The sequence below is a fragment of the Notolepis coatsorum genome (genome assembly GCF_963971535.1).
Source record: "Notolepis coatsorum genome assembly, chromosome: 17".
NCBI classification, from domain to species: Eukaryota; Metazoa; Chordata; class Actinopteri; order Aulopiformes; family Paralepididae; genus Notolepis; species Notolepis coatsorum.
This window is the reverse complement of record NC_140181.1, coordinates 107,289,125-107,361,213: the sequence shown is the minus strand read 5'-3', so window position 1 is coordinate 107,361,213 and position 72,089 is coordinate 107,289,125. Positions and strand designations below refer to the sequence as shown.

At 45.2% G+C, this 72,089-nt stretch overlaps 1 protein-coding gene across 1 annotated transcript; it reads left to right on the top strand.

Annotated features, from left to right (window-relative positions):
• Nucleotides 1–13,778: 13,778 nt before the first annotated feature.
• Nucleotides 13,779–42,397, top strand: LOC311244213 (sodium- and chloride-dependent GABA transporter 1-like; the record flags this gene model as incomplete). The annotated part of the gene is given in 15 exon segments (XM_084333619.1): nt 13,779–13,989; nt 14,664–14,795; nt 15,891–15,991; nt 16,160–16,269; nt 16,885–17,017; nt 18,084–18,218; nt 18,310–18,413; nt 20,907–21,031; nt 21,410–21,459; nt 21,462–21,524; nt 29,942–30,073; nt 31,752–31,854; nt 38,988–39,088; nt 39,260–39,427; nt 41,915–42,397. Coding segments are annotated over 15 exon segments (2,151 nt in total).
• Nucleotides 42,398–72,089: the final 29,692 nt, after the last annotated feature.

Here is a 72,089-nt window from a genome sequence, read left to right as displayed (position 1 = left end):
AGATCCCATGTGATTTCTGCTGATCACACTGTTGTGAAGAAGACAAAAAACTAAAGTCACATATGAGCAAGAAACTCAATCAGATGTTGGTGAATCACTTCTGGCTGCAGTCTGAAAGCAGCCTTAGTAACAAAGATTCTACACGATTTATCATCATTTCATTATGCCCATGTTCTGGAGTTTAGCCTTTTCATATCAGTGGATTCAGAGACCTCTCGTTGGACAAGAAGGCGTGTTTTGCTTTGAACGCACGTGTGTTTGATAGCTGGGACGGCAGCTAGCCGGTTTGACTGTAAAGTTAATTTTAAAAAGGATGGGAACAATGAGTGACCGTTCAGTAACTGATTACACACTAAATATAAACTAGACATGGAGAGGATGGTAGTAAATAAATAACCTATAACCCTCCTTGTGGTGTCTTAAAACACAAGAATGTCAGCACTGTTAGCTCTGGACCAGTCGAGCCGCCGCAGACCTGGGTGATGACGACACGTGCGCCGGGCGCCGGAGGGGCGGAACAGGGACCTGGTACAGAACGCCATTCCCAATAAATATATATATATTTTTTTTAATCCTCTTTTTCTCTGCCTGATTTTCTATTTGTCTCCCCATCCCAATTTTAGTCATTATGCCAATTCCCCCCCCTCCCCTACCTGGTCGTTGTGCGCATGTTCCTCCTGCTGGTCGGTCTAGGGAGCCCTGAGGTCTACCACATGCTTCCTCCGACACATGTGGAGACAGCCAGCGGCTCTCTTCTCACCTGGCAGCGAGGACTCTCATTGGTGAAGCGTAACGCGTGGGAGGTCACGCTGCCTTCACCACTTCCTGCCTTTCGCTGAGCAGGCGCCCAGACCTGACCTGTCCACAACGCCAGATTACCACCCACGACTTCCCTCCCGCTAACTCAGCCAAACGATTTAGTATGACGATCGGCCCAAGCCGCAGGGCAATGCTGACTCCGAGAGTCGAGACCGCAGCCTCTTGCATTGGTGACGAGCGCAATCTCCGCTACACCATCCGACCGCCCTCAATAAATATATTTTAACTGTAGGTGAAGAGGATAGAGTTTTGGGAGGTCTTTGTTTCATTATTGTAAATGAGGGCTATTTTATTGCACTGCACTACTGCCTCATTTTACTCTGTCTATTCTATTTGACTAACTATTTTATTGCACTGCACTATTGCACTATTTTCTCTATTCTATTGTACTCTTTTTATTACTGTCTATTTTAAAACTGCCATAGAATCAAACCGTAAACAACAGGATGTTTATTGGGATGTAAATGTAAAAAAAAAAACTATGTCCATTTTGCTTGTTTTATATGTCTGCACTTTATGCATTGTGAAGCACTTTGAGCAGCAAATTCTCACATGAAAGGCGCGATACAAATAAAGTGTATTATTATATTATTATTATTTTCAGCACTTTTAGCTCCAAGCGTTCCATTTGAAGTGTGGACACATTGAATAGAAAACTCAGCAGCTCCAGCCTTCAACCCTCAAAGGGCAGATTGGTGTTTCAGAATAACACCAAGAGAATTCTACTCTATTATACTTTTGGGAAAGTGAAATTCTAAATGGAATCCATTACTGATGACCCTCTAAAGGTTTTAAATCACACACAGCATTCAGATCAGGGGGTCTGGGGGTCCTCCCCCACAGAAGATATAAGTAAGGGCGCAATTTCCTGCAATTTGACTTTCAAGGAATTATTTGAATTATTTGAATTCATCTTCCACTTTACTTTAGGGAAAACCCTAAGTGTATTTAGAGATGTTCATGTCTACCTAATGTGTGCTGTGTAGACTGAATGCTGTAGGCCTAGTTTAGAATAGGTATAATTTTATACAGTGAGGTCAACTTTAAATAAATAAATAAATTCTGTCACAACATTAAAAGAGCTGTTATTACCATCACACATGAATACAATTGTTGACCTCCATTATATTTTGGTTCTGCCCTACGAGCTGTCAATCACAAACAGAGCCAAGGGAACCATTGAAAGAATTGTTCCTTACAAGTGCTGCCCACACACTCTGTCCTCTATTCCATCGCTTTGGTCTCCTGGGGCTTGCTGGTTTTAATGTCCACCCAAATGCTTCAATGATGTATCTAGTTGTGTATAACATGAATCACAGACTGTCTGAGCTTGTCCCAGTCTGCCGTCCCCTTTAGAGATTTACATAAACTATGTTGACAATGGATGGTGACGTGACGTGTGACACTGGTCCTTTAGATAAACTTCAAGCATTGGAAACAGAGGAGCTGAGGAGAGAGGAGCGGGGAGGAAAGAGATGGTAGACGATAAGTGATAAGAGATAACCATTATCTGAATAAAAAAATAATAATAAATAAATTAAATAATCTAACCCTAACTAACCTTACTGTCATGCACTTGTCCTAATAAACTAACCTACACACTCAGTGGTGCAGTGGCAAATTGACAGTAGGTCAAACGCTCCACGCGCGTGCGCGTGCGCGCGCATGCACAGTTTTTTTTGGCTGCACTCGTCCTGCAGCTGGATACTATTGCCTCACAGCGCGGCCGTCAGCGCGCGGCCCAGAGAGCGCCGCTGGCTCTGCGGCTCTGCAGCTGCATGCTTCTCCGGGAGTCCGGTTGGATAATGCCATGTAAAAAGCGATTGCGCGTACTTCAGCCTCAGTGAGCGAGGTATAACGCCGTTATACCGAGTTATACCAGCACTGCAACACTGTACACACTGTAGCACTCAACACTTTGATGAACATTGTTACTCAGCTGATAGAGTTGTACCCTTCCTGATGACTTGTCGTACAGAACTTGTAAGTTGCTTTGGATAAAAGCGTTCAGTTAAATGACTAAATGTAAATGTAAATGTAAGAGGTGTGTTTATGTCAAATAAACCAATTTTACTTTCACTGCCACACTACCAAATGGTTAACCCTTTCACTGCGACAATACAGAAGGTTAACCCTTTCACCGCCACACGACAAAGGGTTAACCCTTTCACTGCGACAATACAGAAGGTTAACCCTTTCACCGCCACACGACAAAGGGTTAACCCTTTCACTGCGACAATACAGAAGGTTAACCCTTTCACTGCCACCTGTGTTTCTCATTTTCACAATGTTTCAAGAAAATGTATAATATAATAATAATAACAATAATAACAATAATAATAATAATAATAATAATAATAATAATAATAATAATAATAATAATAATAATAATAATAATAATAATAATAATAATAATAATAATAATAATAATAATAATAATAATAATAATAATAATAATAATAATAATAATAATAATAATAATAATAATAATAATAATAATAATAATAATAATAATAATAATAATAATAATAATAATAATAATAATAATAATAATAATAATAACAATAACAATAACAATAACAATAATAATAATAATAATAATAATAATAATAATAATAATAATAATAATAATAATAATAATAATAATAATAATAATAATAATAATAATAATAATAATAATAATAATAATATAATAATAATAATAATAATAATAATAATAATAATACAGTAGCTGTGGTTGTATTACTGTAGATTGGTGGAACAGCTGGCCTTGGTTATGAGAAACGATCACAGTAGATAATCTTAGTTTGTCTGGGTGGTAAGTTACCATATAATGTATTATATATCAATATTATTTACATAAAATGTGTGCGTCGCCGTCATTGAAGTCATCAGTGCTCGATTAGAATCAAAGAGATGTGTGGTAATTTCAATGGCTATTTCATTTCAAAAGCCCCCTTTTCATCTCTGACACACACGTGTATAATTTGATGTATATTTCTGGGGGAGCCTATGGATCTGTTTTACCCCCTCAGAACCTTAATCTCTACCATAAATGGAGTTTTTGTAGAAGTTAATTAAACATTTTCAATGATAGCGGTGCAGCGATCCACCAGAGAGCCGTGCGAGAGGAGGGAGCCGGAGAGCGATTATGGTGTTGCCTAGCAACACATGTAAAGAATTTGCAGCGATTTTCGAGCCCCCCATACTGGTTATCAGGGAGGTCATATGTTCCCTAAACCCACATCCATGTGAGCTGGCTGTCAGACAGGGTTGTGAAGAGATGAACACAAGAGTCGCTTGCAAATGCTGTTCTGTAGTCAGTGTATACATTATGTTGTGGTGATGCTGACATTGTACAACGTTGTAGCCTGTTAGTCTGTCTATCATATAACCATGGGATCATTTGTGGGATAAACGTTTCTTTTGAATGAATGAATGAATGAATGAATGGATGAATGAATGAATGAATGAATGAATGAATGAATGAATGAATGAATGAATGAATGAATGAATGAATGAATGTGTGGAAAAATGCTTTAGTTAAAAGCTTTAAACAGGGAAAAGATAAGTATTGTGCAGCTGAGGGATTGGAACCATTTGCATTTAAGGTGGAATTAGAGTCAGCGGAACACTGGCAAGCGAGAGGCCACGCTCCAGACACTTGATTGACCCTTAACTCAATGTTCCTGATGAAATACTGTATCATTGGCCAACCATTGATTCTGGCATCCAAGGGTTCATTACACATGTAAACAATGTCTAGCAAATGCTGTGTAGTTAGCACAAAAGAAAGGCCCCTCAAGCTGTTTTCTTGTTTGTAAATAAGTGTGTGTGTTGTGTGTGTGCGCGCGTGTGTGTGTAGTGCGTGTGCGTGTAGTGCGTGTGTGTGTGTGTGAGTGTGTGTGTGTGTGTGAGTGTGTGTGTGTGTGCGTGTGTGTCGTGCGTGTGCGTGTGTGTGTGTGTGTGTGTGTGTGTGCGTGTGTGTGTGTGGTGCGTGTGCATGTGTGTGGGTGATAAAGAGACAACGAGAGAGAGAGAAGAGAATGGGAGAGAGAGGTGAGACAGAGAGGCGTTCACTTCACAGAGATTTAGGTCACGTTAGACAAATGGTTTACTGGAAGCAGCGCAGCTAAACAAGAGCATCTAGTCTTAAGGTGATCTCACAGTCTCTGCATGGACTACCAGTGCCTGGATCAGAGTATGGTTCAAACTAGATTAGATTAGATTAGATTAGATTAAAATGTATTGTCATCATACAGCACAAGTACAGTACAACGAAAATAGGTTTGGCATCCAACCAGAGTGCAAATGTAAACAGTGCAATAGTAATATACAATGTACAGGTGATTAAACTGGGTATAGAATATATAAATTAGTACTACTGGGTGTAGTGCTAATCAGATGTATGTACAGAGTTGTACTATTAATATGTAGTACAGTGATACAGGTATAAAGACAATATGGCCATAGTCATACTGGCCAGCAGTCTAACCAGTAAGAGTACGTAAGGGATATGTACAGATATAGATATAGTATCTACAGATATATAAAAGGATTATGTGCAGAGATGTACAGACAGATGTGTATAGATATATATATATATACGGTAAGATTACATTGGGACCATGTTGGAAACAAGTCGACAGACTTTCACATGTTATCCTTGTACCCCTTGTTTTTATACTTTTGTATAAATTGTATGTACTAAATCAAAATCAAATCAAAATCAAATCATACACGGTATATACAGCATTATTGTACGTGCTATCATACAGAGTTATATGGGTTATATATGGAGGTGTATTTAGAAGGATTATATGCAGGTATATTCAAATATCACAGATATGGATATATATATATTATGCTGTAAATATAAATATATATAGATGTATATATGCGGTATATACAGCACTGTTATACATGCTATCATACAGAGTATATGGGTAGTATTACTATAATATGTCAAATGTAAAAAAAAATATATATATACAGTATATATAAAAGAGACAATATGGAATGAAGGTTGCCTTTTATGCCATGGAATCAATTCAATTAATAAATCCCTGAGGCCAAGGAAAAATGTGATTACTACCTAACCCTACCTTAGATATCATTCATCCAATGATGTATTTCCTTCTTGACAGGAGCAATGTCTGACAATAACCCTTTCGACATGCGTGCTACGGTTTGAAGAGTATTGATGATGGTGCTGCATGTGTCGCTCAAGTGTTTTTCAAACCTAGACGTTTTTGTTGGGGCCTCTTTATCAGCCGCAAAGAGTGAGTGAGTGAGTGAGTGAGTGAGTGAGTGAGTGAGTGAGTGAGTGAGTGAGTGAGTGAGTGAGTGAGTGAGTGAGTGAGTGAGTGAGTGAGTGAGTGAGTGAGTGAGTGAGTGAGTGAGTGAGTGAGTGAGTGAGTGAGTGAGTGAGTGAGTGAGTGAGTGAGTGAGTGAGTGGGTGGGTGAGTGAGTGAGTGAGTGAGTGAGTGAGTGAGTGAGTGAGTGAGTGAGTGAGTGAGTGAGTGAGTGAGTGAGTGAGTGAGTGAGTGAGTGAGTGAGTGAGTGAGTGAGTGAGTGAGTGAGTGGGTGACATAGCTATCTTCATTAGGATATCTAATACAATATAACATGCAACCGCACAGTATTCCAGATACTAATCAATATTCCTGGTTAGGTGGTTAATTGGGTTAAATTGGGTTTGTGTGCATCTGTATACATGAGTAAACAGAATGTTGCTAATATTACCATAGAGATTTCACTTTTACAGAATGCGAAACCCAACAATGAGTTTATCCTGACTATTGTAAATGAGACATGGCATTTAAATTATGCCAAGTCAAAGAAGGAATACTCAAGCATTCAAAATAATATTAATATGCATGTAAACAGGCTCCTTTTGTAATGATCACCTATGATGAGTGTTGTATTATTGCGCATTAGCTTTTCCGTTTCTGCCTGACCTTTTCAGTGACAGTGTATGATTCCAATTAAGCATTTATGTTGAGACTCTAAAATGGCAACTGAGACGCAAATTTATTTTGTCATCATGAAAGTGGCAGGACCTCACGACGACGTAGAATCTATATGCTAGTAGCGATTAGCATTAACCGTATACCCTTAGGATCTGAAGCCCAAAATCCTAGGAGAAAAAGCATACCACACCATTGCAACCCCCCCCCCCCCCCCCCCCCCCCTGAGTGAGGAAAGCCTCTACTGGTCTAACCCTGTGGCTCTTCAATGAAATATTATGCGACCTCTCTATGTGCATTAGATTTTCAAACGATTATTGTTAATATAGATGACTTTCAGTTTCCAAATTGACAAGTATGTATAGAACAAGAAAAAATAAATGTATACACAATGTTAGCAGTATAGCAGAAAAACAAGTCTGCAACTATATGAATAAAATATGTGGACTGCTTATGATTTGCATACTAATGACTAATCGTCATGCTAATGAGTTCATTTGTGACCTAAAATTGCAGACTGGTGATGTGAAATGTGAGAAATATGAGGCTGTGACAATTCTACTTAGAGCTGAGACATGCTCAGATTATACATAGACTATATATCACTAAAAACAATCATTCCAAGGTAGTTCATTGATATCCCTTTCAATACCACACTACAGAAGGTTAACCTTTCCACACTACAGAAGGTTAACCGTTTGTAGTGTGGTAGTGAAAGGGTTAACTGTCTGTAGTGTGGTAGTGAAAGGGTTAACCGTCTGTAGTGTGGTAGTGAAAGGGTTAACCGTATGTAGTGTGGTAGTGAAAGGGTTAACCGTCTGTAGTGTGGTAATGAAAGGGTTAACCTTCTGTAGTGTGGTAGTGAAAGGGTTAACCGTCTATAGTGTGGTAGTGAAAGGTTAACCGTATGTAGTGTGGTAGTGCAAGGGTTAACCCTTTATTGTGTGGCAGTGAAATGGTTAACCTTCTGTATTGTCGCAGTGAAAGGGTTAACCATTTTATTATTATTATCTTTTTCCTCCTTTTTCCGTTTTCTCCCCTCCCAATGTTAGTCGTTATGCCAATTCCCAATCCCCTTCCTGGTCATTGCGCACTCTACCCCCTACCGTCGGTCTGGGAGGGCGGAGACTATCATCACATGCTTCCTCTGACACAGCCCACCACTTCTTTTCACCTGGCAGCGCGGACTCTCACTGGGGAAGTGTAACGTGTGGCAGGTCACACTACCTCTCTTAGATCCTTCCCTCGCTGTGCAGGCGCCCCGACCGAACTGTAGGAGTCGCTGTCCACAACAACCCAGACCCAGCCACCGGCTTCCCTCCCGCTGACTCTGCCAATCGAGCCAGTATGACGGCCGGCCAAGCCGGAAGCAACGCTGACAGCTGGATTCGATACCAGTGTCTCTTGCGTTGGTGACGAGCGCATTGTCCACTGCGCCACCCAGCCGCCCGGATATGTAGTGTTTCTGGGCCTAAATATAGCATGCAAACGCATTTGTTGAGTCATTGTATTTTTCATATGTTTCATACATTCATTCATTCTCTTTTCATGGAAATGTATCTAATAGTGTAATGTTCCCATGAAAACTGCCCCGTAAAGAGGGCAATCTGTGATTGTTATTTTGTATATTGTTATTTTGTATATTGTTGTTATTTTGTATATTGTATTGTAACATTGTCTTATTGTATAGTATTTTATTTTATGTTTCTGTATAGTATTTTATGTTTCTTGTATAGTATATTATGTTTCTTGTATAGTATTTTATGTTTCTTGTATAGTATATTATGTTTCTTGTATAGTATTTTATGTTTCTTGTATAGTATTTTATGTTTCTTGTATAGTATATTATGTTTCTTGTATAGTATTTTATGTTTCTCTTTTATTATCCCCCCTTGAACGGCCCTTCTAAGGTTTCTCTCCTCCACATTGCCTGTGGTGCATTTTTTCCTATTGCTAGGTTTTAGTGAGTTTTCGCGTGGGGTATGTCTGGGAGTGTTGCATTCATTTATTTTAAATGTTTTGGACTTCATGGTGTTTTTGTTTTGTTCCTGATTTAATGTGATGTTTCTTCTTGACTTGTTTAAAGAAGACGTGTCCGGCCCCATGGGGACATTATCGCGTGTTGTCGGGCCTTACAAATACATTTGATTTGATTTGATTTGATAACTTATTACCGCACCTTATATGTTTGAGTCCCAAATCTCATATGCAAATATAATGATAATAAAGTAGAATCTAATCTAATCTAAGAGGGGAAACACAACCCGAGGTTCTAACCGGGGAATATCCTCTAAAAGACGGCACCATAGGGAGGCCTGGTGGAGCTGTGGTCGGTGCGGCACGCGGCAAAGCGGTTCCTCTCCGACAACAAGAGGCGAGGCCCACGAGAACAGAACCTGGGGAGCGGAGGAGGGGAAGTGGGGTCGTGGGGTCAGGGGTCAGCAGGTGGAGCAGAGACCAGCCCAGCAGACCTGTCTGTCTCTCAGGTCACCAGCCCAGTGGACCTGTCTGTCTCTCAGGTCACCAGCCCAGTGGACCTGTCTGTCTCTCAGGTCACCAGCCCAGCAGACCTGTCTGTCTCTCAGCAGGTCACCAGCCCAGCGGACCTATCTGTCTCTCAGGTCACCAGCCCAGTGGATCTGTCTGTCTCTCAGGTCACCAGCCCAGCGGACCTGTCTGTCTCTCAGGTCACCAGCCCAGTGGACCTGTCTGTCTCTCAGGTCACCAGCCCAGCGGACCTGTCTGTCTCTCAGGTCACCAGCCCAGCGGACCTGTCTGTCTCTCAGGTCACCAGCCCAGTGGACCTGTCTGTCTCTCAGGTCACCAGCCCAGTGGACCTGTCTGTCTCTCAGGTCACCAGCCCAGTGGACCTGTCTGTCTCTCAGGTCACCAGCCCAGCAGACCTGTCTGTCTCTCAGCAGGTCACCAGCCCAGCAGACCTGTCTGTCTCTCAGGTCACCAGCCCAGCGGACCCGTCTGTCTGCGTGGCTCCATCAGCAGGTGTATGAATATGTGTCACGTCTCTCACACACTCCGCGTCCGTGGGGACGACCCAGATGGGATTTTAAACGCTATACATCTCATGCGGTATCATTTAGTGGGTTAGTTCACCCCTCATTGGTTCACCATCTGGTGCCCTTCTCAGCCGCACTCACTCGGTCTGGGAGGAACGTTCACGCTCTCAGCCTGCTCCACTGACTCAACGCCCCGGATCTCATACCGTCAAAACACTTCCAGGAATTAACACTCGTCTCACTGTACCTTGACTTAATGGTGAAATTAAATTATGAATATGGACGTCCTCCTGTCGGGATTTTCAATGTCGCCCCAAAGACGGGAGTAAATGTTACATAATGGAGTTTAACCCTTTCGCTGCCACACGACAAAGGGTTAACCCTTTCACTACCACACTACAGAAGGTTAACCCTTTCACTACCACGCTACAGAAGGTTAACCCTTTCACTACCACGCCACAGAAGGTTAACCCTTTCTTTACCACACTACAGAAGGTTAACCCGTTCACTACCACCCTACAGAAGGTTAACCCTTTCACTACCACACTACAGAAGGTTAATCCTTTCACTACCACACTAGAGAATAAGGTTAACCTTTCACTACCACACTACAGATGGTTAACCCTTTCACTACCACACTGCAGAAGGTTAACCCGTTCACTACCACACTACAGAAGGTTAACCCTTTCACTACCACGCTACAGAAGGTTAACCCTTTCTCTACCACACTACAGAAGGTTAACCCTTTCACTACCACACTGCAGAAGGTTAACCCGTTCACTACCACCCTACATAAGGTTAACCCTTTCACTACCACACTACAGAAGGTTAACCCTTTCACTACCACACTACAGAAGGTTAACCTTTCACTACCACACTACAGAAGGTTAACCTTTCACTACCACACTACAGAAGGTTAACCCTTTCACTACCACACTACAGAAGGTTAACCTTTCACTACCACACTACAGACGGTTAACCGTGAAATAGTGAAAGGTTAACCTTCTGTAGTGTGGTAGTGAAAGGGTTAAAACTAAAATGGGTGAGACACAACAGCATGAGGATTTGCTGATGATTTGTGACAGAGAGACTATTATTAGCATTTAAGTGCCATGTTGATATCAAAACAGAATCAGACAGAAACATGGGAAATGGCTTCACTTAAAGAGTCAGCCTATATATCAACAAACATGACATCATTCCAGAAAAATTTACTTTGTCATTTTAGGGCAAATGTTTCCATTCAAACAAGAAGGCCTATATGTCTCAAACAAGTTACATAAAATACATAAGAGACTTACCATTGACCTTTTGAGATGAATTAATCCTAATAGACCATGTGTTTCTCTTTTCTTCTTGCTTTACCCTGGTGGCTTCTTTGGAAAAACAAGAAGACGAAAAAAAAAACTATTCTAGATACTAGATACTTGGTCTCCCTCTGGCTTGCTGCTTTCCCTGTCAGGAGAAACCCATCTGAACATCTTTTTCCCCCTTGGGTTTTCCGTATATATATATATATATATATATATATATATATATATATATATATATATATATATATATATATATATATATATATATATATATATTTATTTATTTATTTATTTATATATTTTATAATTTGTGAGTTAAATTAGTCCAGGACTGTATCCCTCTCACTACATCATCCTATACAATTGTGGTGACGTCTGGCTTTAGACGAGACAGAGTTATTAGTGCGAGCCCTCCCTCCCTTTATTGACGGACTCCCTTATCAGAGAGCCCAGCCTCACCTTCCAAATATATGCTCCTTTGGACATGTATAAATGGTGCTTACACTACCCTCCACATGTTTTCATTTAGCATCTCAGCGTCGCATTTCATTTTGAGGGAGGTTGTGGTGTTTTGGGGTGTCATCATTTGAGGCGTTTGAGATTTACAATTGTATTGGGGGGGGGGGGGGGCACCCCACACGAAGTGATATAATGCATAAAATAATTGTTCACTTTATGGTTGTACCCTTATAGCGTATTAGCTATATGCAACTAACTTATTAATTGATTGGCGGGTCAATGTAAGACGAAGTATATCCATTCAATTTGAATATTATTTTAGTTTTTTGGGGAAACTAAATTGAAATAATGAAATATTGAGAAAACACGCTCTAAAAAATACGATATGTCAGTGCAACCTATATAGAGGATGAGGGGGGGGGGAGGCGACTTTCACATGACATTGACGCTATGTAGATGGGAGTGGTGGAGAATTGCGCTGCTCCCCTCAACGGTGCTGCTTGTTGACGGTCGACAGTCGCACAAGGCGAAGCGGCTGCTTCTCCCAGAGCGTTGACTCGGCCTCTTCAGCACCGCGCCGCCGGACAGCTCCTCGCAGCCGGATCATCACACACCTGCATGCGCGCCTCCTCCAGGACCGGATCACCTTCTGACGCGGCTTGTTTCAAGTCTTTTAATGGAAAGAAAATATATATATGTTCCAAGTAAAACTGGAAGTTTACAACTTCAGGGGGGAATCTACAGTACGGATACCTCATTTCAAGATTTGTGGCACGCAGCGCATCCTCGGTGGCAGAGAACACAGATTGTGAGTAAATATGATTCTTGCATAATTGTGTGTGTGTGTGTGTGTGTGTGTGTGTGTGTGTGTGTGTGTGTGTGTGTGTGTGTGTGTGTGTGTGTGTGTGTGTGTGTGCGCGGGCGCACGTGTGTGTGTGTGCACGCGCACGTGTGTGTGTGTGTGCGTGTGTGTGTGTGTGTGTGTGTGTGTGTGTGTGTGTGTGTGTGTGTGTGTGTGTGTGTGTGTGTGTGTGTGTGTGTGTGTGTGAAATCCATACAAATGAGGCTTCAGTGTTAACGAGATACAAATACTGGATTCACTTATTGTCAGTGATAATAATGGCGGTGATTAAACTGTGATTGAAGCTGTCAGTGTGTTACTGTGCATGGTCAATGGAATGATATACATAATGAGCACCGGACCATGTGTGTTATAGCCTATTAAATGTTGAATTGATTACCGTCCCCGGTGGATTGCATGATGCAAACGAGTAAACGCGTTTAGTGCATTTGTTTCACAATTAAGCGGAGGGAACGAGGTGGATTTGAGCATCCATATGCGTAAAAGCTTTCAGCTTTGGGCATTCCTTTGTCTACACAATGCGATTGTGTTCCAGTTTGTTTGATACCTTGGTCTGTTTTTCGGTCGTCAAGAAATCAGTGCTACAAACGGATTCTGCAGGTGGTAATTGGTAGGCTATTCCTGATTCTCATCATAGGTTATTAAGGTATTGCTATGCGCGCTGCTGCGCGTGAGGTGTATATGTTTTGGATCTTATAAAATGGTCGGAAAGTTTATTTTATTTCATTACTATTTGGCATATGTGCATTCTTTGATTGGGCTGATTTCATTCGCGGTTTTGCTTTGTTTATTGTGTGTGCAGATCGTTTGATTTCACCAGATCATTCTTCAATTCAAGACAATTCGTCGTCTGTGTGTTTTGGGGGAAAAGTCCAGCATGACTTTGTGTTCTTGATGTCTTTAGATCGCTGTGTTGAACTTGAGTCCAATCAATTCAATTAAGAAATGGTCAAGAATGCAAACGTTCACTATAGACGCTTTACATTTGCAATGCAGATCATCGTGCCTATGGTTTGTTTAAATGCACTGTAGAAAATATCACCAGTTTACAATTTCACTTGCATTTCCCCTGCATGGGGAAATGTTGCTATTGCCGATCGTCTTCATATATTCCACATACATTAACCAATTTCAGTGCGCGCTGAGAAACCGACCAATTGCTCTATATTCACGATTTCCAGGTTAACGGCAACTGACGCGCCGTGTCGCCCATCACAGCCTTCATCACCTGCTGCAGTCATCTGGTCCAAAGGTTCAGTCGAACCCCGCGGAGCTGCTGTCTACGCGGACCGGTGCTGAATTAGCCTCTCCTCCCACCAGAACCTCTGCCGAACCCAGAGACATGGCGACCAACGGCACCCAGACGACGGACGGCCAGGTGACAGAACTGAACGAAGTGGCCGCCGGCGACAAGCCCGAGAAGGAGAAAAAAGACGTGCAGGAGAGAGAGAAGTGGGGGGGTCGGTTTGATTTCCTCCTGTCGTGTGTAGGTTATGCAATTGGACTGGGCAACGTGTGGAGATTTCCTTATCTCTGTGGAAAGAACGGTGGAGGTAAACACTATTTCCACCTCTAATAATAAATATATGGCACATTCAGCTCCTTTATGCAGAACCCATGTTAACTGGCTATAAGCATCACCAGGAGAGATGCTGGAATTATGATTTAGCACCCGGTGGGTGCGTGAGGGCACGTTCCAGAGAGAGGCCTGCATGGCACAGAAGGGTTGTGGAGCTATCTGTCTTCCAGTGTGACTGTCTGTAACCATTGGTAACCATGGACTTTCAAAAGAAAATTATGTGGTAGAGACAGTATAGGTAAAACACTGGAAAAGCATATTACTGTGTTCTACTTGTTACTACAAGATCTAGTAATAAGACGCTAAATTATTACATTTTATTTCTCATATATCAACAGCAACTGTTTTACATCGCCATGTACAAAACAATGGTTATGTTACAGTCGGCCATGTTGGAAGACCGAGAACACAAACATTCTGTGCAAGACCTGTATTCAATGCTTTCCTGTTGATGGTGTGTGTGTGTGTGTGTGTGTGTGTGTGTGTGTGTGTGTGTGTGTGTGTGTGTGTGTGTGTGTGTGTGTGTGTGTGTGTGTGTGTGTGTGTGTGTGTGTGTGTGTGTGTGTGTGTTTAACTACTGTAATGCGTCAGTGCAGTTTTATAATTATTATGATTACATATTAACTTAATGTACTTCTACCCATCCAGGAGCCTTCTTGATTCCCTATTTTTTGACTCTCATATTTGCTGGGATGCCCCTGTTTCTACTGGAGTGCTCCCTTGGTCAATACACCTCCATCGGAGGGCTTGGTGTGTGGAAACTGGCTCCTATGTTCAAAGGTATACCTCCATATAACACAACAATTATTCTGAGCAATCGGTTAATTTAGGCAGGCCTATCTGAAATGGTATATTATCTTAATTTTGGAAGAATTGCATATAACCTTGGTGAAAAAGTGCTTGAAGTATATATCTTTATTTTGTGTGCATTTTGGCAATGAGAACAACTACACATTATATCGATGGCTGAAACGCAAAACCTCCTATATCGACAAAATTTCACATTTTCTGATTTCACTTTGGATGATGAGAAACCTCCTATATCTGCACCTATTCAGTCTGTGTGCGAGATATCTTCCAAAAGACAAAAGCAGTGTATTGGATTGGTTATCCTTAAAAAAAATTCATTACATTTAATTTCAACCTTTATTTAAAATTGTACGCTTCTGAGGTTTCCCTCATTTACAGAAACGACGATTGTACAAAATTTAAACAGTACATAATACAAGCAATATTCACAGAAAATTAAACACCAGAGTAAAAATAAAAAACGTTTAAAATTATTAAAAAAGATCAGCTAAAACAGTTACACAATGGTCTGAAATCATACGTTTAAACATGGGAGAACCTCCAATTTCAGAGAGAGTTGGAGGACATTCCATGAGTCAGAGGCATCAAAGGAAAAAGCTGACTTCCCCAGATCAGAACCAACTTGAGGAACCCTGAGAACCATCCAGTCATTCGATCGAGTTGAATAGGTTCCAATATTCCAATCTAACAGTGAAGAGATATACACAGGTTGTTTACCAATAAGGGCTTTAACCGTTTCACTGTGACAACACAGAAGGTTAGCCCTTTACTATCACACAACCGACGGCGATGCTCCATCATTAGCATCATTAGCTCCGCGGAGTAGTAAAGGGCTAACCTTTTGTATTGTCACAGTGAAAGGGTTAACCGGCTGTTGTGTGGTAGTGAAAGGGTTACAAATAAATAGCATTCTGCAAGAAAACAACATGCGCATCTTTTGTTTTCTAAAAAAAAGTGACATTTTCAGATAGGAGGTTTTGTGTTTCAGCCATCGATACGATGTTGTGTTCTTGAAGCTCGTATATCTAGAGCCGGTTGGTTGACAGGTGTGTCTCCGTGTGACAGGTGTGGGTCTCGCAGCTGCCGTCCTCTCCTTCTACCTCAACATTTACTACATTGTCATCATTTCTTGGGCCATTTACTACCTGTACAACTCCTTCACCACTGTAAGTATGGTGCACAGTTCACTCACACCATGACACAGACTGGGGTCAAGGGTCAAAGGTCTTCTTTCAGGCTCACTGATTATTATTACCCATAACGTGCCATAATGTGAACGTTCCAATCCCAACGTCTATCCAGGAGAACAAGGACACTGCGTTTTTGTTTTTCAGGACCTTCCGTGGAGCTCCTGTAACAACGTATGGAACACAGACAAGTGTTACGCAAACTACAGCATCGGAGACACCACCAATCTCACCAGTGCAGTGACAGAGTTTTGGGAGTAAGATATATATATATATATATGCTTCATCTTGCATTATCACTAGGGGTGTAAATATTTGACCCCACAACGATTCGATTCGATTACGATTCTTCAGGCAACGATTCAATGCATCATGAGATCTCGATTCGATTAGATTCAATGTGATTCGATACATTTTCGATCAGTTAATTCCCCCAAAAAAAATGTTGAATACACAAATGTGGCTGCAGGGGGAACTGATTCACTCAGCATGAATGGACTATAGGTCAATAAAAACAATACACCAAGCTTTAAGTTAACAGGATATTTTATTCCCAAAAAGGGCCAGATTTTAGATTTCAGACATTTTATGTATTAAGTGATGAATGCCTACTCTGTGGCAAAGTTGTAACAGACAACTAGGCCAAAATAAATAAATAAATAAAAAATAATTGCGATGCTAATAGATTCTAATCAATTCTAACATTTTCAAATCGATGCAGTTGAATCGTCACCTTAGGATCGATGCATTGCGATCTAACCCTAATTATTACAGTAGGCTGCATGCCTCGTTGTCTGGAAACATAAAATACACAGTGTTCTCTCCCTGTGTGTATAATAATAGTCTTATTGTTGCTCGCTCTGATCTTATAGGCGCAACATGCATCAAATGACCGACGGCTTGGAAAAACCGGGCCAGATCCGAGTGCCACTGGCAATAACACTGGCCATCGCTTGGGTCCTTGTCTACTTCTGTATCTGGAAAGGGGTCAGCTGGACAGGGAAGGTAAGAAGAGGAGAAATCCTTATATATATATAGGTACCCAAATCCTCCTTTCCCATGCTGAAGGGTTCAGTGTGTGTGTGACAGCTATACAATATTAATCATTCTCATATCACACCTCATCTATCATTTACAGTGCAGTGAGCATTGTGTCCAAGATTGATTTTTTTGAATACGAGGGAAGACATCAAACACTCGTGTTAATTAATCATATTCAGCCCCGTCGGTGGCTCCTCTTAATTACAACTCTCCTGACACCGTGTCTATACTGCGTGTGGATCCATGATAGTAGGAGGAGCGGGGAACAGCCACAGCAGAATCCGGTTTTGTCTTCTTCTCCCTTCACTTTGGGCCATTTCCCTCCCTAGTGGTGCTATACGGTTCAAAACTCGACGTGTCATGTGACCATGGCAAATACAATTGGTTTTGGTTGTAGAATACCCACCCCCACCCTCTTGCCCACAAATCTCATACGCAGTGTATTAAATGCATATAGTGAGAGGGAGTCGAGTAAAATCGAAGCCTCAATGAATTTCTTGACTGAAAATTTGGTCTCTATCCATTCACTCTATTCTCTATGTAGGAATCATTTGAGAAAGCTTCTTTTATATCTTTTATGGAAACATATTTTGTTGTACCGAATGGGTTCTGAATTGCGGATTTGCTCATTTAGCATTGCACCATTCTTAAATAATAATAATAATAATTAATTCCATTTATATAGCGCTTTTTTAGAGACTCAAAGCAATGTAGGGTGGAAATTACCTCCTTCACCCAACCTTGGGCTACGCAGGTTCAATGGCTGCCATACACTGGCACCCGGCACACGTCACACTACACAATGGCTGAACGGCTCAGGAGACAGGGATTGATATCAGCCAATTAAGGGGGGAGGGATGATTAGGTGACCTTGATGTCAGAGACCTGATTGGGAATTTGGCCAGGAACGTCGGGCTACTCTTTGCGATAGGCGTCCTGGGTTCTTTAACGACCGAGATTCAGTCAAATAACATCACAATGTTTAACGTAGCGCCTCCTCGTTGATTTTGTCTCACTGTTTATTTTACAGGTGGTTTACTTCTCGGCTACCTATCCCTACATCATGCTCTTCATCCTCTTCATCCGCGGGGTGACTCTGCCTGGAGCGAGAGAAGGAATATTATTCTATATCACCCCTGACTTTGAAAAACTCAAAGAATCTGAGGTAATCATGTTGTTGTGCTTTGCCAGATTGATACCTATATATACGTACTGCATGGCTGAGTAAACAGACTAAACGGTTGTCCTTTTGTCAGGTATGGCTGGATGCAGCCACCCAGATATTCTTCTCTTATGGATTAGGACTGGGGTCACTCATCGCTCTGGGCAGCTATAACCATTTCAAGAATAATATTTACAGGTGAGTGGGGGGCACTTACTAAAATAAGAGATGATGTATGAAATAAAACCAGAACATTTAGATAAAATGTAATATAGCAATTCACTGAAAAGCAATGCTTATTTATTTTGCAGCATAAAGTCACACATCCCAATACCGTAGAGCATTTTGCACACATGGATTTAGTCGGACAGTTCTCGATGAGTTTGAATATGCACTCCTGTGACACCACATCATTATGTTGTGCTCATTACAGCTCAATGAAATGGTGGAAATGAAGAAAATCAATCCCTATTGCAATCCATACTGCTATTCTTTCATCTCCATGATTTAATTGAGTAACTAACACTAAATACGGACTTGTGTGAGATTATGCACATATATTACATAATGAATCAGCATTGTTTTTGGGTGACATGCCCCTTTATCACATAGTTAATGAACATAGAACATGACAATGCTGCTGTTAGAAGTCCACTATTATCCCTGTACCCAAAAAATCCAAGCCTGCTTGCCTCAACGACTACCGCCCTGTAGCTCTCACCTCCATAGCCATGAAGTGCTTTGAGAAGCTAGTGAAGGGCTACATCTGCTCCTCCCTCCCCATCAACCTGGACCCCCTGCAATTTGCATACCGCCCCAACAGGTCCACGGAGGACGCCATAGCCCATGTGCTGCACACAGCAGCATCACACCTGGACAAGAGGAAGGGGAACTATGTGAGAATGCTATTCATCGACTACAGCTCGGCATTCAACACCATAGTCCCCTCCAAACTCATAGCCAAGCTCAGGGACCTGGGCTTGAACTATGACCTCTGCCAGTGGGTCTTGGACTTCCTGACGGGCAGACCCCAGGTGGTGAGAGCAGGCAACTGCACCTCCTCATCCATCACCCTCAACATAGGGGCCCCCCAGGGCTGTGTTCTGAGTCCCCTCCTCTACTCCCTGTACACACACGACTGTGTGGCTCAGCGGAGTAGCAACACAATCATCAAATTTGCTGACGACACAGTGGTGGTGGGCCTGATCTCTGCAAACGACGAGAGGGCCTACCTGGAAGAGGTCAAGGTCCTGGCGGGATGGTGCCAGGAAAACAGCCTCTCCCTGAACGTCAGCAAAACAAAGGAGATGATTGTGGACTTCAGGAGGTCGGGGGTCAAGGACTACAGCCCCCTCAGCATCGACAGGGCACCGGTTGAGAGAGTGAACAGCTTTAAGTACCTCGGAGCCCACATATCCGAGGACTTGACATGGACCACACACATAGACAGTGTTGTGAAGAAGGCACGACAACGCCTCTACTTCCTCAGGCGCCTAAGGAAGTTCCAAGTCAGTCAGAAGATCCTTAAGAACTTCTACTCATGCACAATAGAGAGCATCCTGACTGGCAACATCACCTCCTGGTTTGGGAATAGCACCGCACAAGACCGAAGCAGACTACAAAGAGTGACACGTTCAGCCGAACGCACAATTGGAGGGGGGCTCCCCACCCTCCAGAACATTTACAACAAGCGGTGCAGGGGCAAGGCTAAGAGAATCATTAAGGACTCCAGCCACCCGAACAACTGCCTCTTTGAACTGCTGCGGTTAGGCAAGCATTACCGGAGTCTCAAGGCGAGCACAGAAAGACTCAGAAGAAGCTTCTATCCCCAGGCCATCAGGCTGCTCAACGAACAATGAACACTACACAACAACCATCAAACGCACATAGCACACACATCCACACGCACACACTCACTTTAAACAAACACACTGTAGCACCCACTCCCCACACTTTATATTTATTGATAAAGGATTTGCACTACAACTCGTACACCTTACTGTAAATTGTACCTAAATTGTACCTCATCCCATTTCTGCTCTGCACTATATAGTACTGTACATTAGTACACTGCATAGTATATTGTATATTATATGGTAACTCAGTTACGTCTATTCTGCATCGAACATTGTACATATGTCTATACTGAACACTGTGACCTCATTTTCTACTTCTAATTTACATGCTATACTATGTTATTTGATACTATCTTGTCTAGCACAGTCTCTGGAGCGTAACAGTAAGAAGCATTTTGTATAAAAGTATTCTGTACTTCTGTATGACAACTATTAAAGAAACTTGAGAAACTTGAAACTTGTTATAGACCCGTATTTAAAGGCCCTTAGTAAATGTGCTGTGAGTTGCAGACCTGAACACAACACCATATTAAAGCGTAGTGTACTGTCTACACACAGTAGCATGTCCACAGGGGGAGACAACACTGGCTGCCAAGATATATATATATATATATATATATATATATATATATATATATATATATATATATATATATATATATATGTGTTTGTATATAAATACTATGTATAAGGCATGAGTTCTGTTTGTCTCAGAGTGGACCACTTTCAGAAATGGATGATACAGAGGAAGTATTAAAAAGAAAAAAAAGAAAGAAATTAATAATAGTGTCTTAAAGCTTTGACAACTGTCCCGTTTGATCCTTCCTCTCCCCAGAGATGCTGTCATTGTGTGCTGCATCAACTCATGTACCAGCATGTTTGCTGGCTTTGTCATCTTCTCTATTGTTGGCTTTATGGCAAATGTGACAAAGAGGTCTATTGCTGATGTAGCAGCTTCAGGTAACTATTATTATTATTATTTATTATTATTATTATTATTATTATTATTATTATTATTATTATTATTATTATTATTATTATTATTATTATTATTATTATTATTATTATTATTATTATTATTATTATTATTATTATTATTATTATTATTATTATTATTATTATTATTATTATTATCATCAGGTAACTACCGGATGCATATTCTTCTCACTCTGTAACTAAACCATCAATACACAAACAAATGCAATGCCACTGAATCTAGACTCCTGTGCTACAGCCTTTTATCATCTTCTGCAACTGAGAATATGTTACTACGGTAACAACGCCTGCGGTCTATGAGGATGGGCACGGTGTCATAATGATTTCCTATTTGTTATGCAGGTCCGGGTTTAGCTTTCCTGGCCTACCCAGAGGCTGTAACCCAGTTGCCAGTGTGTCTCCACTCTGGGCCATCCTGTTCTTCTCTATGCTGCTGATGCTGGGCATAGACAGCCAGGTAAGGGGCCACCCTGTTCATCTCCATGCTGCTGATGCTGGGCATAGACAGCCAGGTAAGGGGCCACCCTGTTCACCTCCATGCTGCTGATGCTGGGCATAGACAGCCAGGTAAGGGGCCACCCTGTTCACCTCCATGCTGCTGATGCTGGGCATAGACAGCCAGGTAAGGGGCCACCCTGTTCATCTCCATGCTGCTGATGCTGGGCATAGACAGCCAGGTAAGGGGCCACCCTGTTCACCTCCATGCTGCTGATGCTGGGCATAGACAGCCAGGTAAGGGGCCACCCTGTTCATATACATGCTGCTGATGCTGGGCATAGACAGCCAGGTAAGGGGCCACCCTGTTCATCTCCATGCTGCTGATGCTGGGCATAGACAGCCAGGTAAGGGGCCACCCTGTTCATCTCCATGCTGCTGATGCTGGGCATAGACAGCCAGGTAAGGGGCCACCCTGTTCACCTCCATGCTGCTGATGCTGGGCATAGACAGCCAGGTAAGGGGCCACCCTGTTCATCTCCATGCTGCTGATGCTGGGCATAGCCAGCCAGGTAAGGGGCCACCCTGTTCATCTCCATGCTGCTGATGCTGGGCATAGACAGCCAGGTAAGGGGCCACCCTGTTCATCTCCATGCTGCTGATGTTGGGCATAGACAGCCAGGTAAGGGGGCTGGGAGATGATCTGTTCACGGTTTGACCTAAATAAGCAGAGACACATATCATGCTGTTCGCCCCTGCCCTCTCTCTCTCTGCACGATAAGCATGCAATTTGCTCCTTGTGGACAGATATAGCTGAGCTTTGACTTCTGCTGTCAAGTCCTTTTAATGCAACTACATCACCTCCATCTGCCCTGGGGTTTCCATGTCCGCGTGTCCTGAGCTGGCGTGTGATGTTTGGGTTAGAATAAGGCCATGCAGACCAGAAACCGGATACTAAATACAGCAGCGTAGTACACCAACCACACCATAAGACATAAATCAAATCCTGTAATAGCTGTCATAGTAATGGCTCTTTTACATAAGCTATTACCAAGAGGGCCTCCGAGAACGGGCTGCTTGGCCATTCAAAAGATTATGTTGGCTATTTTGTTCCGTGGTTCTTACGCATGCTGCAGTCTTCTATAATCTGTCATTGTCAATCATCCTCGTCATTAGGAACAAGGCTACCTAGTTAGAATATACATAGCCGGGAATCTGACCGTCGAGTGGAGAAGGGTGCAAAACAGATCGAGAAATGTTTTAGAATAGATTGCGCAACCTTTTGCCAGTAGCCTCTACCTTGTATTCATTTCACAACGGTATGTAACCCTTTCACTACCACACTACAGAAGGTTAACCCTTTCACTACCACACTACAGAAGGTTATATATTCGTACTTGGCTTATCGCGTCCCGCTCTTAAAGCCTATCGAGATACCCCTTATCTCCTGTACCTATTGTACTCCATCACGAAAAAAACGTGTACACCCACACCTGACCGGGTCCCGCCTCTATGGAGGCGCAGCCTATAAGACCGTAACCATGGTCACCAACACACCCTTCCTCTATTTTCGTTCCATCATATTGGATGCAGTGCACCTTATGTAACTAGTAGTATGAAAAGATTGGAGGAATTGCGTAATGTTGAAAGCTTACCGGAGGTTGCTTGCCCCTGGCATCTTCGAAGCATGTTTCAGCTACACGTCGGGCTTGTGTTGATGTTCCTCGTCTGATGGCAGCAGACCAAGGATCAGCTGTGCAAGGCTGGCTGTCGGGCCAGCTTGTACCCAGGTAGGCCCTGTGTCTTCAGGCATGGGTATTAGTGTTAGTAATGCTGGTTTGTTTTGTTACACAACCATGTTGTGTGTCTGCGCCGGGGGCGGGATGGTTTGGTGAACGTTTCACTGCAGTGAACGGTTTCCAAACAGTCCTGGGCGTGCTGTTAAACAACTAATGCTAATGCTACATGCTAACGCTAATGCTACATGCTAACACTACTGCTACATGCTAACACTACTGCTACGCTGTTCTAATGTCTCCGCCGTGGGATGTCGTCACTCTGTGTCCCGGCGGGGGGTTGTTGAACGGTATTCCCACCTGGGAGCCGATGCTTGAGGCTCGGCGGGTAGCAGTAGAGCTATACTACTGCAGGATGGGACGTAACGGCGGCCCGTGTTGGGGCTCAGCTGACTGTTTCTGTCCATAGTAGCGTTGAACGCTATGCTAGTAGTGTAGTGGGCTACTGTCTTGTTCTATCACTCTGCTATGAGAAGGTCTATGTTACAGCTTTCTCTCCTCTTAACCATTCATGCTGACGGTCAATCGGTGTCTATTGGGGGAGTAGTGCGGGGAGGGCTTTGTTTACCTTTTGGGTAAATGGGCTAAGCTGGGGCTGGTGTGCTGTTGTGAATATTTTGAATGACTGCGGGACTAGTTCGCTCTGGTCCGCCTCCCCTTAATGTTGTGTATATGGGCTTGCTCATTCTACAGTATTTTGTGGTTTAGTTCTTTTATTCATTTAACCCCTTCATGGTGCACACCACAGTGGAGGTTGCTGTTTGCAACCACCAATGGTGCTCCGTGTTAACATCAGTCCTTTGCTTTTGACATATTGAAACAGTGCCCCGCCCGGCCGACGCCATGGGTGGGTCGGCCTGGCGAGTGGCTGGTGGGCTGCTAAAGCCTGTACCGCCACGGTATGGAATTGGCAGCGATTAGAACTGTGTTCGAATTGCTGTTTTTTCTATCAAAAAAATGGTGTCTGGTGGCAGGGCCTTGAGGGCCAGCCGACGTCGACACATCGCGCAAGGTTGTTGAATGAATGAATGAATGAATGAAAACTTTATTTAACAGATTGCAGAATGGGTACAATACAGTACGGCTCAATACATACAATTGTTAAGGGGATGCAGACCTGAGAAAGACGTTTGTCTTGTTTCCATCAGGGTCCCCCATTTTCAATTCATATAGACATTTATGACATACACAACATACATGACATTTATGGCATAGGGACATATAGGTATTTAGTACTGATACATTTGTGACATAACGGTATTCAAATATACAGTACTGTTACCCTTAGATCCTGACAGAGTATATACATATGATGGGGAGGGGACTGTACATTAGGAGGGGGTGGGTGGGTGGGAGGGAAATATACATACGGCGGGGAGGGAATATATACATGCGGTGGTGAGGAGACTGTCTATTAGGAGGTGGTGGGGGTTTTGGGCATTTACGGTGGCCAGTTTCGAATTGCAGCCTCCCGTAGGTGCTCTTTAAGAGCGGTTTTGAATGTGGGCAGGGATTCACATTCCTTTACAGCTTTGCGTTCCACATTGTTGTGGCATAATTGCGAAACGTGTTTAGTCCCTTGTTTGAGCCGAATCTGGGTTTAACATGATTTGTTGAGCTTCCTCTGGTGTAGTGGTTGTGGTATTCACTGACCTTTGGGAAGTATTTTGACATGTACATGGGCACCCCGGTCGTATAGTGTATCTTGTAGACCAGGCCCATTGCAAGTTGCTGTACTCTGTCGTCTACTCTAAGCCATCCTAGGTTGGCAAAGTGGGCAGGGGTGAGGTGGGTTCTGGGGTTCAGGTCAAGTAGTAGTCTGACCAGTTTGTTTTGTGATGTTTGTAATTTTGTTTTAAGCGCCTTTGAGGTGCTTTGGTACCATGAGGTGCACGCATAGTCATAGTACCCTTGAATGAGTGCTCCTGCCAGAGTCTTCAGGGTATTCTTGTTTACCAGAGAGGAGATCCGGTACAAGAATCTAGTTCGTTGGTTGACTTTTTTTATTACATTGGATGCCATTTTGTCACAGGAAAGATTTGCCTCTAGGATGGAACCCAGGTAGGTAATTTCGTCTTTCCTTGTGACAATATTGTCACCCACTGTAACTGAGAATCCGTCGGTCTTGCTGAGTTTGTTATTTGAACCGAAGAGAATGGACTCTGTTTTGCCCATGTGTAATGATAGTTTGTTATCAGCAAGCCATATGCAGATTTTGCTGACAGATTTGTTGACGTTATTAGCTTTGACCTAGCCGCAAGCTATAACCGCTCAGGGTTCCCCTCTCCGCAGGGGATTTTGATCTTCTGCTGGAGCGCGGGCGGTATTGTCCTAGGCCCCACACCGCCTCACACCGCGCAGCCAGAAGAAGAGAGAGCACGGCCTCGTCAGCGGCGATGACGAGGTCCTCGACAGGCGGCCATGTTTTTCCCCCGCCAGAGGTATCCTGGGCGTTAAATCGACAGGTGTCCACAAGTCCGACAGCCTTGGCGGCCGAGGGATCGGCCATGTTGGATGGGTTCGGCTTGAACAACAAGCCGTCACGTTCTGCCGCGAGCAGCCCGCTCTCCGATCACTCCCTCCCCCAACACCAGCGGAAAAAGTGGGCTCTGATTGTTTCCTTTGGCTGCGGGCCGCGTGCCTTCGTTGAAGCGCAGGCGGCCCCACTTTTCGCTTCTCATGGGGACAGGGGCTGACACCCAGTTGATGGCTGAGCCTGGGTCTGTCCGTGAGAACGTTGTGCTGTCAAGCGGCTCCCACACCATAAGTTGTGTTGGTTGAGCCTGGTGTTACGTCTGTCAACTATAAGTGTTGTCAGCAGGGGGGCTCGAAACCTTTTGAGGCACACAGTGCGGGCTTCCCCGGCCTCGCCTTCGCCAGGCCAGGTATCATGTTTGTGCCTCCCACTCCTGAAAGATTGGCAGTGGTCTCGCAGGCACGCGTGATTTGGGTGGTAGTAATATCACTGCAGGGCTACGGTGTGTAGGAACCCATGGGGTCCTCACACATTGCATGTCCGGCTGCAGAACAACTCCTCAGCATGTTCTGGAGGGGTGTTCAGTGGGGGGGCTTTTTTCACCTAGAAAGCCCCCCGTATCAAACCGGCCCTTTCTGTCGTGGTCCCCCCTTGGGTGCGAGATGTCCCGACACGGAACGCTCTGCTCGCACAGGGTTGGCTACGCACAGCGGGGGGACCGGGCCAACTATCTACAGTTCCTGGCGGACCTGCGCCACGTGACGGCGGGTGCGTTGGGAGTGTCATCACATATGACTACGGCAGTACCATATGTCGAGGTGGATGGAGAGAACGCTGTGGCGGGAACTTGTGTTTACACAACCCCACCCGTTTTCGGGTTTGGTACAGACCCTATTGTCAGGGTCTCCAGCAGTGACAGCTCTGGTCAACGAGATCCAATCTCTGTGGACGAAGCAAGCCATCGTCGTGGCGTTCTCCTCCCGGTGTTCTCTAGTGCCTGAGGAATCGGGAGGGGGGGGTGTCAGACCCAGGCTGGACCTGTCCCATGGGAAGGTTCAGCATTTTTTGGATCGTCTCCTACCTGTTGAACACTGTCAGGTGGGGGTCTGGTTCTCCTCCAAAGACCTGTAGGATGCGTATGCGCATCTCCGATCTTCCATCCTAGGGCTTACCTACGCTACCTTTGCAGGGTTAGCGTATGAGTACCAGAGGCTGCCGTTCGGTTTTCTCTGGCTCCCCGCATCTTCACCAAGTGCGTGGAGGCCGCACTGGGGCGGTCAAGGTGGATCGTCGGGTCTCGTACCAGGCAGGTCCCTACCAGCCTGGGGTTTGCTGTAGACTGGAAGTAGAGTACTCCTCTTTCCAGTCAACGGTTGGAGGGCTATGGGCATCCCTCTCAGAGCGTGTTGTCAACACGCTCGGGAGGTTCCGTCCTAGGACGGTTACGGCGCTGTCTCACGTCACGTTTTTCACCGACGCCTCCCTCGCTGGTGACGCGTCAGGCCAACGCAGTAGGGGGCAGCTGGCAAACCATGCTGCCCGGTCTGCGCTACGTTCAATGTGTTGGTATTGAAAGCGGTCCTTCTGGTCCTCAAACGGTGTTGATCAGGACGGACAATACGACGTCAGTGTCGTATATCGACAGGGAGGGAGGAGTACGCTCCCCCCGTCTGCACCAGGCGGCAGGCGGCTGGCTATGGGCGTCCTCCATCTGCGCGGCCTGAGGGCTCCCCACATCCCCGGCAGGGTGAATGTGGGTACAGGTGTACTGTCGCGGGGCGGTCCTCATCCTGACGGGTGGGGATTACGTCCAGACATAGCCAGGCAGGTCTGGGACCGATGCCGTGCCGCCTGGGATTCTTCCCCATACATCTGTTAGGTCAGTTGTTGGGACGGGTACGTTGAGGAGCGCAGGTTCTTGATCCTGATGGCGCCGGACCGGGGCGCAGCTGTGTGGTTCCCGGTCCTGATCCGGCTACTGGTTGTTTGGAGAGGATGGACCATCCGGAAATGCGCATGCTCCCTCCACTGTCGCGCTTTACGCGGGCAGATGGCGTATGTTCCAAGTGTGGTGTAAGGCGGGGGGCCGGGACCCTAAAAGGTCTCCTGCCCCCTGGATGCTGTCCTTAGTTACCTCCAGTCTCTCCTTGATAGACTGTCGGCTTCGACGGTGAGGGTATATGCAGCAGCTATATCCTCCTATCATGAGGGATTTGAGGGGGATGTCTTGTTCAGCCACCTTCTTGTGAAGCGTTTCCTGCTTGGCGCTCGACGCATTAAGCCGGTGCAACGCTCTTTGGCTCCGAGTTGGGATCTTCAATTGGTCCTCGTCGGTTGTCCTTGGCCCCGTTTGGGCCTCTTCAGCAAGCGCCGTTGGAACAGCTGTCGTTCAAGACTGCGTTCTTGCTGGCCGTCACCTCCGCTGAACGCGTGGGTGTGCTTTGTGCTCTCTCGGTACGACCAGAGTGCCTGTCTTTCGTTCCGATTGCGGTGCCACTCTGCGGCCTAATCCTGCCTTCGTGCCTGTAAATATCCGGAGTTCTTCCGCTCCAGGGATATTGTGGTTCAGGCGTTTTCATCCGCCTCCTCACGCTAGTGAGTTAGATGCGGGCCTTCACCTGTCATGTCCGGTCCGTGCTTGGGAATTACCTCAGCCATACTCAGGACCTCGGTGTCACCGATCAGCTTTTTGTCTGTTACGGTGGTTCTCAGGCCGGTAAGGCACTATCGAACAACGCCTGTCCCATTGGTTGTGCGAGGGCATTGCCCTCTGCTACACGTTGGCCGGGCTGGATCCCCCTGGGGGCGTCAGGGCGCACTCCACTCGTGGGGTGGCTGCCTCTGCCGCTCTGCTGGGTGGGGCCTCGGTGGAGGACATCTGTGCTGCAGCTTCATGATCCTCCCCGGGCCCCTTTGTAAGGTTTTACCTCATGGACATGACCGGGGGTTCTGTCTCCCAGGCGGTTCTGGGGTCTGTGGCCTTTCCTGCTTCCCGTCCGTTGGTAGGGTAGCAGGAGTGTGTGGGTATGGGCCACAGTGTGTTAGGTCACACGTGGTTCCGCCTGTGCTGTGTGTTCAAGGGGTTCTAGTTCCTCCTTGCTCGCACTCCGGTGGAGTTGACTGCGCCCCCCCTTCATTAGGAAGGATGGGGTGACAGGGCTCCCCAAACCCCTTGATGTGGGCTTACGGGTCCTCAGGGGGTACATCTGTCGGGCCTCGCGTCCGCTCTAACCCATATCTCGATAGGCTTTAAGAGCGGGACGCGATAAGCCAAGTACGAATATATAACGATAGGTTATGTATATAACCTAGTTATATGAGTACTGGCTGAGCGTCCCGCTCTTAAGCGGCCCTGAGTTCCCTTTTGAGGGATCTTTTACTGGAACGGGATTTTGGCGAGGAAGGGTGTGTTGGTGACCATGGTTACAGTCTTATAGGCTGCGCCTCCATAGAGGCGGGACCCGGTCAGGTGTGGGTGTACAAGTTTTTTTCGTGATGGAGTACAATAGGTACAGGAGATAAGGGGTATCTCGATAGGCTTTAAGAGCGGGACGCTCAGCCAGTACTCGTTAACCCTTCCCTACCACACTACAGAAGGTTAACCCTTTCACTACCACACTACAGAAGGTTAACCCTTCACTACCACACTACAGAAGGTTAACCCTTTCACTACCACACTACAGAAGGTTAACCCTTCACTACCACACTACAGAAGGTTAACCCTTCACTACCATACTACAGAAGGTTAACCTTTCACTACCACACTACAGAAGGTTAACCCTTTCACTACCACACTACAGAAGGTTAACCCTTCACTACCACACTACAGAAGGTTAACCCTTCACTACCACACTACAGAAGGTTAACCCTTTCACTACCACACTACAGAAGGTTAACCCTTTCACTACCACACTACAGAAGGTTAACCTTTCACTACCACACTACAGAAGATTAACCTTTCACTACCACTAGTACAGAAGGTTAACCCTTTCACTACCACACTACAGAAGGTTAACCTTTCACTACCACACTACAGAAGGTTAACCCTTTGTCGTGTGGCAGTGAAAGGCTTTTAAGCTCCGCAAAGAGGGGAGAGATGTGGATTCAAAGTGAACACACATGCTGCTTTATTAACGCTCCCCTGGTCTCTGGTTGTGTGTCCCTCAGTTCTGCACAGTGGAGGGCTTCATCACGGCGCTGGTGGACGAGTTTCCCAGGGCCCTCCGGGGCCGACGGGAGCTCTTCATCGCGGGCGTCTGCCTGGTGTCCTACCTGATCGGCCTGTCTAACATCACACAGGTACGGCGGGCGCTAAGGTTATGCCACCTCTCTGAGTATAACCGGCTGACGATCAGGCCAAACCCCGGCAAGTTCAGCATAAAAGAATGTGTAACATATCAAGTTTTAAGGTTCAAGTTTAAGTTTCTTTATTAGTTGTCACAGTAATATACAGAATACTTTTCCATGAAATGCTTTTGTTTCTGTATGAGTCCCTGGGAGTGTGGTAGATAAAAATAGATAAAAAGTATAAAATAGAAAAAGTCAAAAGTACGTAAACAAAAAGTGTTCAGTCAATATCCATATATACAATATACAATACAGAGTAAAAAAGAGTAACAGTGAGTTACAGTACAATACAGTATACAGTACAATGCAGAAATGGAATGAGGTACAACTTAGGGTGCAATGAGGTATGAATTGTAGTGCAAATCTCTTTACCAATAAATATAAAGTGTGTTAAAGTGTCTAAAGTGATCAGTACATAATGAACATAGAATATGTGATCGAATTGACACATTTGGTAGTAGGAGTTTTTTTTATATACTATTTTATATAATAGTTTAATATTTAATTAAAAGCAATACAACTTAATATAAAAAAAAGAAAAACTACTAACATTCATACTGTCTTTTACTATCGTGCACTTTGCTACTAAGGAATAGACCTTGCATAATACTACTACCTACCAGGGGCGGATTTAGGATTGTAGGAGATCCGGGGCTTAGCCCAGATAGGTGCCCGCTTTAATTTTTTTTTTTTTTTTTTTTTTTTTTTTTTTATAATTTTAATTTTTTTTTGCAGGCAAGGGGTGGTTTGGAGGAGGTCAGGCACGACCCCCTCCACGGCATTTTTTTTTTAATTTAATGAACCTGTACGTGCAATTTCCTGCAATATAGAGCCTTCAATCTTGACCAATAAAGCTGCTCTTTTCACTATAAAACTCAGTTAACGGATTTATATATTGGGGGCGGATATATCATATTTTTCATATGATCAAAAAGTGGTGGAGCAAGAGCATACCTTTGCTCCCCCAAGTTCAATAGTGGGAGAGCAGAGATGCTCCGAATGCTCTTATGGCCAGGCGTCTATGATTCACTGATACAAAGTAAAATAGTGCAGTGCAATAAAATAGTTAGTAAAATAGAATAAAATAATGCAATAGTGCATTGCAATAAAATAGTTATCATCGTATTCTTTCGGGAGGCCGGTAAGGAGTGCATTACAGTAGTCGAGTTGGCTTGAGATAAAGGCATGGATCTGGTTTTCAGCGTCCTTTTGATTTATAAATGGCCGTACTTTAGCTATGTTTCTAAGGTGGAAGAATTAAGTTTTTGTCAACTTGTTGATTGTGATTTAAAGCTTAGGTCTGAGTCTACCATGACACCAAGACTTAACTCACTCAAATACAGTTAGCAGCTGGATAGACCACAGATGGAAATTAGCTTCTGCTAAATCTGGTGCAAGCATATTTTCATGTAACAATGATGAATAGTAAAAATTTTTTTTTTTTTTAATAGATTCGGGGCTTTTCAGAAAACATTCGGGGCTTGAGCCCAAGTAGCCACCCCCTAGCCCCGCCCCTGCTACCTACTATGACAATGCAATATTTATAACCTGTCTCTAGAGAGGAATACGTTATGCCGTCTCTGTACACATAGGCTCCTTGTATGACAGGTGTGAATGTTTCTGCGACCAGGGTGGCATCTACGTGTTCAAGCTGTTTGACTACTACTCCGCCAGCGGCATGTGTCTGCTCTTCCTGGTCTTCTTCGAGTGCATCTCCATATCCTGGTTCTACGGTGTGTATTTAAGACATTTAAGGCCAGACTAAAAACCCACTTTTACTCCCTAGCCTTCAATAAACCCTGATTTCCCCACACCTTAACTCACACACTCCCATGCAATGGACCTGTCTCAAAACCCTGCCCTCTTTTCTTGATCCTCCAATCACAGCTGTCGCTTACCTCTGACTTCCTCGTACAAACAAAGTTTGTACGAGGAAGTCAGAGGTAAGCGACAGCTGTGATTGGAGGATCAAGAAAAGGGGCAGGGTTTGAGACAGGTCTATTGTATCCTGCCCCCTCCCCCTTGTATTTCTTCTTGTGCTCCTCTGTCCCCTGTGTGCTATGTACTTTGTGCTCCCCTATCCCTATCCTACTGTTGGCCTTCTCTGAATGTACTGTCTTGTCCTGCTGTGCCTTTTTGTATTTTTGTATTTTTTTATATTATGACATTTTATGCTTTGATTGTACAGCACTTTGGTTGGCTCTTGAGTTCTTAAACGTGCTTTATAAATAAATGACTTGACTTGACTATTGTCGCTGCGTCCTTGAGTACCTACACTGTAAAAACTGAGAGTCATCTGGTAATCTATCAGCAAATTTTATTCGACCAAAAACTGTGTAAAATGCAATTAATAAATGGTTCAAGTTCATTGAATTCAGCTCAATTCGATTTCAAACGGCACATAGTCTTTTTTACAGTGTAGGTTACTAATAATTAGGGATGTCCGATATTATCGGCCGACCGATATTATCGGCCGATATCGGCAGTAAAATGTGATATCGGAAAATACCGGTATCGGTTTAAAAACAAAAAAAAACAATAACAATATTTGTTATATATATAGCCAGTGAAATTATTAGTTACCTGAAATTATTCAGTTTTTTGGACGGGGAAACCCTGCATATATCGGTATCGGTTGATATCGATTGATATCGGTATCGGAAATTAAGAGTTGGACAATATCGGAATATCGGTATCGGTAAAAAAGCCAATATCGAGCATCCCTACTAATAATTATTTAATAAATATGAATTAACCCCAATCCCAGTTTGTACAGTGTGTATATACTACAGCGAAACATTACGAAAAAGCAATTTTCACCTCTATTACCACATTGAGAACACGAAACGAACATGTCTCTACCACTATATGCACTCGACGATACAGCGCTCGACGTTCCGACACTTTGAGGAACATTGTTACTCGGAGTTTGTGCCCTTCTTGCTGACTCGTCGTAACAGAACGTGGAAGTCGCTTTGGATAAAAAAAAAATGAATGTAAATGTCAATGTGAATGAAACACGAACGAGGTAACAGGTCTGTTGTGTGAATCTTGAAGGTTCGATGGCGGAACCTTGCACCTGTCCACGCAGGGCCGGACCTGGCACATTTGGTGCCCTAGGCAAGCTTCACCACTGCGCCCCCCCCCCCCCCCCCCCACCCAAAATAAATTATTTATTTATACATTTTTTTGGCTCATTTTCCCTTATGTTAGATATTTATTTTTGTATGTCAAAATATTGGTTGCAGACATAGAGGGGGGCGCAAAAACTGGGTTCAGCTAAAAAAAAGAAAATGTATAATCAAAAGAAATGTTGGCGCCCCCCTCTGGGATGCTCCGCCCCTGTGTCCACGGGTATTAGGCCTCAAATGCCATTTATCCCCAAAGACACAAGCGCTCGTGTGTTCCGTCTCACGTGTTCCGTCTGTTCCGTCTCACCGTGTTCCGTCTGCTCCGTCTCATGTGTTCCGTCTCACGTGTTCCGTCTCACGTGTTCCGTCTCACGTGTTCCGTCTCAAGCGCGGTTTACCGGCTGCAAATTGAACTGAATCCAGGGTTCCCACAGACATTGCAAAATGAAATTAAAGGACTTTCAAGTATTTTTCCAAGCACTAATTTTCATTTTAAACGGGTGTTTAAAAGGATCAGTGGCGTCGCGTGGGTAAAATAACAGGGGAAGCCAAAAAAAAATTATTAAAAAAAAAATTATTCAATATTTTTATTAATATTTTTTTTTTTTTTCTTTTTTAAAGTCAAGCAGTCACCATGTACACTACAGTATGGCTCGGCGGCCAGTCAAACGTTATTTTTATTTATTTAACAGATTGCAGAATGGGTACAATACAGTACGGCTCAATACACATTTACGATGAATTGAAAATGGGGGACCCTGATGTAAACAAGACGAAAGTCTTTCTCTGGTCTGCATCCCCTTAACAATTGTATGTATTGAGCTGTACTGTACTGTACCCATTCTGCAATCTGTTAATAAAGTTTTCATTCATTCACACACAATTGTATAAGGGGATGCAGACCAGAGAAAGACGTTTGTCTTGTTTACATCAGGGTCATTAATACTGCTGGAGCATTGGTTAATTTTTGGTCCGATTTTTCCTTGCGCGATTTTGCGCGCCGCGTGGGAGCAAATTCGAGACACATATTGCAAAAAGGTGTCCCACGGTCTCCTCTATGGCCGTGAATATTTTCACGCGGATCGGAATCACGGCGCGCCCGTGGGACACTTTTCCGTTTCGGCGAGTTTATTCCACGCTTTCTGTTTTCCTTTTCTAAGCATTTTAGGGGCTACATGTGAATCAGTAAAAGTTGCGGGACGCCCAGATGTTTCCACGATAGAAAGCTCGCGTGGATCCCATAATAGGCTCACTTAATACAGCGTTTTTAAAATCACGCGACATTTTCAGGGTCGCGAGCCGACCTTTTCCCCTCGTTTTCGATGATGGAAGTGATTTAGGAAAAGCTTCGGCACGCCGAGAGGTCCCCGTGGATTTAATCTCGCGAGGATCGGGGCAATATTCGGCCCGTGGGAACAGTTACGGGTTAATACAATGTTCAGAGTGCAGAGGGGAAAATATGGCACCTGCCCCGCCTCCAGGTGGAATATTATGCTGAACGTCTTCCTCCCAGCTCCGTTTTAAACTTTTAGGGTGTGGCCAGTGGCAGTCAGCTCGAATCTGATTGGCTAGGATCGGATTTGGAGTTTGGACTCACTCTATAATGCTGGAAGCCTGGAGAAAGAGACCTACCCACTGCTTCTCTCCTATACTAGCACAGTCTGACAGTGTGTTAGAGGGAGTGAGAAGGAGAAGAGGGAGACATTAAAAAAATAAAAATAAAAAAAAACACAGATGCACAGATGAATGTAAACTATATTAAAAAAAATTATATTTTTTTTTTTTTTTTTTTTCATATTTCATATTTCATAATTTGATATGAAATTTATAGGGAGGCATGGCTTCCGTTGGCTTCCACAAGGATTCGCCACTGAAAAGGATACAATTCACTTCCACCGGTGAGGTGCGGTATACCGGACCGCAAATGACATCACGTCATAAATCATGTCATTCATTCCATAAGACATAGAATAAACATTTACAGACTTTCTTTTTAAATGGTTCATTTGCATGTTCTTGGTATCTGATTCTAGGGACATCTATGGATCTCAGGGAATGTATTCCCAGTGTCAGAAATATATTCTAATGAATGAACCAAAGGAGAATATCAATTCAATTATATATATATATATTTTTTTATCTTTGACTGTGAATAACACCATTAAAATTGACCAGACCTGAAAAATCTAAGCAAATGAATAAAGGGAAGATGATTAAATAGAAGGTTTTGTAGATACAGTACTGAATTCTGCCATCCGGACACATGCAATTTGAAATATGATTGTAGAATATCAGGCCTATAAATTACCTTATTATGGCCAAGTCGCACATCTATGGATCGGGCCAAATCTCCCCTTTCCAATGGCAGAATTCAATCTGGATTTAGTATCACCAGGCGTGATTCACAAGTACAGTTACTTTTTTATAATGTACATTTCTCCAAATTCTTTCATCAGATTGCAACGTAATTTTTTGCTAGACGTTCACAGAAAGGTAGAGAAACTAACTGTGTTCTGTATTATGGCAATAACGTTCAGGTTTGTGGGAGATAATCCCGGAAAATAAGAGAAATAAAAAAGTGAATCCAGAAGTCAGATGATTGACAGGGGCTGGTGTGAGCTGGGTAGGGTAGTTTTTTCGAAAGTCAAAAGCCCTGAGTCTCTTCCTTCAAAAGACTACACTCACTTTTGGCTGCGCCACTTCCTCCCGTCAATATGCGCCGGTTTCCGACTCAATGCCCTGAGATTTCTATAATCTTATATTTCACTAATAACAGTTACAATTTATTTTTTATTTTATTTAACCTTTATTTATCCAGGCAAGCAATTAAGAACAAATTTGTATATACAAAAGCAAAGGCCTTTTGTGGAAAGGGGGGTGGGAGGCTGTAACAAAAACAAGGTTATGTACAAGTAAAAAAAAAAAATACAAAATGACAGTAGCAATAGTATACAAGGACAACAATAAATAAGCGAGAGAGAATGAAAGGGAGAGAGGGAAAAAGAGAAAGGGAAAAAGAGAAAGGAAGAGTGAGAACCAGAGGGAGAGAGAGGGAGAGCGAGAACCAGAGGGGGAGAGAGAGAAGAAAGGGGGAGAGGGAGGGAGGGAGCTGAGGGGGCTTAGGGGGAGGAGGGAATAGTCTGAGGGCTATGCGTGCGATTGGGAGGCAGTCAGCAGGTGCAACAGTCGGTTAAGATCTGTTGCAGATTCTGTTTAAAAGCAGTGAGCGATGTGAGGGCAGTGAGTTTAAGGGTGTTTTGTAATGTGTTCCAGTCAGATGCAGCAGCAAATCGGAAGGCGTTGCGTCTAGAAACCGTGCAGGCTTTGGGGATGGTGAGTTTGATGAAGTTGCTGGACCTTAGGCTGTAGTTAGAAGTGGAGACGTGCAGAAGGGAGGAGAGGTAGAGAGGTGTTTTACCAAGTATGGTTTTGTAAATTATTTGAAGCCAGTGAAGAAGCCTTCTGGTGTGAAGAGATGTCCAGTCCACCAGGTTATAAAGGTCACAATGGTGAGTGGTGAAGGGTGCACTGGTGGCAAAACGGATGGCGGAATGATGGAGTATGTCGAGTTTTCTGAGGGCATGCTGGGATGCCATTCTATAGATGGTGTCGCCATAATCAAATATAGGGAGGATGGTCATCTTGACAAGAGTGTGTTTAGCCGAGCGGGTGAAGGAAGCTTTGTTGCGGTACAGGAAGCTCATCGAGCTTTGACTTTGGCCTGCAGGTGTTTTATGTGAGTAGAGAAGGAGAGGGATGGGTCTAGCCAGAGGCCAAGGTATTTATAAGAGGTAACAAACTCCAGCTCTGAGCCGTCGGCACAGGTGATTTTATGGGTGCTAGCAGTGTCATGCTTTCTGTTAAAGAGCATACATTTAGTCTTCTTGGAGTTGAGAAGAAGGTGGAGACTGTGAAAGGACTGTTCAATAGAGGTAAGGCTAATTTGAAGAGTGAAGGGCCTGCTGAGTACAAGATGGTGTCGTCAGCGTATAGATGGATCTGTGAATTTCCAGCAGCCTTGGCTACATCGTTGATGTAGATAGAGAACAGCAAGGGACCCAAGATGGAGCCCTGAGGCACCCCTCCGTCTTCACCTGCTAAACACAATCATTGGTAAACAAACGTACTGCTGAAAATATACACTTTGACTGCTGTTTTGACAGGGTTAGGGTCTTTACTCTTGGTTACATTTGAAAAGAAAACGCAACATTAATTCATACATTCTGTAGAGATGGATTTATGGCCTGATGTAATTTGCGGTCCAGTACCGGACCGCTCTGGCTTAAGAGGTTAACCCTGTGAGGCCCAAATAAAAAAGACATTAGCAACATTAGAGGCCAGAGGGTGGGACCTATAAACACATGAAGGGTGCTGTGACTGAAAAAAAGGTTGAGAAACGCTGGTATATATGGTGTGGCTCTTTGTGGTACCACAGTAATTTTTGTGGCTCTTAGTCTCTGACTGGTTGGCCACCCCTGCTCTAGACTGTCTGACATAATTATCGTTATTTTTTTTCCAAACGTATTCAAGAGTAAACATCCTAACCATGTCACAACAGCAGTCATTGTGTATATTTTCAGCAATACGTTTGTTTACCAATAGTTAAATTGTTATTAGTGAGATTTTAGTTTTTGAAATGTTTTGTTTTGATCCTGGAGATTGGCCATTTTGAATTAGCGGCCGTCGCTGAATGATGACGATTGTAGTCATTTTGAGAAGAGGACATCCAGAGCTCTCAATGAGCATTGGAATTTCTAAAAACTACACTTCGCAAGCAAATTACTTGTGTATGAATTATTTTTATTTCTCTTATTACTTGGCATTATATACCACAAAACTGAACGTTATTGGCATAAATTGGAGCGCAGTTAGTTTGTCTCCCCTATTGTGAACATTTAGCAACCATCCGATTTGAAATCAGTTTCAAAATGGCGGAGCTGTGGCAAGAATAAAAAACCTACTGTACATACAGTAGATTTCATTCTCTGTTCTTCATGCACGCCTGGTGATACTAAATCCATAATGTAATAAGGTCATTTATAGGCCTCATATTCTATATTCTATAATAATATTTCAAATAGCATGGGTCCAGATGGCAGAATTCAGTACTGTATCTACAAAACCTTCTGTTTCATCATCTTCCCTTTATTAATTTCCTTAGATTTTCTGTACATGTGATCTCAAGAAGGTACTGAACGAGATCAGTGGCAGTTTTGTATGTCTGGTCATTTTTAGCATGGTGTTATTCACTGTCAAAGATGCAAAGAAAAATCACAATTCATATTCTCCTTTGTTTCATCACAATTTAAGCAAGCCTAGTAATAGACACAATATTTCTGACACTGGGAATACATTCACTGATGTCCATAGATGTCCCTAGATACCAAGAACATGCAAATGTACCTTGTAGAAGTGGAGCAATCTTCCATTTACTTAGAGGTATGTATTTTAGGCGGATTTTCTGAAAATAGGGCTCCGGGCTTAAGAGGTTGAAACCAATTTCCGACAATTAGTTACACTTTAAATAAAAATAAAAAAAATTCTTGATTCAGAACAATTTTATCATGGATTTGAATTTCAAGGACTTTTTAAGCACTTTGTTTTTAAGTAATTCCAGGCCTTGACTTTTTTTTTGTCAAAAACCAAGCACTTTAAGCACTTCAAGGACCTTGTGCGAACCCTGTGAATTGGACATTAATATTTTGATCACAAGAGTTTGTTTGTTGGTCTCGCAGGTGTGAATAAGTTCTACGACAACATCGAGGAGATGATCGGCTACAGGCCGTGCTTGTGGTGGAAGCTGTGCTGGGTGGTGTTCACGCCTCTCATCGTCGGCGTGAGTACCGCTCCTGACAAGTACATCCAGGGTCATGACAAATGAAAACAATAAATAACGGTCAATGTTACCGTTAGCTGGTTAGCCTCTGGCCGTCTCCAGCTGAGACTATGCTGCCTGGAACCAACAGCGTTGTCAGGATGCATAAACCACGTGTCGTGTCTCCCACAGGGGGTGTTCTTGTTCAGCGCCATTCAAATGGTTCCTCTCAAGATGGGGGACTATGTGTTCCCGGGCTGGGGCCAGGGGGTGGGCTGGCTCATGGCCCTCTCCTCCATGCTGCTCATACCAGGGTACATGGTCTACATGTTCCTGGGACTCAAGGGAACCTACAAAGAGGTAAGGATGAAAGAGTGTACGTGGCATTTGAGGTTAGCAAAGCACACAAACACACACAATCAATTTAGAATGTACAATAAATCAATCACCAACACACAGTTGAAAAAAGGTTATCGTCTAACTCAGTGGTTCTCAAACTGTGGTACGCGTACCATTAGTGGTACTTGGTGGTACTGCTGGTGGTACTTGAAAACATTTCTAAAAAAGCTAAAAAAAAAAAAAAAAAAAAAAATTTGCAGTCAGGCCACTGAACTTAGAAGCAGGCCATGCCAGTGTTTCTGGTTGCAGCAGCGCGATAGTTAGATAATCTAAGTGGGGAACAACCAGGAGATCACTGTGACAGAGAGTAATGCAGTCTAAACAGTCATAAATCTTTAATTCAACTGCAGTCCTGATCATAACCATTTATTTTTAGATTTCTTGTAATGTCAGATAAAAAATGAAATATTCCCACTTTTCTGAAAAGAGTTGGTGTTAAATCTGACATTACAAAAAATCCATCAAAATATGTGTTGCTGCTAATCATTGACACATGCCTAGCCTGTAATAATCCCCCCCAGAAAAATGTACTTTGCATTTGATATATTGTAAATATTTTACTTTTTGTGTGTTTTTTTTAACAATAATTTGTGATGCCATCACACAAACTGGCATGTAAAGGGTAAACATTTAAAAATGTATTGAATATGTGTTTTCTTTTCTTTTTTACAATAATTTGTGATGCGCACCAGAATGCATGAAATTAAGTTTTTGTAACAAAATAATTGTGTGTGTGTGTGTGTGTGTGTGTGTGTGTGTGTGTGTGTGTGTGTGTGTGTGTGTGTGTGTGTGTGTGTGTGTGTGTGTGTGTGTGTGTGTGTGTGTGTGTGTGTGTGTGTGTGTGTGTGTGTGTGTGTGTGTGTGTGTGTGTGTGAGAGAGAATGACGGACAATTGCTTGCTGTGTGAGAGAGAGAGAGAGAGAGAGAGAGAGAGAGAGAGAGATAGAGAGAGAGAGAGAATTAAGTACATTTGCTGAAATACAGTTGTTCTTAATTTTCTCACTTGCTATGTGAGAATGTTAGTTATTATGTTCTCAATGCCCCTTGCATTGTATGAGTTGTGTGGAAGCGTTTGCTAGCTCTAGTGCTATCCCTTTGTACATTGTGGCTGTGTCTGACAAAAGTTAACAATAAATAATGGTATTAGGAATACATTTGCCTCCTGCGTGAACTGTGCATAGCTGAATAGACTGTGTTTTAACGCCGGTCATATGGTGGTACTTGGAGAGCCAGCTACGTTCTCAGGTGGTACTTGGTGTAAAAAGTTTGAGAACCACTGGTCTAACTCACTTGTATTGTGTAAATCACTTGTTTACAGAAGCTCTATACAGGACCATAATACGAGAGGGACCAGAAATGGTCAGTTTGTACTCCCTCGTCCTAGAAAGCGGTCTTTTATTTATAGGTGCATAACACTCTGGAACAACCTACCTAGTTATCTCTACACTTTTAGTAAATCGATTTTTAAAAAGAAACTCAAATCTCAATTACAGCTGTTGCCTTAATGTGTATTGCATTTGTGTATGGGTTTTTGCCTATTAGTCTACACGTTTTCACATTTTCTATCTTTAAAAATGGGTATTTATTGTATGTTTTAGTTAATTGCTTTGTTTTTTATTTCTATCTATGGCATCTGTGAAAGTAGCTTACTTGCTGTATACTAAATCCTTGTTTTTATCTTTTCTATCGATCTATGCATTAATTGTTTTATGTATTATGTTGTGTGGACCCCAGGAAGACTAGCTGGGAGCCACGGCACCAGCTAATGGGGATCCTCAATAAAGACAATAAAACACGGTCAACAATGTATACGGCAGTGGCACATCAGCGAAAGCAATTCGATGTTGACATAGAGCGGTTATTCATTTATTTGTTTTATCTCAGAAGAAACAAGAGTACTCTGTTCTAGGTCAGGTTTTAAGAGATACCATGATCCCGACATTAGTTCTAGCACGAGGAACCTGAAGACCTAGAGACAATCACATCCAGAGCCGTAGAGATGAGATATATAAGCTGGTGATTTACAGAGTAGGGCTTTATAAATAATACAGATACCAATGATTACTGTGCCTGTCAGACAGAGAAGCCCAACCAACCTTATGGTAAAGAATACAGTGGTGAGTAGCTATCGCTGGTTATAAACCTGAGGGCTAAGGAGCGGTAAACACAGTCTAAGGTCCTCAGTGTGGAGGCAGCAGCACATCTGTATATTACATTACATTGCCAGATCATCTCAAAACCCTGTCCTCTCTTCTTGTTCTTCCAATCACAACGGTTGCTTCCCTCGGAAAATAGATGGGGGCGGGACTTGAGATATGTCAATTACATTGCCATTTATTCCATGGTTCAGTTATTTGCTCGGCACGAACCAAATCGTAACCTAGTCTGCTTCTTTACATGTGGGCTGATCCTTAGCATCCTACTCATCTCGTTGTGCTTCTCTCCCAGCGACTCCGGATCATGCTCCACCCTGCTCCCATACCCAGACGGACTCAGGAGAACGGACCCGAGCAGCAAGCAGAGACCAGCGCCGCTGCCCTCGCTAGCCCCGCCGACCCGGCCAGTCCAACCGGCCCGGCTCCAGCAAACCCGGCTAGCCCTACCGATCCAGCTCTAGTCAAATCGACTAGCCCTACAACCCCGGCTCCCCTGGCTATCGTGGCAGCCACCGCCGCCAGCCCTGTGAACCCAGCGGCTAGTCCTACCGCAGCGACCGGCCCGGCTAATCCCGCCGCCATGGCCACGAGCCCAACCACCGCGCTGTCGCCACCGAACCCAGCGAGCCCGACGGAGGCTGTGGATCCTCCGAACCCAACGAGCCCGATCGCCAACCTGACCAACCTGACCAACCTAACCAACCTGACCAACCTGACCAACCTGACCAACCTGACCAACCTGACCAACCTAACCAACGCCGAAGCCAATGTCTAGAGACGGAAGAGAGCCTCGTGGAGCGTGTCGACAAAAAGAGAACATTTTACAAAGGACTTCCAAGATTCCAATTGATTACCTACCTCCAGGGGCAACATGTGATCAAACAGATTTTCAAATCCATGTTTAATTTGTTTCTGCATTTGTAAAACCAACCCAATAATGTCTCATTATTGATATGCATTATGGATACATAATGTCCCATTATTGATATGCATTATGGATACAAAATCAAAGACTGTTAGACAAAAACGACCATAAATCGGAGTAAAAATGTAAACATACTGTGTAATACTGTGAGAAAAGAGAAGAAGAAAAAAATAACTATAGAATAGCAATTTGTTGAATATCTTCATGAACCAAGTGAATACGGTGTGAATATAGTAGATGAAGTAGTAGAACAAAGTTGATATCTTAGGAGAGTGCAAGGGATCGGGTCAATTTTATTGTGGTTGTTTACCAAACCTCACATGGTTGCACTCGACTACAGGCCACAGGGGAGAAGCTCTGAGTGAAGCACAAGACCAGTGGGAAGCTACACAGCCCTGGATTCAAATCCAGAGAAGCTACATAGCCCTGGACAAATCCAGTATCTGTTGATTCTGTGTGCGTGAGAGAGAGACTGTTATTTTTCCTTCCTTTTTTTGAGTAAAACAAAAAGAAAAAAACAACGACAAACTTTTATGTGATTGAGACATTTTTTGAATAATTTTTAGGATGTTTTCTACTACATGTGTTGTGATGGAGGACCAAAATCATAGGCAGACGAAAGCAAAAACGATGCCACGTTAGCGTTAGGTTGGCAAAGCACAGGGTACAAGAAGTACGAAAAGAAGAGGGAAAAAGCACAGGGTACACAAAGTACAAAAATAAGAGAAAAAAGCACAGGGTACAAAAAGTACAAAAAGAAGAAGAAGAAAGCACAGGTTAGAAAATTTACAAACATTCCCTCAATGCTGACAGTCAATCCTGTTTACTTTCTGCATGCTTTCCTCAGGAACATCAGGGACCAAAATGTCGCCTGACAATTAAAAAGAGAAAAAGATAAACATGAACAGAGAAGGCCTTAAGCCAGTTAACAACACATTTCTACCAAGCCGTAGTCGCTTTACACCACCGGGTGGATCTAACACAGAATATATCGCTTTGTACGTTAGCACAAGAAAACTCGGACCAACTCTGTTTGAATACAGTCATTCATTTTACTTTGCGTGTAATGATCAATTCTACTTTGATCAATATGTATTCAGCAATACATATGTAGGTGTATAGGCAGGCACGGACCAGTAGGCGAGTGTGCCGTTTCTCTTATGGTTTAGGTAGTCTTTGCTTTACTAGTGAAAAAGCGCAAAGCTTTAATTTCCACAGACTCTTTGCCTCGGCGTGTTAGAGGACAATGCTAGTTTGCTTCCTTGGCAGCTACTGTGAAAAGCATCTGGGTCGAATAAATCATGTTTACTTTTTGAAAAGCAAAACAACTATACATGAGAAATGTGAGATGGCTACGGTTCATGTCCTGTGAATTTGTATTAAAGTTACTCTACACAGTTTTCTCTGGGATCTTTGTTTGTAAAACTGTTACTGTGTAAAACATGTGAACTGTGAATGTCTGTAATACATTGGAAGTTATTGTCTAAATGTGAAAAAAGATTCTAAAGGGGTTGCTGTTTTCTGCAATAATATTTTGATCACAGAAACTGAAGCACATATACACAGACGTATAAGAATGAAGATGACAATGAAGATATTGATGATTATATAAAAAAAAATAGAAACTATGTCTAGTAAAAAAAAAACTATTGTTTTGTATATTTTTAACTGTATCACTGCCCAATGTACAACATAATATAAACATGATATGTATCTAAATGGTGTCACATGATAAAGCACGATTGTCATGTTATACAAAAAGAAAAAAAGACTGAAAAAATAAAGAATTATAGAAAATATAAATACAATTCATGCCTGGCGGCATATGTACGTTTATTTTGCACAAGTGTTTAATGTAGCAGCCTATTAGCGCTCTCCACAGTGTAACATTTGTTACGGAGAAATTAGGTCACCATGACCGTCCAATCAAATGCATGTATTCGGCAGGCGGAGTTCCTCCCGCTGTAATTGGCTATTGTTTGTCTCCCATCTTGGAAATAAATCCTCCCGTTGTTGACGGGATATATTTCCGGTGAATAGATTTGCACGTTTAAGAGAAAAATGTGTAATGAAGAAAAGTAACAAGCTTGTGGGATTAACCCTTTCACTGCGACAATACACAGACGGTTAACCCTTTCACTGCCACACGACAGCAGGTTAACCCTTTCACTGCCACACTACAGAAGGTTAACCCTTTACTATCACACTACCGACGGTAACCGTCGGTAGTGTGATAGTAAAGGGTTAACCTTCTGTAGTGTGGCAGTGAAAGGGTTGTGTAATGGGGACAGTAACGAGGTGGATTAAAAGCCAGGAGAGAATCTGGGAGAGAACAGGAGAGCTGTGGTCCTGTCCCATAGGTGCAGAGGACAGACAACAGAGAGCTTCGCTGAGTGTAACTGAGTGAAGATGACAACCCCATCTCACCATCTCACGCCATCATAGGCCTTTGCAGTGGACTAAATATACAACCCCCAAAAAGGATCAAGAGGGGGAGGAGGGGAGGGGGGGAGGGGGGGGTGGCATCATTGAGAGCGAAGCGTCTGAAACCGTGCCTTGTGGCTTAATAGGCAGAAACACAGTGATCGCGAGGCAAGAGAAAACTCACCACAAAACAGCTCTGGCCCCCGGGCCTGGCCCCACCCGCTCCATCTCCCCATGTGTGTGTGTGTGTGTGTGTGTGTGTGTGTGTGTGTGTGTGTGTGTGTGTGTGCCTGTGTGTGTGTGTGTGTGTGTGTGTGTGTGTGTGTGTGTGTGTGTGTGTGTGTGTGTGTGTGTGTGTGTGTGTGTGTGTGTGTGTGTGTGTGTGTGTGTGTGTGTGTGTGTGCGTGCCTGCTCCCCCCCCTCCTGCAGTCGCTGCCTCCATTAGCTTCCAGTGTGATAAGAGAGACAGCACCAGCTGACACCACAACAATGACTCCTCGCTCATGGAGGGAGGAGAGAGAGAGAGAGAGAGAGAGAGAGAGAGAGAGAGAGAGAGAGAGAGAGAGAGAGAGAGACCACAACAATGACTCCTCGCTCACAGAGGGAAGAGTGAGATGTCCCCTCTATAGTAGCTTGTGGCAAACTGTGTCTGTGTGTGTGTGTGTGGGGGGGGGGGAGAGAGAGGGGAGGAGAGAGAGGTGGGGAGAGAGAGGGGAGGAGAGAGAGGGGGGAGAGAGAGGTGGGGAGAGAGAGGGGAGGAGAGAGAGGTGGGGAGAGAGAGGGGAGGAGAGAGAGGGGGGAGAGAGGGGGGGAGAGAGAGAGGGCAGGAGAGAGGGGGGAGAGAGAGGGGGGTGAGAGGGGGAGAGAGAGGGGGGAGGAGAGAGAGGGGGGAGAGAGAGGGGAGGAGAGAGAGGGGGAGAGAGGGGGAGAGAGAGAGGGCAGGAGAGAGGGGGGAGAGAGAGGGGGGAAAGAGGGGGGAGAGAGAGGGGAGGGGGGGAAAGAGAGAGGGGGGAGAGAGGGGGAGAGAGGGGGGGGAAGAGAGAGAGAGGGGGAGAGAGAGGAGGGGAGAGAGGGGGAGAGAGAGGGGGGAGGGGGAGGGAGAGAGGGGGGAGAGAGAGAGAGAGGGTGGGAGAGAGGGAGAGGGGGGAGGGGAGAGAGAGAGAGGGGGGAGAGAGAGAGAGCTAGAGAGGGGGGAGATGGGGAAGGCAGAGAGAGAGGGGGGAGATGGGGGATGGAGAGAGAGAGGGGGGAGATGGGGGATGGAGAGAGAGAGAGGGGGGAGATGGGGGATGGAGAGAGAGAGAGGGGGGAGAGAGAGGGGGGAGGGGGAGGGAGAGAGGTGGTGAGAGGGGGGAGATGGGGGAGGGAGAGCGAGAGAGCGGGGGGAGAGAGAGGGGAGGGGGGAGAGGGGGGAGAGAGAGAGGGAGAGAGAGAGAGAGAGAGAGAGAGAGAGAGAGAGAGAGAGAGAGAGAGAGAGAGAGAGAGAGAGAGATGGGACAGAAAGATGTGAGTGTGAGTATATATTGGATAACGCCCCTAATGGCAGCTGAAAGTAGCCATTGATGGATGACCTGCTACCAGCCCCGTATTCCCAGCTGTGCATCTAGCATCATTACCTATGAAAAGCAGTCACACCGAGGCCTGCACTGATGTCTTGCCTCCACAAGAGCAATATATCATCATCTTCAGGTGGGGGGGACAGGAGCCGGAAGTTCTTGATTAGTTGGGAGCAATCAGGCAGAACACAGTTAGTCTTTAGGTTAGGGCTGGCAACGTGCACACGCTTCAACTGAGATCGATTGAGAATTATGTGAGTGGAATTATTTTTTAATAATAAATAAATAAAATGAAATCCCTACAGCAGGGGTCAGCAACCTTTTTGACATGGAGTGCCTGTTTGAAATATAGTTGTAACTAGTGTGCCTCAACAATATTCCATGTGTAACTGAGGGGTACAATTCCCTGACTGTATTAATAAGTATGGTATCATTAAACCACTACTGTCTTATGTACATTACTACTGGCCATACAGTACACAGGTATATGATATGAACACCTCCACAATGACACGGTTCCACACAAATCTGGGTTATAATAATATTTATTAGTAGCAATGATAGTATATTACAATACTTTACGTAGAGTGCGCTTATAAGGCGAAAGAATGTGCGTGAGCAAATCAATAACGTAAGTCCATTATCATATTACGCAGGAGATAATTAATACCACCTGTATCTTAGGAATTATATCTATGGTACACTAGTAAGGCAGCGGGAGATACTGGTAGGCTTGTAGGCCAGCAAGGGGAGGAAATGTTCGAATGCAAACTCTGGATCAACGGGGACTCAATAAGCTCCTGCTACGGGAGACGCTACATTACTCCCTTGATCGGCAGACGAAAGCAGCAGCTGTAATCCAAGTATGCGTGCAGCATAGGTGAAAGCCAGCCAGCCTCTCCAAGAGACGGGCTCGAGTGATGTTCCTCACGGGTAAATCCCACACAGTAGTGGGTGTAGACGATTCTCCTCCGCTCCGACAGCCACAGGACCAAAGCAATAATCCAGCTGGAAAGGGCTCTGCATTCACCGGTGTAGATTCTCCGGTGCGCGGTACTTCACATTAACTAGGTCGAACTTGACGTTATTCCACTAAGCTCCGACACTTTACTATCCTATTCGCACGCGGTTATAAGTGCTCTATTTAGACGCACAGTTGCTCACTTCACTTGGTCGTTGACTCGTGATGAAGGCTTTTTACGGTTGAGGGTAACACGTTTCTAGGTTAACTTGACTTTAGGCTAAGTGCTTCTGTATCCACCTGCGACGTATTTATACGTTAGGTGAACAAACTAGTACCAGCCTTATTCCTGTCTCGTATTCTTGCGCAGAGCCGTTCATGTGCAGGCATGTCTTTGGCGGTGACTTTGAACTCGGCATTGGGGGTATGGCCGTGGCGCCTAGGGGACCGCTGTCCAATAGGAGAACGAAATATTATGGTCTGTACTAGGTAAAAGGGATATTCCGTGTATATGTACAAAGAATACACAAGGGATATCAGACGATATACAAATATTATGCAATATATATCAATTAATAAATATGTATATTCGGTTTAATCTGATCCTTCGTAACAGCCGCCTCCTAATTAGTCCCACCTAATTAGATAAGCAGAGACAGATTAACCGCACTGTCCACTACTCAATGTCCGTTGTGAGGGTAGGGCAGTTCACAAAGTCAGTGGGTCATGGTCGTCATTAGGAGAGTCGGGGAGCCTTGGCAACTCTATCAGCCTCGCCACGGGTCGGGTGTATGTCCGCCTCTGGCCGAGCACTTCGGCCGCTCTGACCTTTCCGTCGGCACCAGTGATCACTTTGCTTACGCGGCCGGCCGGCCACGCAGCTCGGGGTAGTGACTGGTCTATGATCATGACGACTGGACGGGATGAAGGGGGGCTTAGGAGGAAGCGGGCCTGAGACTGCTTTGATCTGTGCTTGGCTGTGCCTCCTCCTCCTCCGTCTGTTTCTCTTGTTTGCTCTGTACCCCGTCTGAGGAGGGGCCGGTTCTGGCCGCCCCGTCAAGGAGTCGCTTGGGGTGCTGGGTTCGAGGTCAGCTACGTCTGGAGCGCAGCTAAGGGGGGTGGAGTTCCGAACTCCCTCTTGTGCCCACGGTTCTCTCACAGGCCTCTCGCTTAATGTCAATAGCCTCTCAACGGGCTGTACGAGGGTCGCTCGCCTTTGTGTGTAGGCAGCGTGTAGACGTGGGTCCATCCTAGTCGGGTCTGAACCGCGACTGGGCATCCTTTGGGTCCGATGTGGGCCGCCTCAATTGGGAGAATGAGATCCGCGTGGTCGGAGCCGATGAGCAGGGTCGGTGTGGCGCCGTCGATAAGCGGTATAGGTAGTTGACGTAGGTGCACATACTTGGCCATCAGCTGTGGGATGGGGTAGGTGTACTGTGATAGGCCTATGTCGTGGCTGGTGAAGACGTTGGTAATACTATACTGCTTCTCGGGCTGGTCCACCGCTGCTATCTTGAAGGAGACCTTTTCACCCTTTATGGTCTTCTGGTCCCTTCTGATGGTGCGTATTGTCATGGTACCTTTGGCACCCCGCAGGCCCAACTGGGCTGCTGCAGAAGCGAGGAGGAGAGTCTTTTCAGACCCATCGTCCAGGACGGCGTAAGTGTCCAGGACCTTGTCCTCGTAGCTCAGGAGCACTCTGAGCACTTTGATGAGCACTCGGGGGGTCCCGCTATGCTGGTCAATGTGGAGCACTCCTGTTGGTCGGTTGCTTTGGGTCTTCTGGAGGGCCCCGCACCGTGCTGCGCGGTAAGCGGCGCCCGCCTGGGCCGCCTCACGCCACTGTTCAACTTGGGCGGGGTTCAGTGTCTTATATTCGGCGCACTGTGCCATCCAGTGTCCGCCGTCGCAGTAGGTACAGTAGGGGGCGGTCTGGTGGCTCTTCGGTACTGGTGCCACCGCCTCGGCATGGTACATTACCGCGACGGGCCCACTCTGTTGTCCTGGCTGACGCCTGTTGATGTCATGCAGGACCTCCAAGTGGGCGCCACCGCACCTGCCGCACTTCTTCTTCAAGCGGCACTCAGCTGCCATGTGGCTGCGCGCGCAGCGGAAGCAGCGGCGGTGGTCCTTGATCCACTGACTCACCTCATCCGTGGTCAGCTTCTTGAAATCTTCGCATTGATACAGCCGATGTTCCCCTTCACAGTACTGGCATTCAATCTTCCACTCCTCTTTCGTCGAGGGGGTGTCGTGGTTCTTGTGCTGCGGTACTGATTCGGCTTGGTGCATAACGGTCACCGACCGGCGGTTATCATTTGATCCCCGAGGTCCTGGTCTTGGGCTTGGTCCACTCCATACGAACGTGTCCAGTCGTAGGCTGCTGACCTCCCTGGCGAGGAAATCAGACAAGTCTAGGAGGGATGCCTCTGGACCGTTGGGGTCGCGGTGGTCTCTCTGCCGCCGAAAACGCTCTTGTCGGGCGGGAGGGAGCTTCTCTAATATTCTCTCTACATTTGAGTTAGCGTACAGTTCGTATATCCCTTTTTCCTTTTGGGACTCCAGCATCCCTACCAGGGACTGTACCTTGATAGAGAGGTCATCTAGTGCTCTGTTGTCTCTGGCTGGGGGGAGACGGTCAATGTCTCTTATCTCCTGTATCACGTAGTCCCATATGCGTCCATAACGTTGGTCGAGGGCTACTAGAGCCGCGGTGTATGGGGTAGTAGAGTTGGAATATGCCAGCGCTATATTGTGCGCTCTGGGCACCTTCAGGTGCTTGAGTAGGATAGCATACTTGTACGTTTCATCCGGTACATCGGACATCATTGTCTCTAAGCACATTCGTAGCTCTGTGTACTGTGCTCTGTTCTCGTGTGTGAAGTCCAGGAACGTCGGTGTGCCAAGGTACGATGCCATGGATGGCTGGCACATCGGTGAGCGTTGGGGGAGAGGCCTCCTGGGCGAGCTTCCCCGTGCGTGTCGTCTTGGGCTGGTACTTGGTGGGTACCGAAGGTCGGGTACCCAGGTGCTGTTCCTCGGTGCTGACGGTGCGTCAAACTCACCCGTGAGTTGAGTCGGGGGTTTGTAGCGCAGTGCCTCGGGGCTGACGTCTGGGCTGTACTGGACCTCCTGGTCCAGAGTACGTTGCTGCTGGTCGGGGCTGTACTGGGCCTCCTGGTCCAGAGTACGTTGCTGCTGGTCGGCTTGACATTCCTCCTCTTCCTCCTCCTCTTCCTCTGCTAGGTCCTGGAGTCTTCTGTTCAGTCTCTCGGCGTGGTCCGGTTCTTCCCGGTTGCTGGGTCTCGTATGGACCGGCCGGGGAGGGGGTTCGGAGACGTGGACAGGATCCTCCTGTTGGCGGGGTCCCGGGTCGCTTGGTCGGGTAGGGGAATGTGCCCTAGACCCTTGTCGTGATGATCTCCGGGAGCTCCGTGCGGAGTGAGGGGGTGTCGCCATGGCAATCAATTTGTCCATCAGCTGCGCCTGCAGCCGGTCGCGCTCTGTCTCGCGCTGGGCATGGGCGGCGTCGCGCGCTGCTTCGCGCTGGGCATTGGCGGCATCGCGCTACGCATTGGCGGCGGCGTGCTGCGCCTCGGCGCGGCTCTTTTCAATGTTCTCTTCCGTCTGAAGGCGTCTGGTCTCCAGTCTTATACGGTCGTCTTCACTCCTTTGTTGCGCCTGGAAGCGCTCTCGCTCGGTTGCAGAATGTTCGCGTTCACTGAGGGCTTGCGCTTGGAGTTGCGCGTGAAGGTGCTCTCGTTCGTCTGCAGCTTGTTCGCGCTCGCTCGTCTGTTGCGCTTGGAGTCGATCGCGTTCACCCTGAAGTCGATCGCATTCGGTGGAGGCTGCCAGGGTGGCGATGAGTGCCTGCGCCAGCATCTTGTCCGCTTCGCTGGGGGAAGACACAGGCGGAGGTGATCGGCTTCTGGCAGTGCTCGTTGGAGATCCGTTCTCCTGTCGCGCTCCGAGGAGATCCATCTCCTGGGTGTGCGTCTCTTCTGGTAGTGGGTCGGGTTCCGTCCCTGGAGCGCTTTCTTTATCCTGGAGCTCTCCGAGGACTGTCCCGTTGGCGTTGTCGGGGGGTAAAGTCATGTCATGTCCCTCCTGGTCCCCCCCGTGAGCTTGGTCAGTTACGTTAGAACCCACTAGGGTCTCTACTGGCGGGGTCGCCTGGTCGTTAGGGTTTGGCATACTTTTACTATCCGCTTTAGTTACTTTATCCGTATTTAACTTCTTTTTAAAGCTAGGTATTGGACTGACAACGTAGTCCTCTAGGTGAAGAGGTGGCTGCCGTCTGCGCTCCGGGCGATCTAGCTTAGGAGAACCGTTTGTGGAGTGTTCATCATCGGCCATGTTAATATTAATATTATATTAATATTACGCTAATTACCCTCCGGCTCGAAGGACCAATTGTAACTGAGGGGTACAATTCCCTGACTGTATTAATAAGTATGGTATCATTAAACCACTACTGTCTTATGTACATTACTACTGGCCATACAGTACGCAGGTATATGATATGAACACCTCCACAATGACACGGTTCCACACAAATCTGGGTTATAATAATATTTATTAGCAGCAATGATAGTATATTACAATACTTTACGTAGAGTGCGCTTATAAGGCGAAAGAATGTGCGTGAGCAAATCAATAACGTAAGTCCATTATCATATTACGCAGGAGATAATTAATACCACCTGTATCTTAGGAATTATATCTATGGTACACTAGTAAGGCAGCGGGAGATAGGGTCCCTCCGGTTGTAGGCCAGCAAGGGGAGGAAATGTTCGAATGCAAACTCTGGATCAACGGGGACTCAATAAGCTCCTGCTACGGGAGACGGTACATTACTCCCTTGATCGGCAGACGAAAGCAGCAGCTGTAATCCAAGTATGCGTGCAGCATAGGTGAAAGCCAGCCAGCCTCTCCAAGAGACGGGCTTGAGTGATGTTCCTCACGGGTAAATCCCACACAGTAGTGGGTGTAGACGATTCTCCTCCGCTCCGACAGCCACAGGACCAAAGCAATAATCCAGCTGGAAAGGGCTCTGCATTCACCGGTGTAGATTCTCCGGTGCGCGGTACTTCACATTAACTAGGTCGAACTTGACGTTATTCCACTAAGCTCCGACACTTTACTATCCTATTCGCACGCGGTTATAAGTGCTCTATTTAGACGCACGGTTGCTCACTTCACTTGGTTGTTGACGCGTGATGAAGGCTTTTTACGGTTGAGGGTAACACGTTTCTAGGTTAACTTGACTTTAGGCTAAGTGCTTCTGTATCCACCTGCGACGTATTTATACGTTAGGTGAACAAACTAGTACCAGCCTTATTCCTGTCTCGTATTCTTGCACAGAGCCGTTCATGTGCAGGCATGTCTTTGGCGGTGACTTTGAACTCGGCATTGGGGGTATGGCCGTGGCGCCTAGGGGACCGCTGTCCAATAGGAGAACGAAATATTATGGTCTGTACTAGGTAAAAGGGATATTCCGTGTATATGTACAAAGAATACACAAGGGATATCAGACGATATACAAATATTATGCAATATATATCAATTAATAAATATATATATTCTTTTTTTTCTCATAATCAGGTCTTTTTAATGATAATTTATTATTACATCATTATTGTTATTGTTATTATTAACAATATTATTATGATGGTTGTATCAACCCTAAATCTGAGTTGGGGGGGGGAATGCAATGCAGACAAACAGCTCCATACAGTGCGACCATTTCACTCACATTTGCCCATTCATTTTTGGACACATCACACACCATCGGTGTGTGTACTGTACATGTGCTGTCATAGCTCCACCTACAGGCCTAATGGAGAACACCAGGAGAACACCAGGATGTGAATGGAGGGTGAATGTGAGGTATATCGTGTAAATAAGTTTTGATTGATCGCAAGACTACACTGTAAAAAAATAAATAATAATAAGTTACCAGAACTTAAAAATATTGAGTTCAGTTACTGTGCATTAAGGTTTTCAGTTTTCAATCCATAATAAGTTAACAGAAAAATAAGTACACAACCATATTATTTCAACCTAATAAAACTATGTTTATTGTCATTGTTTTAAGAACACAAGTTGACTTGGTAATACTCACATTTTGAGTAAAAAAAATGGCTTTTAACATGTCGTCGCCTTCTTAAAATAGTGGCCTAAGTCATAATTTCAAATTTTTCAGGAAACATAATAAACTGAACCATATATAGAATATATCATATTTATTACTAATTTCACACAAAAATGTTATGACAATAGAAGACAATTAACATAAAAATAACGATGTCTATCAATTATGTAACATAAAAGGAATAAATGACTTAGGCCAATTTACGAACATGCCGTTGTGACTTGAGCCATTTTAAACCTGACTTAGGCCAAATTACTTCTTGAGTAAGTGACTTGGGCAAAACGTGTCACTTCTTTTATTCCCATTTCTTTGACAGACAATGGGGAAGGATAAGCCACACTAGCAGGGCACACAGAGACTCAGGAAACAGAGGCAGTTTGGCCGTGGTTGGCCCTTTAATTCAATAAAGCAAACTCAAGTTACAACTCAAATCACTTATGAGGGCCGACGTTCCACTCTACTGGTTAAAGTTGCTTACTCGTGAGTAGTACGTTCGTTGATAAAGAAAAATACTGTCCACAGCCGCTCCAGTGTAAAACAAAGATATCCAAATGGTTTATTTCTCTTCCAGCAAAGTCTTTCTTTACAGAAGTGGTTACAGATATTTTCCTAAATATTCACGTTACTACTACAAGGTAAGAAAACTGTATTTTCCCAGTCTCCAAAATCACCACCGACTCGACACATGAAAATTCCTCCACACTGGAAAGCCGCAAAATCAACTTGCCGGCTCTTTCCACAGCAAAGCGGTAGGCTTGGCACCTTGGTTGAGAAATGCAGGCTTCAGTCTATGTTGTTTAGTCTATCTGTTCGGTCCTGTTTCAAGCTACACACTGCCTGTTCTTCTTCTTCTTCTTCTTATTTGAATTTCCGGCAGTGTAGACGCATCGTGGCGTATTACTACCCTCCGCAATTCTTTTGATGGGCTCTTCTTCTTCTTCTTCTTCTTCTTCTTCTTCTTCTTCTTCTTCTTCTTCTTCTTCTTCTTCTTCTTCTTCTTCTTCTTCTTCTTCTTCTTCTTCTTCTTCTTCTTCTTCTTCTTTTCCCGCAGTCTACTGGAACCCGTCATCCCCTACTTTGTCCATTGGAGTGCAGCTACTGCTGCTACTTACTGTCTGAGCCCCCCTCCGCGGGACCCTCCTTGCCCCCTGCAATCTTATTCTGAGCTGTCCCTCTCAGCCCCCTCACCCAATTCCCTAACCACCTCCTCCCATTCCAGACCTTCCATTCCCAAATGTTGAACCGCTATCCTAACAATCATCTTCACCATCTCTGTTCTACCCTTAGCCTCTGCCATACCAGTAACTACCCCTGCCACGAAGGCCACAATACCTAATTTCTCCTCCCTTACCCTCTCTCTATCCTCCTGCTCTACCCTCTCTGCCACATGCCCTCCTCCAACCCCCTGCACCCTTTCTTGGACATATGGACTATATATAGAGACATAAATGTTCTAGAATGTTCGGTTATGACATCATACGGTGACATCACTGTGGTATAATATCTAATGTTCTCATGTAAATATAGTCCCCTCCCCTATATCCCCTTACCTGTGCCCCCCCCTCTCTGTGGAATAAGACACTCCCCTCCCCTGTGTCCCCATTACCTGTACCCCCCCCCCATCTGACCTATCAAATGGGACCACACCCCCCCCTGTTAACTATATAGATCTCCTCCCGAGATCTATCCAGGTCTTCTTACCTGGGTAAATTCAGCTGATCACCTGGGGGGAAGCCCTCAGCCATTCTCTCTATGTATTCTATCTGTTTGGTTAATAAACCTTTGTTATTATCCAAACCTCGGTTGACTGAGAAACATTCTTCTTCAGAATATCCCACAATTGGCGTCACGTGCCAGGTGAATATTACAGAATGTTGTCAAATATTGAGATCATGGCTGAGTAAGAATAATGTGCATTAATATATCTGATCTGTATTGAGAATCGTTACCAGGGCGCGCGTGCACCTGGGTCCTTATCAGGCGGTTCTGAAAGGATGGGTTATATGTGCTATTCCCAAAAGTTTAGGCACAAAGGTTGAAGTGCTATTCCTGGTCGAGTCGGAGCCGACCAAAAGCTAAGGCACACAGTAAGGTTGTTGGTTTGCTAACCCAAGTCTAATTCAGACTAAAAATATAGGCAACAAAAGAAGATACGTGAGCTTATTATGATGTGATATCCTTGAAAACGCTACTCTGTTAAAAACGTTCTGTGATTCCTTTGCAAAGAGGCGGGAAGTTAGGACCGAGAAGCTGATGGAATCATAATTAGAAATTACCAGAGTAGCGTCATAATATTCATTGTTTCAACCTCAAACTGAGCCCACAATCTCTTCCATTCCTGAAAACGATGTATTTTGGATTAAATTAACCAATTGATCAATACAGATAGCGGGAAGATGATCACGCGATGTCCTAGTAGTACATGATTACGCGATGCCCCGGGAGTACGTGAATGTACATTAAACGGGACATCAGTCGCGGAAAGTACATTAAACAGGACATTAGTCGCGAGTAAAAGAGACCGAGAGTAATGATTAAACGGTATATATAATCTAATATATCGCTATTAAATTTCGAAGTTCAGGATTCGGTCGTTATGTTTTAAAAAACGATGTATAGATAGATCAAGGGTATAAATGCCTTGTCGCAGCAGAGTGCTGGCCGACTAAACGTACAGCGATCCAATACAGTCAGATATTCACACACGTTAACTTATATGTATTAATGTTTGTTTGTCTGTTTAAAGTCTCGTTTGTATTTGCACAATATGCCGACTGATATCGCGCCGAGCATTGAGACGAGTGCCGTTATACAGAGAATAACATTGAGGTGCAGTTCACGCGACAAACTAGGATAGTAATTTCCGCGGCCCACGGGAACGACCATTTGGGGAAGTATAGTTTTATCGTTTCAGTTTGTTTACGTTTCACATATGCACAGGCGCGTTCATTCGGTAACAAAACGCTGGTTTAGGTAAATTCCAGGCTATTGAGAGCTCGCGGAACTAGTATGCAGGATTGCAAAGCGTTATTTCCGAGGCGAATGACAACGCGTGAACGTTGCATGGGCTGATGACGTCATACAAAAGTGCGATATGAAACTATCATTGGGCGAACGGTAAGGTTTAATGTGCCCAAGGCCGAAGGTGCGTGTAATCCACTTGTAGTATATGTTTTATTTGTATATGTATGTGCGCGCTGCTATTGGAAAATGTTGAGTTGCGGTGGCGAGATGCAGGGTGCATTATCCCAGACCACCGGAGAAACGAGCCGAACATTGCATTGACGACACGTAACGTGCTACAGCCTCTGGAACCACTATTCGATTATAATATACGACGTCAACACAACAGCCTTCCCCGGTGAGTATGAAAATCATAAATATAGATGCTTTGATTGATTGATTGAAAACTTTATTAACAGATTGCAGAATGGGTACAATACAGTACAGCTCAATACACACAAATCGTTAAGGGGATGCAGACCAGAGAAAGACTTTTGTCTTGTTTACATCAGGGTCCCCCATTTTCAATTTATCAGGACATATTATGACATACATGACATACAGATAGTCAGTACTGCTACATCTGTACATTTATGACATACCAGATTTGCAAATTCAGTACTGTTTGTGATAAAAAAGGAGTCAAGAAAAGGGAGTCATTTGACGTAGAAACTGTACATACACAACTATCATCTCAGTTACAGTAAATTACAACTATCTCAGATCACTTGAGTGTTTATGTTGCTTTAATTTACACATTATAAGTCACATAAAGCTAATTACAATGTCTGTTTCAGAATTATAATACATCTGTGGGCGTACTGGCCATACTGACCAATACGGAGAGTTAAACAAACACTCCCGGTTTCCAGTATATGGCAGTACAGGAATTGTAGTCCACATAAACAGCGTTAGATTAGGCTTTATAAGCTTTTAATGTTGAAAACTTGGGCACAAACAACATAGATCATGTTTAAAAGTAAGATGTTTAGGTTATATTCACTTGAGTTAATGTGTTTATCTAAAGAACCAATGAAAGATAACTAGCCCTTTCCATTGTAAGACATTTTTAAACATGATTCAAAATGTGTGGTTCCACATTCATATGATGCTTGTGTACATATGCGATATGATTGATAAATGATAACACTATCATTACATCCTAGGACGGGATGGATGAGAAATAGCTGATGTTTTGTTAAGCTCACAGACAATCAAGGAGAACCCACTCAGATGGTCTTAGAAAAGAGTGGAAAATTAACATGTGTTTGTATTTACAGATCTGGCTCTGAGGCGAGATGCAAAACAGTGCATGACTACACCCAAATTGTATCACAAAAGACAGAAAATCCAACAATTTGCATGTCAACCGAGAGACAGTGCAGAGCTGAGAGACAATCGATTGACCATTTGGAACAAATCTACATCCAAACACCCACATGTAAATTTCTTCAGAGTGGGCACTTGGGAGACAAAGCAATGCAAATGCCTGCACTCGTGACCACAGACTTGGTGGACTCACCTGGCGGTGGATGGCAACAGAGAGCCACTTAATTAACATGAATTAGACACAGGTGATGAATTTGCAGTTATGAAAGGCTACCATATTTCCCATACTAAAAGAATAACTAACCAGTTGTTTTCATCTCTCTCTTTTCAAGAAGGCACACAAATTAGAGATATGATGTCTGAATAACACCAAACAAAGTAGAAGTGCCTGAGATGAAAGATCAATGATGAAAACAATTTAACATACTATCCCCTACTTCTATTCTCTGCTTAACCACTAACTCTTTGCAATTTCAAGTACTTTCCATGACTGCAAATTATCAACCACCAAAATTGAAACACAATTATCTAAATGTACAAGGTAAAGGTACATTGATCATTTAGCTGACACTTTTATCCAAAGCGACTCACAGGTTCTGTGCGACAGGACATCAGGCAGGGCACAACTCTATCAGCTGAATAACAATGTTCATCAGAGTGTTGAGTGCTACAGTGTAGGTTAGTTTATTAGGACAAATGCATGACAGTAAGGTTAGTTAGGGTTAGATGACAAAACGAATGATTGTTTTCATGCAAAATTAACTGGCTGTCTAGGTTTTATGTTTTTTTCCCCATGCTAAATTATGACGAGCCACACTGAGACGTGAAGAACGCCAGAGAAGGCGTGGCGAGGTAAGTATCCTGAGGTACAGCCAACGCATCCTGAGGTAAGATCAAATTAAAATTGACATCACAGACTATGAAGAAAAATAGCTATTTTATCTGATTCAAGACTTTGGCCATTCATTTACAAATTTTATTTAAAGCCTAATGCTGTAAGATCTAGTTAGATACAAGATCTGATAAGATTGTAGTGAATGTGACCTTCTAAGGCATAAGGAATCACTGCTAATGCAATTGGCTTGCATTTCCTATTTTCAATTAAGTGATTTTATTTACAATGAATTGAATTAATCCCAAAATGATTTTCCTCTTTAGCAGAAAGGCGTTGAATAATTTATGTGAGGAGGTTTTCTAAGGCAATTTTATCATCCTCAGATCATATTGGTGAGAGGACACGACAAGTGAGAAGGAGTGAGACGACGCGTGACCTGAACCACGAACGACGGTGCGACCAGGCAAGGAGGAACACAACCCAGCGACCTGAGCGACCCACGACAGCATACTATCACCAGGGACGCCGCCAAGGAGCTGCGGACACAACCAGAACGACGACAGCAACCGTGGGAGAACCGCCATCCAACCCAGCCCACAGACATCCCCAAGAAAGTGGAGCAGGGGACCACGAAGGAGACTGACCAAGGAGACACTGACGAAGAGGAGATCAACCTTTGACGGCCTCCACCCCGGCACTGCAGACCACGGCAGACCAAACCCATCACCTGCAGATGGGAACCAAAGCCCCGACCATCAAGGTGGATTCCCATGACAAGATTGTCATCCGTGTGAGAGAGAGCGTCCTACAGACAAGCCACTACACCAGCAAACCCTCGCCCCTCTGGTACCGCGATGACGGGGAGCGGGGGACCAACCACCACACAGCACGTTCAAGACCACCCTACCGCCATGTCTCTGGGCCTGATGGGGGCCAAGCGTGAGCACAGTGGCAGACATGTGGTGGTGATGGAGAGCAGCGCAGGCTCCAGGAAAAGAGTCTGCAAGACCACTATAGTTGACTGCTACAAGTGACCCTTGACAGGGAATGGACGGCGACCAGTGAATATTCCCGACTGCATCGTCAAGAAGAGACACATAGCAAATGAGACCTGTGGACCAAGAGACTTCTGAACACACATTGTCAAAATTGTTATGTATTTATTTACTTTTTACTGTCTTACTGCCACACGACAGGCTCACAGAAACATCAACTGAATGTACGATACGTTCAACACACAGCAGGTCACCACAGAAAGACACATCCCTGGCAGAGAACAGATGGTCAACAGCGACGCAGCAACTGTCAGATTCACAAACAAGAGCTGTTTCACAAAGTTCATATGTATCAAGAAAATTATGAACTAAGAATATGATGAAATACAACCAATAAGATTGCAATAACCAATTTATAATAACAATAAGGAATGATCACAGAGTCACATTGAAAATTATATTGTTAACAAGACAGAACCAGTTGGTTTATTCCAAGTCACCAAGTTTGTTTTGACCATTGATAGTATACACCACAGCAAAATACTAGAACAATGCATAACGATTATCATAATCACCTTTTATATCAGTTTTTATACAAACCACTAGATTAACGGTTTTAAATGTTTTTGTACACATTAGCCACTAAGTTAATCCTTATGTGTAAATCCTATTCCTAATAATTATGCACACAATTTTGTTTTTTCACCCTGTGCACTCTGACCACACAGAGACAGTGCATGTATTTAATTGGTTTATTACGATGCATGTATGCACAACAATCACATTAGCTCCCCGTCAGTCACGACATGAACGACTGAAGGTATGCCAAGATATTTGCACAGCGATAGCTTCTAATGATTATGTTAATTGTTGTTTGATATCAGAGATGAGGACCACTCATTGATATAGGTATTTTGAGCGATAAATAAAAGAAAAGGGTGATATCTATTCCCACATCTCTGATATCAAAATAACACAGACCGCAGTCCAGTCGATCATGTCATGAATCATGTATGTAAATAATTCTATTTTAAACTATTATGCCAACAACCAGATCACATTGGCCAAAATTTTCATTATTTTAATTGTTTTCTATTTTCACTTTTACCTGTTCCAAACAATCCTGGTATATTATACATTAATCTCACCCACATTATAAGAAAGAAAAGTGAGTATTGTGGTATAATATCTAATGTTCTCATGTAAATATAGTCCCCTCCCCTATATCCCCTTACCTGTGCCCCCCCCCCTCTCTGTGGAATAAGACACTCCCCTCCCCTGTGTCCCCATTACCTGTACCCCCCCCCCCCATCTGACCTATCAAATGGGACCACACCCCCCCCTGTTAACTATATAGATCTCCTCCCGAGATCTATCCAGGTCTTCTTACCTGGGTAAATTCAGCTGATCACCTGGGGGGAAGCCCTCAGCCATTCTCTCTATGTATTCTATCTGTTTGGTTAATAAACCTTTGTTATTATCCAAACCTCGGTTGACTGAGAAACATTCTTCTTCAGAATATCCCACATCACCAATGTTCCAGAACGTTCGATCATGACATCATACTGTGACATCACAAATGTTCTAGAACGTTCGGTCAGACATCATACTGTGGCATCACAAATGTTCTAGAATTGTCTATTATGACAAATAAGACGGTTCAATGACTTTATCTAAATCCAATCAATATTCCTAATGCCATTTCAATGTAAGGTTATAAAAATAAACATTCATATAATACAATAACCTAAATATATAGCTTTGGCTCCTACATCACTCTTGGCTAAATCAAACATGCCAGGTGAATCAAACACTGAGGAGGCATGTTCCTCTCCTCACTTCTCCCCCCAGCTCTTCTTTACTGGGTTTTTATTGTAGTTAAATCACTCAAAATCAAACAAATGGCAGGAAAATCAAACACTGGGAGGCATGTTCCTCTCCTCACTTCTCCCTTCAGCTCTTCTTTGCAGAGCTATTGATTGATGCCTATTTATGTGGCAAATTATCGAAGAAGTGATGACACTCGGTGGGCATGACATGTTTCATGGACTGAAGGTCCTGAAACTTCCTCTCTGTGATTGGCAGAGCATGTGGAAACATTCTAATCCATGTCATCAGCTTGTTTGGCACCTGGACCCTCTGTGGCAGTGCTTCCCATGAGTTCTCCGAGAAGGATAGCTTGTAATGGACCTTGCCATCACTGCTAAACTGAAGAGCCCGCAAATTATGTACAGTCGGATCTCCAGCTTTTTTGCCTGGTCTGATGCTGAGGATGTAAGAGCCATTCAATTTCAGGATTTCATCATGCTTGACCACCTTCACATGGTAGGGTGATGGTCTGATTCTTGCAGTCTGGAGTATGATCACGTAGTCTCTCGGGGTGATGATATCCGTAATAATTTTACGTTCAATGGTACTATGCATGCTGTCACACTCTATTTGTATGTGTCCAGCAACAAGGTACTTCTGTGTTATTAGTACCCCATATTTCCTGGCAAGCTCAGAAAATGCATTCGCCACATTTGCATTGCGGTTCTGATAACCACAACCATCGCTCCACACTACTATCTCCTTGATTTCTGGATGATCTTTGATCAAACCTTCAAAATGGCGATATTGAAGGTGTGCGAATACTTCGCTACTGAGATCACCCTGAGTCTCGTCCCACATGTAGCAGTACCCTTCCTTTGATTTCAAGTCATAGAGGGTAAAGTTATGGACCTGCAGTTTTGTTTTGTAATACAGGCAGCTGGCTTGGGTTTTTGGACACAGCAGCACGGCTTGAAAGTCCATTGTCCGAACGGACTTCTCATTGTTTGCAGAATCCTTGTCGTGGGATTTATCTTGTCTTGCTTCATCTTTTGCCATCACATGTGCATCATATTTGGCCTTACTGATATTACCATGCTTGAATGAAACACAAACATCACACTGATCTTTTCGAGGAATGAATACGGAATACTTCCCTTCATGGAACACATCTGTAAAATGCCGTATCCCAACGGCCTTCACTCCAGCAGTTGCAGCTGCTTGTTGATATTCCCGATGTAGTTGGGAGATGGTTGTGCCTGGGTGAAGGAACTTCTTGTCTTTGTAGGTCGCTGTGCTTCTGCAGTAATGCAAATCAACAGTGGGTAGGTCCTTCAACCAGTCCTTAAGGAAATCTGTGACGTCAGTTTCCAGCTTTGCATGCTTGCCACTCTTAGGTCCAGATTTAGTTGGCGGGGCTGCTGCTTGTCTGTCATGGTCGATGGTGTCTTCATTCAGCCAGTGTCTAATGGTTCTTTCATGGAGACCAAGTGTAGAAGAAAAAAGTGCCTGGCACACTTTATGACTCGTTCCATCCTGAAGTTTAAGTTGGTAGGACAATGACACATTGCGCCTGGATTCTTCAGCAACTTTCCTTTGCTTTATGGCAACCTTTGTGACCAAAGTTTTGATGTATAATCTACGTTCTTCCCAGGTGTTCATCGACCAAACATTCTGAAATATCCACTGCCTCTGTTCTTCTGTAATGGATTGGCAGTCTCGAGTCTTGACTCGTTGACAGAACTTTGAATTGCAGGGAGCACCCTTAGCCTTCGCAGGTATTTTGTTGCCACCTTTGCCCTTGTATGGCATTTATTTGAGACGTCTCTGCTTGGATTCATTCACTATTTTGTGTTTGTAATTAAACTATAATTTGTGACAGTAAAAGACTAAATAACTACACAACATGTATAGCCTGGCCTATATTATAGTAAACCTTATCACTTACCAATAGGGGACAAGCCCTGAATCATGGAAATTACTTCATCCAGACTGTAGCTTTTCTTGCTTCTCGAAGCATCTGCCATCTTGAAAAGTTGTAAAATTGCCTAAGTCGCATGTCTTGTGACTTAGGCAAAAGATAAAACTGCCTAAGTCACACTCTTGACATAGGCAATATTCTTCCAGGGTAGAAACAGCATGATCCTTTCAATTAAGGATGTAGGCATTTGTACCAGAGGGTGGCCAGCATCATGAAGATATGAGTTAGGCAAAAAAAAAATCCAAAAAATGACTTAGGCCATTATTTTAAGAGGGTGACGATGTGCAATGTTCAATGAAATAGAAAAATAAATAATAAAATGTGTTGATTAATCCCACTGGTCACAATGGTGACCGTAATAATATTTTTGTTATAAGGCTCTGCAAATGTTACTGAATGATGTAGCAATGTATTTCCAGGTAAATTGAAATAATAAACAAATAAAGGGTCTCAATTAAATATGTGGTAGTAAAAAGAACCTGTCAGAGGATTTCAACAAGATAAATGCGACAACAGTGCAAAATATTTCACTATAATATTTCAAAGCAAAAAATATATATATATATATATTTTTTATATATATATTTTTTTAATGCTGCCCCCTGTGCCTATGAAAATGCCCCCGCACACATGCCTAGGGTTGCCTACCCCTGCCCTACAGGGTTCCCTTGGCCTTTGATGTGATCTATATAAATATAATCATAGTTCAAGTACATCAAATTAATATCGCTTGTTCATAAACTGATATTCCATATTAATAAAAGACACAAATATCAATATCGGTTGATATATTATAAATATATACATTCTATGTCACATCACATATTTCCTATTATAGAATAACACGTCTATCTAAACGTCGAACAGCTCCCATTTTGGGTGCGAGGTGAGGTGAGACAGGGTGAGGCAGGGTGAGACAGGGTGAGACAGGGTGAGGCAGGGTGAGAGAGGGTGATACAGAGGTGAGGCAGGGTGAGACAGAGTGAGACAGGGTGAGACAGGGTGAGACAGGGTGAGACAGAGTGAGACAGGGTGAGACAGGGTGAGACAGAGGTGAGACAGGGTGAGACATGGTGAGACAGAGTGAGACAGGGTGAGACAGAGTGAGACAGGGTGAGACAGGGTGAGACAGGGAGGGTGAGACAGGGTGAGGCAGGGTGAGACAGAGGTGAGACAGGGTGAGACAGGGTGAGGCAGGGTGAGACAGGGTGAGGCAGGGTGAGACAGGGTGAGACAGAGTGAGACAGGGTGAGACAGGGTGAGACAGAGTGAGACAGGGTGAGACAGGGTGAGACAGAGGTGAGACAGGGTGAGACATGGTGAGACAGAGTGAGACAGGGTGAGACAGAGTGAGACAGGGTGAGACAGGGTGAGACAGGGAGGGTGAGACAGGGTGAGGCAGGGTGAGACAGAGGTGAGACAGGGTGAGACAGGGTGAGGCAGGGTGAGACAGGGTGAGGCAGGGTGAGACAGGGTGAGACAGAGTGAGACAGGGTGAGACAGGGTGAGACAGGGAGGGTGAGACAGGGTGAGGCAGGGTGAGACAGAGGTGAGACAGGGTGAGACAGGGTGAGACAGGGTGAGACAGAGTGAGACAGGGTGAGACAGGGTGAGACAGGGTGAGACAGAGGTGAGACAGGGTGAGACAGGGTGAGACAGAGTGAGACAGGGTGAGACAGGGTGAGGCAGGGTGAGACAGAGGTGAGACAGGGTGAGGTGAGACAGGGTGAGACAGGGTGAGACAGAGTGAGACAGGGTGAGACAGGGTGAGACATGGTGAGGTGAGACAGGGTGAGACAGAGTGAGACAGGGTGAGACAGGGTGAGACAGGGTGAGACAGAGTGAGACAGGGTGAGACAGGGTGAGACAGAGGTGAGACAGGGTGAGACATGGTGAGACAGAGTGAGACAGGGTGAGACAGAGTGAGACAGGGTGAGACAGGGTGAGACAGGGAGGGTGAGACAGGGTGAGGCAGGGTGAGACAGAGGTGAGACAGGGTGAGACAGGGTGAGGCAGGGTGAGACAGGGTGAGGCAGGGTGAGACAGGGTGAGACAGAGTGAGACAGGGTGAGACAGGGTGAGACAGAGTGAGACAGGGTGAGACAGGGTGAGACAGAGGTGAGACAGGGTGAGACATGGTGAGACAGAGTGAGACAGGGTGAGACAGAGTGAGACAGGGTGAGACAGGGTGAGACAGGGAGGGTGAGACAGGGTGAGGCAGGGTGAGACAGAGGTGAGACAGGGTGAGACAGGGTGAGGCAGGGTGAGACAGGGTGAGGCAGGGTGAGACAGGGTGAGACAGAGTGAGACAGGGTGAGACAGGGTGAGACAGGGAGGGTGAGACAGGGTGAGGCAGGGTGAGACAGAGGTGAGACAGGGTGAGACAGGGTGAGACAGGGTGAGACAGAGTGAGACAGGGTGAGACAGGGTGAGACAGGGTGAGACAGAGGTGAGACAGGGTGAGACAGGGTGAGACAGAGTGAGACAGGGTGAGACAGGGTGAGGCAGGGTGAGACAGAGGTGAGACAGGGTGAGGTGAGACAGGGTGAGACAGAGTGAGACAGAGTGAGACAGGGTGAGACAGGGTGAGACAGGGTGATACAGGGTGAGACAGGGTGAGGCAGGGTGAGACAGGGTGAGACAGGATGAGACAGGGTGAGACAGGGTGAGACAGAGTGAGACAGGGTGAGGCAGGGTGAGACAGGGTGAGGCAGGGTGAGACAGGGTGAGACAGGGTGAGACAGGGTGAGACAGGGTGAGAGAGGGTGAGACAGAGTGAGACAGGGTGAGACAGGGTGAGACAGGGTGAGACAGGGTGAGACAGAGTGAGACAGAGTGAGACAGGGTGAGACAGGGTGAGACAGGGTGAGACAGAGTGAGACAGGGTGAGACAGGGTGAGACAGAGTGAGACAGGGTGAGACAGGGTGAGACAGGGTGAGGCAGGGTGAGCCAGGGTGAGACAGGGTGAGGCAGGGTGAGACAGGGTGAGACAGGGTGAGGCAGGGTGAGACAGAGTGAGGTGAGACAGAGTGAGACAGGGTGAGACAGGGTGAGACAGGGTGAGACAGGGTGAGACAGAGGTGAGACAGGGTGAGACAGGGTGAGACAGAGTGAGACAGGGTGATACAGGGTGAGACAGGGTGAGACAGAGGTGAGACAGAGTGAGACAGGGTGAGACAGAGGTGAGACAGGGTGAGACAGGGTGAGACAGAGGTGAGACAGGGTGAGACAGAGTGAGACAGGGTGAGACAGAGTGAGGTGAGACAGAGTGAGACAGGGTGAGACAGGGTGAGACAGAGTGAGACAGGGTGAGACAGGGTGAGACAGGGTGAGACAGAGGTGAGACAGGGTGAGACAGAGTGAGACAGGGTGATACAGGGTGAGACAGGGTGAGACAGAGGTGAGACAGGGTGAGACAGGGTGTGACAGAGTGAGACAGGGTGAGACAGAGGTGAGACAGGGTGAGACAGAGGTGAGACAGGGTGAGACAGGGTGAGACAGGGTGAGACAGAGTGAGGTGAGACAGAGTGAGGCAGGGTGAGACAGGGTGAGACAGGGTGAGGCAGAGTGAGAGAGGGTGAGGCAGGGTGAGACAGGGTGAGACAGAGTGAGACAGGGTGAGACAGGGTGAGACAGGGTGAGACAGAGGTGAGACAGGGTGAGACAGGGTGAGACAGAGTGAGACAGGGTGAGGTGAGACAGGGTGAGACAGGGTGAGACAGAGGTGAGACAGGGTGAGACAGGGTGAGACAGAGGTGAGACAGAGTGAGACAGGGTGAGACAGGGTGAGACAGGGTGAGACAGAGTGAGACAGGGTGAGACATGGTGAGACAGGGTGAGACAGGGTGAGACAGGGTGAGACAGGGTGAGACAGAGTGAGACAGGGTGAGGTGAGACAGAGTGAGACAGAGGTGAGACAGGGTGAGACAGAGTGAGACAGAGGTGAGACAGGGTGAGACAGGGTGAGACAGGGAGGGTGAGACAGAGTGAGACAGAGGTGAGACAGGGTGAGACAGGGTGAGACAGGGTGAGACAGGGTGAGACAGGGTGAGACAGAGTGAGACAGGGTGAGACAGAGGTGAGACAGAGTGAGACAGGGTGAGACAGAGTGAGACAGGGTGAGACAGGGTGAGACAGAGTGAGACAGGGTGAGACAGGGTGAGACAGAGTGAGGTGAGCAGGGTGAGACAGGGTGAGACAGAGTGAGACAGGGTGAGACAGGGTGAGACAGGGTGAGACAGAGTGAGGTGAGACAGGGTGAGACAGGGTGAGACAGAGTGAGACAGGGTGAGACAGGGTGAGACAGGGTGAGACAGGGTGAGGCAGGGTGAGACAGGGTGAGACATGGTGAGGTGAGACAGGGTGAGGCAGGGTGAGAAAGGGTGAGACAGGGTGAGACAGGGTGAGACAGGGTGAGGCAGGGTGAGACAGGGTGAGACAGGGTGAGACAGAGTGAGACAGAGTGAGACAGGGTGAGACAGGGTGAGACAGAGTGAGGCAGGGTGAGACAGGGTGAGGCAGGGTGAGACAGGGTGAGGCAGGGTGAGACAGGGTGAGACAGGGTGAGACAGAGTGAGACAGAGTGAGACAGAGTGAGACAGAGTGAGACAGGGTGAGACAGGGTGAGACAGAGTGAGACAGGGTGAGACAGGGTGAGGCAGGGTGAGGCAGGGTGAGGTGAGACAGGGTGAGGCAGGGTGAGACAGGGTGAGACAGAGTGAGACAGGGTGAGACAGAGTGAGACAGGGTGAGACAGGGTGAGGCAGGGTGAGCCAGGGTGAGACAGAGTGAGACAGGGTGAGACAGGGTGAGACAGGGTGAGACAGGGTGAGGCAGGGTGAGGCAGGGTGAGACAGGGTGAGGAAGGGTGAGACAGGGTGAGACAGAGTGAGACAGGGTGAGCCAGGGTGAGGCAGGGTGAGACAGGGTGAGGCAGAGTGAGACAGGGTGAGACAGGGTGAGACAGAGTGAGACAGGGTGAGACAGAGTGAGACAGGGTGAGACAGGGAGGGTGAGACAGAGTGAGACAGAGTGAGACAGGGTGAGACAGGGTGAGACAGAGTGAGACAGGGTGAGACAGGGTGAGACAGGGTGAGGCAGGGTGAGGCAGGGTGAGACAGGGTGAGGCAGGGTGAGACAGGGTGAGACAGGGTGAGACAGGGTGAGACAGAGGTGAGACAGGGTGAGACAGGGTGAGACAGGGTGAGGCAGGGTGAGGCAGGGTGAGACAGGGTGAGACAGGGTGAGACAGGGTGAGACAGAGTGAGACAGGGTGAGGCAGGGTGAGACAGGGTGAGGCAGGGTGAGACAGGGTGAGACAGGGTGAGACAGGGTGAGACAGGGTGAGACAGAGTGAGACAGGGTGAGACAGGGTGAGACAGGGTGAGGCAGGGTGAGACAGGGTGAGACAGAGTGAGACAGGGTGAGACATAGTGAGACAGGGTGAGACAGAGGTGAGACAGGGTGAGACAGAGTGAGACATGGTGAGACAGGGTGAGGCAGGGTGAGACAGGGTGAGACAGGGTGAGACAGGGTGAGACAGGGTGAGGCAGGGTGAGACAGGGTGAGACAGGGTGAGACAGGGTGAGAGAGGGTGAGAGAGGGTGAGACAGGGTGAGACAGGGTGAGACATGGTGAGACAGGGTGAGACAGAGTGAGACAAGGTGAGACAGAGTGAGACAGGGTGAGACAGGGTGAGACAGGGTGAGAGAGGGTGAGACAGAGTGAGACAGGGTGAGACAGGGTGAGACAGAGTGAGGCGAGCAGGGGACATGGTTTTCGTGGCATTGTGTTCAGTGTGTTTGGGTGGAGAGCCTATTTTTAAAGTTATAAAGCGCTGGCAGCGTGGAGAGGGAGAGGACAGGGACACACTGGTGAGGCTGTCATGAAATGATGATAAACTCTCACAGCCCGCAATGATTCATCCTCATTCATCCTCACATCCCATAATGATTCATCCTCATTCATCCTCACAGCCCATAATGATTCATCCTCATTCATCCTCACATTCCATAATGATTCATCATCATTCATCCTCACAGCCCATAATGATTCATCCTCATTCATCCTCACAGCCCATAATGATTCATCCTCATTCATCCTCACAGCCCATAATGATTCATCCTCACAGCCCATAATGATTCATCCTCACAGCCCATAATGATTCATCCTCACAGCCCATAATGATTCATCCTCACAGCCCATAATGATTCATCCTCACAGCCCGTAATGTTTCATCCTCACAGCCCATAATGATTCATCCTCACAGCCCATAATGATTCATCCTCACAGCCCATAATGATTCATCCTCACAGCCCATAATGATTCATCCTCACAGCCCATAATGATTCATCCTCACAGCCCACTCTGAAGGAGACACTAATTCCGCTTTGAGGATGAAACGGCTGATAATTAGGTTTCTTTTTTGTTGTTCTTCTTTTTGAACCCTGTATACTTGGAGCAGCCAAGCAGCTGCCTTATTGGGTTTAAAAACTGTATTATTATTTATTTATTTGCTCATTCGTGACTATTTCTTTTTTTCTGGTGCATTTCAATCGCCCCAGACTTTGTGTCTGAGGTACACTCACCCGAGAAACTCAAAGCAAACACATTAATGAATAACTAATCTTTGCTGATGCATGAATCTACATATCAATGTAATCAGAGGATGATGTGTGCATGGCTATTTCCAGCAGAGGGGTATGAGAGGATGTCAAGCATGCAAAGCCTCTCTGCATATATGCTAATCAGGCTCTGTTTTTACAATTTGAATAATGAAGAACCTTTGCCGAAATGAACTTGTTACCAATTGTTACCAATTCGCTTCATTTTGTTTCTCAGAAGCAATACAAATCTTAGCTGATTTTGCACTTGCACACCGACCCACACTAATGCACACATATCAGGCATGTATGAAGTCAGCACAGCTGTCTTTGAGCTCGGAGATTAATGGATGCCTAGTGGGAAATGAAAAATTGTACGATTCCCCACCTGATTATGCTGTTTGATAGCGGGTTCCAGTGACACAGCAGTACAGTGAGGTGGTTATACTCACAGCCCAGCAGAGAGCATTAGGGATGGGTACCTAACATGACATGGCTGACATCATCCTCAATGACCGCTCCTACCAAGTGTCATGGAGAGGGACCCTGTCGGCCACCCGCCCCCTGCGGACGGGTGTCCCCCAGGGCTCGGTCCTAGGACCCCTTCTCTTCTCCCTCTACACTAAATCACTGGGTAACATTATCACGTCTCATGGCTTCTCATATCATTGTTATGCCGATGATACTCAACTCTTCCTCTCCTTCCTTCCCTCAGATATCCATGTCTCTGAGCGGATCTCGGCCTGTCTGTCCGACATCTCCGCCTGGATGACGACCAACCACCTCAAACTGAACCTAAGCAAAACAGAATTGCTCCCCCTGACCGACATTTCCATCACAGTCGAGAATGCAGCTGTGACCGCGTCCCCGACCGCCAAGAACCTTGGTGTTGTCCTCGACGACCAGTTGAACTTCTCTGCTCACATCGCAGCGACAACCAGAACCTGCAGATTCCTCCTGAGCAACGTCAGAAGGATCCGCCCCTTCCTGACAAAAGAAGCCACCCAACTCCTCGTCCAATCGTCATCTCCTGCCTCGACTACTGCAACCAGTGGCGGTTTGTCCATAGTGGGCGCTAGAGCGCCGCCCTCCCTGGTTAAAAGAGAAGAGAAGATTTTTTTTTTTTTTTTTTTTTTTTTTAGCCCTAGAAATAAAATAAACATGTTTAAAATGAATAATATTTACTAATTTTAAGTATGTTTGTGTTTCCAATCCACAATATAACGTTAATATATCAAAATTATAAATAATTGTTTTTCATTCACAGGAAGTCACTAGTAACTATAGCTCTCAGGCCGGGCGACTTGTATCGCGCACGGCAGGGCGTGCACTGGTTTCATCGCTGTTTACATTTACATTTAGTCATTTAGCTGACGCTTTTATCCAAAGCGACTTACAAGTTCTGTACGACAAGACAGCAAGAAGGGTGCAACTCTATCAGCTGAGTAACAATGTTCATCAAAGTGTTGCGTGTTACAGTGTAGGTTAGTTTATTAGGACAAGTGCATGACAGTAAGGTTAGTCAGGGTTAGATTTTTTATTTTTTTTTAATCATTTCAGATAGTGGTTGAAGAAGTGAGTCTTTAGTCGACGGCGAAAGATTGGACGGGATTCGGCTGTCCTAACTGGGATGGGTAGTTCATTCCACCATTGTGGGGCAAGGACTGAGAATAGGCGGCTTCTCTTTGATGACCCTCCGGGAGCTTGGATAGGAGTAGATCTGAGGCGGCCAGAAGATGCAGAGCGTAGGGGTCTTGAGGGTGTGTAGTTAGAGACCATTGACCGGAGGTAGGCGGGAGCGGTTCCCTTTGCTGCACGGTATGCTAGGTCGAGGGCCTTGAAGCGGATACGTGCAGCAATGGGGAGCCAGTGCAGGACCGCAGGTCCCTAAG